The following is a 72,089-nucleotide window of genomic DNA, read 5'->3' on the forward strand; positions in this document are numbered from 1 at the left end:
AGATTGTTCCATGTACAATGACATGAAGGAATAAAAACTCTGTCTGAGCAAAACAGGTGGACTCAGTACATACCAAATACTTGGCTGCATAATCAGTTATCTTGGTAGTCTAGTGGCCAGAAGAAGTCAAATAGCTAAATGAAATATGAGTAGAACATTACCAACAGATCACTAATGTTCAAGCATCGAATAATGGAACCAAGAACTGTTTTGAAACTCAATGTGCCTGAAGACTGAAGAGCACAAATTCACTCAATAATCACGGAAAAATGGCAGGCTATATCTGCAGCTGTCCTGCAGATATCTACAGGTCTATCTCAGTGAAGAAAACTGTTCAAATATTTCAGTTACCTCAAGAACACTGGTATTTGTGCTGTATAGTATGATAAAGGCTTCATTTCTTACACAGGGAATAGACTATTTTTTTACAGATTTCAAATATACCAAGCAAATTTCTAGGAAAACCTTTCCCTGATAACAATTCATCTACCCATTCTGAACAGTGAGATTTTAATTCAAAAGTTTTTCTGCTCCGCGAAGCAATGAAATAAACAGACCTTTCTAACCTTTTCTTTAAAAAGAATAAGAACATCCTATACCCCAGCATCTAGAGCAGTCATGTGGCCTTTAGGGCACTCTCATTTAAGTTTGGTCATCGTTGTTGGTTTCAGCTGGGGTAGAGTTAATTTTTTGCAGAGTGGCTAGCTTGGGGCTAGCATAGATTTTTGTTGAACACAGGGTTGAAAACATAGAGATGTTTTTGTTACTGCTGAGCAGGGCTTACACAGAGCCAAGGCCTTTTCTGCTCCTCCTGTGGCCATGCTGGTGAGGAAGTTGGGGGTGCACGGGAGGCTGGAAGGAGACACAGCCAGGACAGGTGACCCAACTGACCAAAGGGATATTCCAGATCACAGGGCATCATGCTCAGGATTTAAAGAGGGAGAGAAGGGAAAGGGGAGGACATGTGGTGTGGTGGTATTTGTCGTCCCAAGTAACCATTACGTGTAATGAAGCCTTGCTCTCCTGGAGATGGCTGAACACCTCCCAGCCCGTGGGAAGCAGAGAATTCATTCCCTATTTTGCTGTGGTTGTATGCACAGCTTTTGCTCCCCCTATTTAAGTGTCCTTATCTCAGCCTGTGAGTTTTCTTCCCTTTACCCTTCTGATTCTCTCACCAACCTTGCTGATGGGGGAGTGAATAAATGGCAGCATGGAGCTGGGTTGCTGGCTGGGGTTAAGCCATGGCAACTTCAAACTCTTTCATGTACTCTCTCTCTTGGAGTGAGTTTCATTTAATATTTTCTTGTTAGAAGCACTTCACTTTCTACAGATAGTTATTTAATTGAGGTGAGACTTGAACTTGTGTGTTGTAGATGAAGTAAGTACTGTTGCCTCTTGTGTTGTAATTTTAATACAAGACTATATCCAGCAGATTTTCTTTCTGAAAGTTTAGTCACACCTGCTAAAGCCCTATGAAAATGCCTTTTGTCGAAAATACGCACAACCAACTCATGCTTTCATTAAGCTGTGCCTCACACAGGTGCCTAAGATACATGATGGGAGCAAGACGTTACATGGCAAGACAATAGCAGAGGAAAAAGAGACTCCAAGATATTCAGCAAGGTATCCTCCGGTCTTGTAAAGCAATTCCATCTTTCCTATTTTCCACTTAAAAGATGGGGTCAAAAATGTGGAGACTTTTCTCCCTTCAGTGCCTTGCAGACATACTTAGGTATTGGTGATTGCTTCTTCTTCAAGAGCTAAAGAAATATGGATGAGTCCTCTGGGAATGAGTCTCTCTATTCCCTTATGAAAGATAACTATATGAAGCTTTTCACTTAGAGAGAAACTTATATAAGGTATTTCATGGTGATTTAGAAAAGTCATACCAAGAAATAACAATCCATGTGGTATTAGAGACCCATAGCCCTAGAAAAAAAGCAAAATGGGATTCCTACGGTTCTTTTCCTGATTAAGGTCAAAACCTTAGAAACAAGTTAGTGATCTAAATCTCTTACACACACACCACTGAAGTGCAGATGATTTCCTTAGAAATAGTCCATGCTCATTCCCTCAAGTCTCCTTCAAGCTCTAAATTTAGAATCTTTTGCAACTATAACGCCACATTTAAATAAAACTGGAAAAATTCTAAAAAGAAAATTTGAAAGCCAGGAGAGGGAGCTTTAGCAGATGTCAAACAGCTCAGAACAGACATGAGGAACAAATGTGTGATTATGCTGTAATTTACACCAAAATAATCCCCAAATGAAAAAAAATGTTTTCAATGGACTATGAAAGGTGTCATAAAAGATCAGTAAAAGTTCTTCATTCATTCGAGATGCCTGTGATTTTGTATTTTCCAATAAAACTATGAAGTCCACAAAGTTGACCAATATTTTTGTCAGAAAACACACATAAAAAATTAGTTTGTAAAAATATTCTCCTATTTTCTCCTCCTCAGAATTCAAAATCCTGTGCTTAAATTTTATTTTTCCAGTTTCTTTTAAGGCTGTGTCAAGGCTGATCCTAGAAACCCTATTTTGGCTGAAAGACATCTGTTTCCATACCCTACAGATGATACTGACTGTAAAAAGAAAAGAGACTGAAGTAAGAATGACATTTCATTCTTGACTGCACAGGTAGGAAAGTGGGGCAAATGGGACAAGAGACCTGTGTGGATGAACAAGGAACTCCAATCACTACTCAAACACTAAGCAGGAAATGCACATGGGAAGGCAGCACTCTGGCCACTTGGAATTAATATAGATAATTTGTAAAATGGAAACGAGATGAGGAATGTGGAATTTAAGCTAGCCAAGAATGTCAGAGACAACAAGAAGGCTTCTTCAAACAAATCAAGAACAAAAGGGAGGGAGGGAGGCAGGCAGGCAGGCAGGCAGGCAGAAATGCAGGCAGGAATGCAGGCAGGCAGGCAGGAAGGAAGGAATGCAGGCAGGAATGCAGGCAGGCAGGCAAGCAGGCAGGCAGGCAGGAAGGAAGGAAGGAAGGAAGGAAGGGCGGAAGGGCGGAAGGGCGGAAGGAAGGAAGGGCGGAAGGAAGGGCGGAAGGAAGGGCGGGCGGGCGGGCGGGCGGAAGGACGGAAGGAAGGAAGGAAGGAAGGAAGGAAGGAAGGAAGGAAGGAAGGAAGGAAGGGCGGAAGGGCGGAAGGGCGGAAGGAAGGAAGGGCGGAAGGAAGGAAGGAAGGGCGGAAGGAAGGAAGGAAGGGCGGAAGGAAGGAAGGAAGGGCGGAAGGAAGGGCGGAAGGAAGGGCGGAAGGAAGGGCGGAAGGAAGGGCGGAAGGAAGGGCGGAAGGAAGGGCGGAAGGAAGGGCGGAAGGAAGGAAGGGCGGAAGGGCGGAAGGAAGGAAGGGCGGAAGGAAGGAAGGAAGGAAGGGCGGAAGGAAGGAAGGAAGGAAGGAAGGAAGGAAGGAAGGAAGGAAGGAAGGAAGGAAGGAAGGAAGGAAGGAAGGAAGGAAGGAAGGAAGGAAGGAAGGAAGGAAGGAAGGAAGGAAGGAAGGAAGGAAGGAAGGAAGGAAGGAAGGAAGGAAGGAAGGAAGGAAGGAAGGAAGGAAGGAAGGAAGGAAGGAAGGAAGGAAGGAAGGAAGGAAGGAAGGAAGGAAGGAAGGAAGGAAGGAAGGAAGGAAGGAAGGAAGGAAGGAAGGAAGGAAGGAAGGAAGGAAGGAAGGAAGGAAGGAAGGAAGGAAGGAAGGAAGGAAGGAAGGAAGGAAGGAAGGAAGGACCAGGAGGGGTGCCTGAGGACTGGGAGAAAGCAAATGACACCCCACTCTTCAAAAATGGCAAGAAGGAGGCACAGGAACTACCAGCCAGTTAGCCTCAATTCAGTCCCTGGAAAGGAGGCAGAGCACCTCATTCTGGAGGTCATCTCTATCCACATGGATGACAAGAAGGTGATCAGAAGCAATCAGCATGGATTCACCAAATGTAAATCATGCTTGACCAATCTGATTGCCTTCTAAATGAAACAGCTACCTGGGTAGGATGTGTGGATGGAGAGCAGTGGATATTGTCTACCTTGACTTTAGCAGTGCTTTCCACACTGTCTCCCACAACATCCTCAGAGGTACACTCAGGAAGTGTGAGCTGGATGAGTGCACAGTGAAGTGGCAGATCACAGAGGGTTGTAACTGGCGACACAAGATCTATCTAGAAGTCTGTCATTAGTGGTGTCCCCCAAGTTCCACAGTGGGTTTAGCATTGTTTACTTGTCCATCAGTGACTAGAATGAAGGGACAGAGTAACATCTCAGCAAGTTCCCTGACAGCACAAAGCTGAGAGCAGTGGCCGATAACCCAGAGAGCTGTGCAGCCCTTCAGAGGGACCTTGACAGAGTGGCAGATGGGCAGAGAATAATTATCTGAACTTCAGCAATGGTAAGTACAGGGTCCTGCACCTGGTGAGGAATAAACAGCACACGCTGGAGTTCAGTTGTACTCAAATTCTGGCCTCCTCAGTACAAGAGAGACGTGGAGCTTCTGGAGGGGGTCCAGTGCAGGGCTACAAGGATAAATTATTGGACTAGGGAGCATCTCTCTTATGAGGAAAGACTGAGAGAGCTGGGCCTGTTCAGCTTTGAGAAATGGCAACTGAGAGGGGACGTGATCAATGTCTGTGAGCATCTGAAGGAAGGATGTCCAGAGGATGGAGCTGGGCTCTGCTCAGTGATGCTGTGCAATAGGACAAGAGGCAGTGGGCACAAACTGGTGCACAGGAAGTTCCACCTGAAAACGAGGAAGAGTGTTACCATGCTTGTTACCAAGTACCAGAAAAGATTCCCCAGAGAGGGTGTAGAGTCCCCTTACTGAAGATATTCAAGAGTGGGTGCAGACAATTGGTCTGAATTTAGGCTTCAAGCTCTGCCAGTGTCTATGTGAAAGGCAAGCGAGCAACTTTCTCATTCTGGCCTGGGAAAATCTTAAGGAAGATTTCAAACAAACCTTAGGAAGTGAGAAACCATCTGCAGATGGTGTTTTTCCAACATGTTTACTGGCAAGGTTTTTGACAAGAGGTGTAGACTCTAAAGACCAATCATATGATTTTGTACCAAGGTACTCTATAAAAAGACAATGTAGAGGAATAAAGATTGCTCTCATTTTCACCATCATATCGAGAGTCATGTTGCTATTTCCTGCCGTCCAAATACCATAACATTCAATAACTATCCAGATGCAGCCCTGTGCCATGTACTCTAGGAGCTTGAGCATGGAGATTGGACCTGATGACCAATTGTGGTCCCTTTCAACTCATGCTGTGATTGCTGTAATCTCAACATAACCCTGTTCCAGGACATCATGTTGAAAGTCTTCCACAAAGGTGGTATGAGACAAAACCATGAGAACAAATGGTATTTCCAGATGAAGGGAAGTATTCAACAACAAGGAAAGTTAGCCTAAGGAAATTCACAATGGAAACAAAAATTTTAGATGTGTATTTCATAATGATTAAAGTTAAAACACTAATTAGAAATCACTCCAATTTTCTCACTAATAGGGGTATTAAGAATTAAGGTTGATCTCCTGGGTTTTTTTTTTCCTTCAGATAAACGCAGACTGTTTTTCTTAAGATCTTACTTAGCTGCCAGAACTGGAATTCATGGAAAATATTCATACACACATTATGGATAAGAAAGCAGGCTCTGCCAACAAAGCCAGCAGCTGCTTGGAGCAGGTCTCTCCAGAGTCCTAAATGACCATGATTGATCCCTCAGATATATCTGGCTGCCATTGTGGCAACGGTGGGATAGATGTTGCTGGGGAAGCTGGCCACTTACAATACAGTCAGTGAGGAAAACTCTTGATCTTGCAGATGCTGATTGCTCCAGAGGGAAAAGCTAGATCAAGTCCAAAATGCAAGATTTTTCTTAACCACTTGCCAAGCTCCAACTCCTTTCCAAACTCACGGACCTCCAGAAAGAGCACACTAATCAAAATTCACTTCGGGCTTGAATTATTAGAAAGGTAGGATTCTCATCTTCTGGGGAAAAGAAAAATAAAAAAAAGAAAGAAGAAAAATATCCCTCTAGATTTGTATGTGTTCTCAGAAAAATACCATTGAATTGACTCAAAGCCTAAAGGAAGACACTAGTTTTGTTGTTTCTCACAGCTACAGTAAAAGCTTATTCCTGTAGAAATCAGACACAAAATAATCAATACAAAAACCTGCTGCAGTCTGGAAAATACTGTAAGTTGATGGTTTGGTTGGGACATTTATTCACAGGTGTATTAATCTCTTGTTCAAGAGTAAGGCAGTAAAATGTAAGTTTGAAAAGCTTACAAATGACTATGTGCAATGCACTGGTCACTGTGGAGTGTGCTTGGACCTGGAAAAATCTCAAACATCCTAATGTCAGTCTTACTGTCAGTCAAATTATCACTCTCTATATGCAGACAGGAAGATTTATTTTTTCTGCTTTGTTTAATTGTGTAGTTAAGTTAATACCATACAAAGAGCCCTTTGTAAAAAAAATCTAACTTGGAAAACATGTGGGAAAATATTTTTATGCTTTGCAACAGTTTGTGTCAGTGGCTGACTGTTTCATGATTTTATGATAACATACTCCTCTAAAATAATAACTATGATAAATGTAGGTCTTGTTATTAGCACTATTAGCAGTGTGAGAAAATTTCCATTCATTTTATTATCTTTTCAGTTAACTTGTCTCACATTATTTTAAAGACCCCAGGCTGGGCAGAAAAGCACAAAGAATAATTAAGTCTCCTAATCTTTGATGATACTCAGGATGAAAAAAGCAGACCTTAATACAGACAAAAAGCTATTTTGCAGCTTCTGTCATGCTGAAGATTAACAAAAATATCTCAAATATCTTGAAAATACTACCAGAAAAACTACCCAGTATGTTATTGAACACAATTTCTAAATTCAACACAAAAGTTTTTCTTCACTAGAGAGAAGAAAGGGATATTTTTCCTTTCTAAGTGAGAAAAATGCAAGGGACAAAGGGACAAGTTATTCTCTATATTTTGTCTTAAAATTCACATCACTGTGATCAAATTAATTCCTGAAATCTCAGGAGGGATGAGTGCAGTGAATGTGATAGTTTTAAAAGCTATCTTCCAATAGAATTATGAAAAGAAATTAATCTTCCCTCTAACAAAAAAATAAACAACCAAAAAACCCCAAACACTTAAGACAAGATCACAAGCAAAACAATTACTACGTTTGCATTGCAAAATCAGAGAATTATTCATAGCTATAATAAAATCCAAAATGCATCAGTACTTACAAATCTGTGAAAAAATTTATTTCAAGATGAATTCCACATTGTTCTCCTTTTACTTCATGTTATGGATTAGAAGGAGCAATATACAACTTTCATCTGGAAAAAACAAAGATGTGCACTGGCAAGCAGGATTCCTAAAATATTCACACTTTCACTCAGGTTAATGATTCTGACAGTTTAAGAGTTCAATAAAATATTGCTTGCATGAAATTTATACTTAAGTAAATAATTAGGCAAGTAGATGTGACTTCTGATATTCGATTTCAAATGTGAATACATGCCTGAATTTTTCCACGCATGGTAAAGAGTCAGCCCTCAAAAACAAGCCATAAAGTGTACCAGGTATTTTGTAAGCACAAATTTCACATCTTCCAAGCTTTTAAAATTACAAACTTTGGATTTCATAATCGAGATTATGAAAAGTACAGAATAGCTCTTTAGTTACTCTAGGATAAATCAGTTCCATCAGCACCAGTGATTTCCACAAAACTAATATTAATTTAAAACAAGTAGTTCCGAAATTTGAATTTCCACAATAACATTTAACTAATTACAGGAAATCCTTGGCAGAGTAATAGTGCAAGAATGTTTTTTTTAATTGTAAAAAACACATATTTTCAGTCATAAATTAATTTACTTTCCATTATTTTAATACATTCAGCAAATAAATTTTAAGAAGTAATACAGGTGCAAACAGCTAATAAATATGAAATAAGCAAAGCCCTTCCAGGCCTTCAAAAAATTTTGCTGACAAAGTCAGCATTTCCAGAGGAAATAAAGGAGGGTTTCCATCCTCATCAATGTATAATTGTATCTTTACCCTACCTATGTGAAAAAATGTTGAGACCTCATCCCACCATTTGTGCTTTCAGAATTTTACCTCAGGACTGCCAGGAAGCCTGGTTCCTCAGATATGGCTAGTCAAAACGGAAAAGCTATGAATATATTAATGTTTTATTAACTTTGGGTTTGTGTTATACAAGGAAATCAGCCCCTAAAATAGGATGCCCTTGCCACAGGACCAACCCAGGAACCAGACTTCAATCAATGTAAAGAATCTTATGAATTCAGCGATTTTTCTACCCTTGAGGGATGCCACAGAAGAAAAACTCCTCCTTTTAGAAGCTGCTATGATCTCTCACATAGGACCCTTCAGCCAAGTCAAATTGTTACCTAAGAGAGAATATGTTGCCTGGTGAGTCCCCTGTTCATCACACATTCAGTGGACACAGCTTCAAGAGAAGCTGTTCCTGCACACTGCAGGCTTGTGCTCATTCCTTCATCATAACTCAGACGTGATGACAGCAAAGGTGCTGAAAACCCTGGCCCTTATATTTAATAATTAAATAGGTTTTCCTGGGCTCATGAAGTGTGCACTCCACACTCTCAATCTGCTGACACAGACTTTTTAATTAAGCTGTGCTGAAAAGATTGCACAGCTTAGTAAAATACATCCTGTCCACACACAGCCCAGATGATGGGCTCTCTTCTTTATCTTGCATGTTACACTATGTGGAAATGTATTTTTGGAAGTGCAATCAATACCAGTCATTTAAAATTTATCTCTACTAGGGAGTATTATAGCAAAAAAACCCAACAAACAAACAAACAAAAAACAAACAAACAAAAAAACCCAACAAAAAAAAATCAGACGATAATAGCATATTAAATCTTATCTCAGAAAGGTAGAGTAGTGGTTTTGTTCATGAGGAATTTTAAAGTAGAAGGGCAGAAGGAACTACGGAAAGTTACTGCTATGCTCCTATGTTCTATACCACAGCACAAGCCATGAACCTAAGGGCTTGTTTTAATTAAAGAACATCAAACCCCCCTAAATCTCAAACAAATTAAACAGAAAACACACTGTACCAGCTACTACGTTGTTCCACAACTTTACTGCCATCGGTGACAGTCTTCATTTTAAATCTTAATACATCTAATTTCAACTTCCAAAACTTGGGTCTTCTTTTATAACTTCAATCTCTTCTTCTCACATATTTCTTAGAAGACATCTGTCCCTTTTTGGATACTTGTAGATCACAATTTCTTCTCTTTCTCTTTTACTAGCCAAATATTTTCTGGAGTGTCTCAATTTACAGCAAACTTCTTCCTTTCTTGACCCTTCCCTGAATTTTCTCACACTTAGCAATTTCTATTTTGAATTTTGCACATTCAGAAATGATCCAACATTCTGAAAAAGTTGCTCTAGAGTTAAATACAAAAGCATCCTATCTTCTGGTTTTCTTTTTTATATATCTCTGATATACTCTGCAGTTTAGTTCAAGTAATTAGGGAAATCAAAGTTGTCAGTACTAAAAATATGCAGAATCAAGATAAAGTGCACTTCATGGGCAGTATTAAAATGATGATTTACACTCTAGTCAATAACTTGTTTAAATATCGCAGATAACAGTGAAAAGATAATAGGCTAAAAAAATTAAATAAGCCCAGTACTTCCACTCCTGTTGTTTGTGGGTTTGTTTGGTTGGTTGTTTGTTTTGGTTTTTGTTTTTTTATTGTTTTTTTCATTGGTGGTGGTTTGAATTGGGTTGGGTTTTTTTGGGGGGAGAGTTGAAGTTTTTTGGGATTTTGTGGAATTACTCATGCTGAGAAAAGGACAAATCAGCTGTTCTCGAAAGATCTCTATTATTAACATGACATTATTAACATTATCACTCACAATCTTTATAAGATAATCTGATGCACTGTAATAGTAATGAAGAACAGCCTGCTGCATTGCATGCATGCATGCTCAGCTGCAAGTGAGAAACAAAATAATCCTTAGAAATACAAAAGCACAGAGGAAGTACTAAGTAATCTTTCAATTTGTTGAACAAATTGAAAATAAATAAGATGGAAACTGATTAGTCATATGTGAAGACACGATTAAAAATTTCCAATAATTTATTAGCTGCTAAGTTTTTGGCCTCAAGCCAAGAAAATTACATTTCCTAATTCTCATAATTTCATGTTCAAAACAGAAAGAACAAGAAGAAAAATCTTATTTCTTTACCAGGTACAGCTAACAGTTTAACTGCAGAGGAGAGGCAAAGGAAACTTTTAAAACAAGATTTGATATTACTAAAACCTACTCAGAAACTTATTTGGTACAGCCAAGCAGAGTGTGGAAATGATAAGACTATTTGGACCAATTATATTTCACCAAAATGACAACCACGAGCATAATTTTGTACATTGGAACCAGTTTGCTTACATAACTCATGGCTACTGTTGAAGTCTGTATTTCAATAAAGCAAATGTGCAAATGGCATGACTCCTGTTAGAAAAGCGTCTTCCATCAAGTTAAATAGCTGCACAACACACTAAAACCCAGATAGCTATCATTCAATGTCATTTTTGCATCTATTTAAATTCTTGTTAGAATAAACAAGATAAAAAAGGTTAGAGGTTCAGAAATAAACAGCTTTTCTTGGTTTTATTCCATTTGCTGGCCTTTTCAAGACAATGTCTACAATAAACATCATCATTAATAATAATTAAATCCAGAAATATTATAGAAATAGAACTATACAATAATGTCGATTTCTCTGAGAACAGCATCTATAGAGGACATGCTCTCTGCAATTTTGGTATTTTTTTAATTAAAAGATCCCTTATTGCCATACTTCCATTCTGTTTTCTTAAGAAATGCAGACACACCCACAAAATAGTGGAGAACTACCATTGGTGTCAAAACAGTGACAGACATTTGTTATTAATACACACAACAGCATTCAACATTTAATCACCATAATTCCACCCATTTTGTTGTGCCTGTTGGACCAGCTCGTTGCCAAAATTGAGCATGTCATTTCTGCTCAGATACTTCTGGCAAACTCCTCATTCTTTCAGCAGCCTCTCAAAACAAAATCTTTTCATGACCTCCCTGATTAGCTCCCATGCCACTATTTCAGAGAAGACGCTGCCTTAGGGACCTGGCAGAGAAGAAAAAATAGAAATTCAGCATACTAATTTAGCATGAGTAATCTTTGTTGCAGCTGCAATGATCTGAAGAGAAGTTAGAAGGTATTTGGTATCAAAGGGTGACTGGATCTGCCATTTTCTGATAAAACTCCTTTAGCCTATAATAGCAATTTTTGGTCAGCATCCTACTTGAAAGTGAAATTTAGCAACATGTTGTTTAGACTTGATCTCTTTTGTGGTCTGTTCCACAAGATCAGACTGTTTTAACTTCAAAAACTGGAGTATGTGTCTCAGTTTTAAGTGCTGCTACAGTTTGAGATCATTAGCGTAGATTTTTTTGACATACTCAGAAAAAAATATATAAACAAATGCCAGCATCTAGAAATCAGGAGAAGATTTTTACCTCAGGTATCCTGGTGTCAGAAAAATCTTTGTAATGACTATAAATTAAGCCCATCTGTAATATTAGAAAATAGACTTATATTAAATTAATAAGAAAACTTTTCTATCACTGCACTATAAAACTTCCCTCCTTAATGAATGCTTATGCAGGAAGAAAAGCATACTTCTCACAATTTGAGCTCCAGCTTGCTCCCTTTGTTTCTCAGTGAGCACTAACTGAGAATTTATCCAGCACAGAAAGACAACTACTGACTTAACAGTTTCCCGAAGTAAACATTTCATTAACCTTTCTAAAGGGAACAGTTTCTCCTAAGAGAGAAGGCATGTTTCAGATAAAAGATAAAAGGACAGAAAGAGTCCATGATTGCAAGAATTTTCATATTAAAGATTAGTTGGCAGACATCAATAGCATGAAAACCCAAGAAATATAGAAGTAATTAAATACCAAAACTGCAGCCTTCTTGCGAGCATCCCAGTTGTAGCCAAACTCAACTAGGCAAATTGCTTGCTGGAAGTCTCTTTTTATTTTCAGATAGGGCTTGCTATGTCTAATGTACAGTTGTGCTTTTCACATATCTATTCCCTCTAAAAGTAGCAATTTTCTCAAAGTAGTGGAATATTCATGTGTAAAGGAGTTCTTTAGCAGCTGACTTCACTCACAGTGGCCCAGATTTCCCCCTGTATTTAGAGGATGCTGGGCCACCACTTTGGACCAGCAAAGAATTGCACTCCATGGAATGATTTGCTCTCTATGCTAAACTTACTCCCTGCTGAAGCTTCAAGACATCCTCCTCCTGCATCTCTGCCTTCTAAATGCCTCTGCTGAAATGATTCTTTCTTTTCCTCTTAACAGTTTTGTCTTCACTAGGGCTTTGCTTATTTCTGAAGTTACCAAATGGCAGCATTGACTGGAGTAAGAAAAGCGAGCACAAGGCCTGAATGTACACAAGACTATTTGCTAACTGAGAAAATGGCAACCAACCTGCTTTTACAGATATAAAAATCTCAAAACTCTTCATGCAATAAATGTACATGAAATAATTTCTGTCATGAGCGTGATTTGTCTTCCACAATCCTCTCAGAACTGAAAGCAGGGGTTTGTATCACCTTTCTGTTACCCAGTCTGGCCTTTTCCAGGATAAAATGTATCACTTTACAGTGCAAAATACTGACGGCATTTTGCTTTTTAAATTATTTTGTCTAAATGCTTCATTCACTTACATTTTCTTTCATATTAGGAAATAGATTCTGACCACTGAGTTTCATACATGTGTGAGACTCCACCTACTTGCAAGAACGAGATCTGGTAGCAATAAAGGACTACAGTGAATAATGGCAGTGTGTGTATCTGGTGCATGAGGATAGAAATGTAGTCAGCTTGTTCTGCCACTGGTAACCATCCTCAATACCCTGAATTTTTGACTAGTTTTAATTGCCTGTCTCCCATGGTTAATAGTTGGAGGAGACACGAAATTATGCCTTAGGAAGTAAAGTATAGTAGATAGACAGGAAATAATACAGTTCTAAGACATTTGAATGTGAGGGAAAGGCATTTGAAATAAGTGCAATGAAGGACACCTGCACTGGAGTTTCAAAGAGCTGACAGCACTGTCCAGGCTATTTGCAGATCATTATATAAGCTTCATTTTCAACACCCAGGATGGTCTGAGGTAAGTGAAAGACATTTAAAATCAAAATTAAAACTAAAACCCCTGAATTGGGAAACAAAAGAAATCATATAAGCAAAGGTTATTACTTAAGAAACTATTTCTGTCCACTGTCCTTCCTATTTTCTTGCTAATCTGCACTGGAGCCTGGGTGGTGAAATATTCAGAAGTGCCCAGCCCCACTGAAATCCAATTTCTTTTTCTATTTTTAAAATTAAAGGTCTTGAGTCAAACCATGATGTATTATGCAATGAATCTGTAACAGGAAGAGCTGTATAACATTGCCAGCTAGTGGTCACTTGACTTCAGAGCATAATAACTCAATTCTAGCACAGTTTAAATATTTTTGAAATGTAATAAAACCTTTTATAGTTGTAGCTTAAGAAGATGACAAATAAATTGCAAACATATTTCAGTACCTTGGCCATCAGAACATAAAATTCTGCATGAAGGTAACATTTAGTTCATGAATATGCTAGCCCTTCATTTATGCTTAGTTTTCCAGTTGAAAAAAACATGAAAATTTTAAGTTCATACTGGCACTGATTTCAATGGTGTAGGTAAATATATAATTTCTTCATTAATGTTGTTTAACTTTACCGTTAATCTCTGAACTGGATCTTCTAACACCTGAATAATAATACGTTTGGAGTTTTTTACAGTTGTTACTGCTAAAGACTGTTTATTCATTAGAAGTGAACTCTCACAAATGCACAGATATCACCAAAACAAACATGTAATGGATACAAAAGAGACTACGAAAATTCAGGAACCTGCATTTATAACAAAGTGTGCATTTATAATAATTACACTTACAATATTAATGATGCATCTTTCTGAATTCTCTCTGAAATCTAAGCTCTAGATCAAACAAGCTGTTTTATGGAGATATAAAGGGACATGAACACAGAGTAATGCATAATACACAGTAACAGAGAGAAGGAAAGAATGGATCCTAACATAAATGTCATGTCCTGCAAAAACATACGCCCTTAAATGTTTCTACAGATAGCTTCACTAGCTACACTACTTTTGCAAAAATTAAGTCAGGTGGCATTTCTGTGTCAGTATGTAAAGGTCATAGAGTAAAATATACATTCTGGAAGCTGACATTTCCTTCAGACTAACATAAGAAAAAATGGAAATTTTAGGGAATTAGAAAAGAAATTAAAAGCAAGCAAATGATGGTGTAAACATCAGTTATCATCAAAGAGTTCTTATTAAGTCATTTTTTGGTCTTAATGTTAAAGATTATATCTATGTCATCATTTGCAGCCAGTTTTAAAATTGCACTTTTCACACTTGGATCAGAATTGGAAGCAATCATCCCCTTGCAACAAATCTGTGTTAATTCATCCTTGCCTTGCAGACAGATCTATTGTGTGGAATTTACTTCTGAGCTGGCTGTGGTTATGGGGCCCACACAGCTCAGAATGAGAACACACCATGCTCATACTGGCAGTGTGTGCCAGCACTAGCAATCTGGTTTTGCCTGTAAAGGACTGGGCAAGCATATCCTAAAATCTATCTGGTTAAGGTCCTTCCAGCCTTAGGGCATCATTTGCAAAGATTCACATGCCCATTTAATTTTATTCTGACTTCAGCATGACTATTCACAGATAAGCACAAGCTTAGCAGGCAGCTTTGCAAATGACTCTGAGAGTCAGGATAATTCCGGGGTGTGATCTGAGATACTGAGTCCGAGGGCCAAGTCCACAGTTGTCTGGAAAATTGTGCAGCCATTAAAATTCATGTGAGGACTATCCCTAGAGGAACAGACCTGTCAGCTGAGGCAGAGAACTACCAAAGAGGCCTTGCTCAGAATCCTTTAAAATTATCCACTACTTACAACAGAAGACCTAATTTGGATGTCTTTAAAAAGGGGAGAGAAGGCAGGTTTTACCTTTTAATCTGAAAGAGAGGTTTAAAAAGGCAAAAGAAAAATTGCTCCCTTTCGTCTGAATCCACACCAGCTACTGCAGAGCAGTTTTGAAGCCCTTCCCTTGACTGACCCTACTGAAGAGTTTGTTTTCACAGGATGGTTTTCCTGTACACTGGACAAATGTCCTGGGCATTGCAATTAGTCTCTCTTTCACAACAAAGTCCAGTCAGTCATTAAACATTTCATCTTTAGATATCTCCAAACTACCTGTGTGGTTGAGACCTTTGGCATAGGGGATCAAGCTAGATGTAACTCAGAGTAAATCCCCTGAACCACAAGTGTAAACAAAAACAGAAGTCCAGAACCAGCTTCCTAATACCAACCCCTTTCTGGTGTACCATACGATCTCCTAGTGAAGATATAAAAATAGGTACTGGGTAAACAAAGTCAAGCTCTTGTTACATTGTTAGCCACAATTAACAGAACATAGGTCTTCAAACACACATGCATCATTTGTTAACAAATTATTTAATCAGCTTCAAGAGTGCCAGGTACTGTGCATTCCAAGTTTCTGATGGCACAAGGAGACTTCCTGACAAGCACTGAAGTTAATAACTCTAGATGGGCCGTAGTCTTTCCCATAAGTGTTCAGGGATTATTTAGATTTTCCTAGCCATCTCAGTGCACTGCAGAGCTCATCTGATTCAAGCTCTCAGATTGTCCTTCAACACTTGCAAAAGTACCCACCTGCTGGGAAATGCCTGTTTTCACATTACATTTTCAGGCTCTTGTATCAGTGACTGATACATATCCTCCTCCAGCCAAAGGATGCTCTGCAGCTCCAGCTTCCCCTGAGTCAGACTTGGCAGCCTTGGTCTTGCTATGATCTAGCTCTCAATGTCACATTTTCTTCCCCCATTTCCAGTGAGAGGAAGTTTATGTTTTTGTTTTCTTGCTAAAAATATATTGGTAACACTTTTCCAATTGACTTAATAGTTACTAACTTGTACGGCTACAAGCGGGTTGTGCAGGAGCCCTTTAAGGCTGACAGTCTTACAGTTTCAATGCTGTCCATGACTACAAAAGCACATTTGTCACCTCCTGGATCGTTCTACGCTGTGCCGCCACTAGCCAATTTTTACAATGTTTTATATAATCCCCTCCACAGCTTTCAACTCCCTACAGTACAAAAAATTTGACCAGCCAAAGGCTCATTGATCTCAACTTCCACTTTTCACTGTGTGTCCTACAGAAACCACTACCTGATCAGGTACTCATTCTTCTCCTTCCAGCAATTAGTACCATCAATGCACATACATTTGCCTTATATATATATATATATATATACACCTAGTACTTTTGTTGATGTATGCTTCACTTTTGTACAGAAAGCAGCATTCCTAAATTTTTTATAATGCAGTTGCACAGCTGGATCATCGGCCTGAGATAAAGGAAAGACACTAAAACCAAATAGTTTCAGAACTAGCATTGCCACCAGTGCAAGAAATGGTCCTCTGACAAAATTCCTTCTTGGAAGTACCACTTGCCTTTGTCAACACAACACAAAGAGCTCTCCAGTCAACACCCAATCTATTAAAATGCCATCAGTCATGGCAAGACTTGTAATTCACTCCTGTATTTGTGGGAAGTCAGTGTAGCAAAATTCAATGCAAGATGTTACAGAAGAGGGAGGTGATTTCATTAAACAGAAATTATCTCAAATACACTGTGCATGCAGTTGCATTCTGCAAAGTACCAAGGTATGGTTTCTCTTTTTCTTTTTTCCTTTTACAGCCTGGGTGATGAACAGATGGAGAACAGCCCTGGGGAGAAGGACTTGGGGGTGCTGCTGGGTGAGAGGCTGGACATGACCCAGCCATGGGCACTCCCAGCCCAGAAAGCCAAACGTGTCCTGGCTGCATCCAGAGCAGCGTGGGCAGCAGGGGAGGGAGGGGATTCTGCCCCTCTGCTCTGCTCTGGCGAGACCCCACCTGGAACCCTGCATCCAGCTCTGTCCCACAGGACAGGACAGGTCTAATAGGAAGGACATGGACCTGTTGGAATAAGTCCAGAGAAGGCGATCAAGTTGATCAGAGGGATGGAACACCTCTCCTGTGAGGAAAGGCTGAGAGAATTGGGATTGTTCAGCCTGGAGAAGAGAAGGCTTCAGGGTTACCCAGCTGCAGCCTTACAGTACCTGAAGGGAGCCTTACAAGGAAGAGGGAAAGGGACTATTTGCAAGGGCATGCAGTGACAGGACAAGGGGGGATGGCTTCAAACTGAAAGACTGCAGGTTTAGATTAGGAAGAAATTCTAGGGGAGTGGTGAGCACTGGAACAGGTTTTCCACAGAAGGTGTGGATGCCCTGTCCTTGGAAGTGTTCCAAGACCAGGTTGGATGAAGCCCTGAGCAACCTGGCCCAGTGAAAGTGTCCCTGCTCATGATAGGCAGGTTGAAACCAGATGATCCTTAATGTCCCACTCAAGCCATTCCATGATTCTACAGTTCTATGACACCTAAGCAGTCTGGCCAGAATCCCTTGGGCTCACCATGGAGGGCAAACACTCCTGTCTATGCAACTCTCATACAGCTTGTTTCTTTTGGATTGACTAGTGCACACTGACTGGGGCATGTGCTGAACATAATTCTTTAATATGGACAGTGCTGGAGCAAAATTCTGAAGACTTGAGGTTCTCTTCATTTCCTCTGTGAACATTTCTTGGTTCCAGTTTGACAGCATTAATATTGCAAGTTTTTCCATCTTGCTATCTGTTTTGGGTTTGCATGGCCGTGTTTTTGGTAGCAGGGGGACCATAGAGGTGGCTTCTTTGAGAAGCTGCTGGAATGTCCAACAGAGCCAGCCCCTGGTGGCTCCAAAGATGGGCATGCCATTGGCCAAGGCTGGGCCAATTCTAACTGGTGGTAAAGCCTCTGTGACAACATATTTAAGAAGAAATCAAAACAAAACTGGTGGCACAGTTTTAACTCCACACAAAGAAGAGCAGAGTGAGAACATGTGAGGAACAGCCCTGCAGACACCAAGGTCAGTGCAGAGGGATGGCAGGAGGTGCTCCAGGCACCGGAGCTGAGATTGCCCTGCAGACCCCCTGGTGCAGCCCATGGTGAAGCAGCTGTGCCCCTGCAGCCCATGGAGGTCCATGGGGATGCAGAGATCCACCCACATCCTGTGGAGGAGCCCCATGCCACAGCAGCTGGACGCTGCAGGAAGCTGAGAAAACTGTGGAGAGAGGGGCTCTGCTCCCAGGCTGCAGCAGCCTCCCCTTGCAGGAATGCACCCTGTGGAAGAGTGACCCAGGCTGCAGCGTCTTTGGGAGGACTGCTGCCCATGGGATGGACTCACACTGCATCAGATCTCTGAGAGCTGCTGCTCATGAGAGGGACTCACACTGGAGAAGTTCATGGAGAACTGTCTCCCATGGGAGGGACCCCACGGTGCAGCTGGGGAATGACTCCTCTCCCTGGGCAGTGGGATAAACCATGGCTGATGAATTGACCATAATCCCTATTCCCTGTCCACTTTCACCACTGGGGTAAGAGGTACAGCTTGGGAAGGAGGGAGGAGTGGAAGTTGTTTTCAAGGGCTCTTTTTACCTCTCATTACCCTGCTCTGATTGTGTTAGTAATAAATTCACTTTATAGCTCTAAGTTGAGCCTATTTTGCCCTGATGATACTTGATGAGTCCCAGTCCTTATCTCAATCCATGAACTCTTTGTTACATTTCTCTCCTCTGTCCAGCTGCAGAGGGAACTGAGGAGATTTTGTGGTGCCTGGCATCTAACCAGTGTCAACCCATGACATTGTCAAGGAATATGAATGAAAAACTATATACAGAATTCTGTAGCAATTAACACAAACCATACCCTTGCTTGGCTGTTTCTAAGGCTTTAACACATTCTTCCTGTTAACACTTCAGTCACAGTCACATCAGTCAAAATATTCTTCAAAGTTAATTATAATAGTATTCAAAGTTAATTATCTTTGTTTCCATTTGTTTTTCAATAATTTAGCCATCTAACCTCACAGAGGAGTGACTCCTCCTTTTCTACTTTCAGTTGCAAGTTCATTTAACACAAAAGCTGACTTGCCAAAGGTATTTGCCACATTTAACTATAAAACAAGAGTGTGTTCTTCTTCCCATCACCTGCTTCAGCAAACACATTTCTACTGCACAGAGGGTGAATATTTTTGGAAATGATTTAACTGATTTTTTTCCAGTTAATGAATCCCACATTAATCTGTACACAAACAGGAGACAACTGTTCAAGCTTACTAAAATTTTTGCAAGATTTGAATGACAGAGACTATACAAGATTGTGCATGAATAGGAGAGGATTTTTAGTCTATTCACAGGATGCACTAATGAAACTGATCTCAGATTTCAAAACTGGCACTCTTAAAGAGACAACAAGGACTTTTCACTTCCTCAGTATGTCTGTCCCTATGTCTGAGGGTTGTCTTATTTAGCAGTAGAGCCACAATTTGCTTCCACTTGGTAAAGCTTTTTGTGGTCCTTCGAGTTTAAGGGTGATGCCAGATATAATTTTATCAGATAGTTCAGTATCTTTTTGACATAACATAGGCGTTGTGTTGTCTAAAGGAGCTGACAAGATCTCAGACTAACATCCAAGAAGTGTGTATGATGTTTTACCCAAGCATTTGAAGCTCAGTGCCTTAAGGCACTTTCTAACTCAAACACCACTCTGGAGTTTGTGGATGGATGTACTACTTCCTCAGCTAAGATTTTCTTCTATGACTAATTTCTCTTAGGAGTAACGTGGTACTATCTTTTTACAAAGACACCTGCACCTTACAGTACTCTTGAGACAATAATGTGAAAGCTAATGCTATGAAAACAAAAGTCAAGATTTTCTGGTATATTTTAGTGTTAACAGTAGGCTTTCTAGACATTTGCAACTAGAAGTGACAGACACTTTCAGTTTCTCCTGCCAGTGGGATTATCACCACCTTAGGCAGTAAAGAAACAATGCAGTCAAGTCTTAAGTGATCAGCACATTCAATGCTGTAAATAGGATCTCCATGGCAGTCTTTCCTTGGACTTTTAGGTCTTTTTTTGTGGACAACAAAAGCCACACAAGAAAGAATCAAACTAACCTTCCTTTGATAACAAGCACCTGAACATTCCAATTAAAGCATGGGTATTTGCTGCTAAATGCTGTCATGTCCCCACTGCTACAAACCTCCTCAAAAGTTGTGTGGGCAGAAAAGAATTGACATCGAAGGGTGAAAATAATATTGCAGCATGAAAAAATAAAGACATTTTTGCAGCACTGTAGTTAAGAAAGTGTATCCTACTGGAATCAGTTGCAAAATGGACACCTGAGACTTGTAGCAGTTGAAGGGTTCCATCTTTAAAGAACAAGTTGCCTGAAGGGGTAGGTTTTCCTCTTTTCCTGCAAGTTTGTGGAACATAGGGCATCAGAGGAAAATGGGTATAGGAGATGAGGTTGAATTCTCTTCTTTGAAGGCTATTTCTCAGTTTTCAGAGATCAAATTTGCTGTGCAGATTTTCTTATTACCTTTTGATTCATAGGTTTAAATTCAAAAATCTAGGTGTATTTCAGATATAACCTTCACCAAAATCGTGATCAATGTCATGTCAGAAATATTTCATTTCAAAGCTAGGTCTTCAAAGAAAACACTTTTTATCAAAAGGATGTTAACAAAACTTTCTGCAACGTGCTAATCTTTCATGTAGCTTTATCCAGATAAACCTTGCTCACCTCATGAGTTTTATCAGGTTTGAAAATTCAGTTAGTTAGAAAGTCTTGTTGTCTTCTTTCATTCTCTTTCTTCAATACTACCATATGCACCTTTAATACACTTAATTACCCTATTTGCACTCTGCTTTAGGCAGGTTGGCATTTCTGCTAATCATGTTAGAAATATATTAACATAAGCTGAAACTCTTAGGTTGAGTCTGGAGTCTTTGCAATTAGGGAAAAATAAACATCCTAGTGGAATCTTTACTGTCTAATTTTTATTGCTCTTTCTCCAAATATGACAACATTTAACACTGAACAAAAACAAGTAAATTCAAATATATTTATCAGGGGCTTCCACAAACTTAGAGGTAAGCTTTTACTTTTGTGTATTTCATAATAAAGTAAAACATCTCAACCAACAGCTTGAGGCAACTGTGCAGAACTTTTTAATATGATTGCTACATGGTAGCTTGATGTATTTTTTTCCCCCCTAGAGATGGAAGAAATAGGGCAAATGAGTTGTTTTTACTACCTTCAGTTATTACCTGGAGTCATGAGTTGTTTTTCCTTTTGACAGACGCTGTAATGTCAAGGTGGCACCAGCCCACTCTCGGCGAGGCTCTATCCTAGGAAAGTGTTTTGCTCATAATAGGCTGCCTGACAGTCTGACCTTTATCACATTTTTCTTTCCTGTCACCTTCAGGAAGAGCAGCTGTGGTGCTGTTGATGTATTTCATACACAGACAAATAATTTCAGAATTATTCTGAAACACTAAAAATTACCTTCTTCTCTTTAACTTGCAACAATCTTCTGGGTTTTGTGATTGTACTAAAAAATCTGAATTTATTTTTGATTACTTGGTTCCAGGATCATTAAGTTTCTAGTATTCTGTATTTCCCAAGGTGCTTTCCCAAACACGCCTTCATGTCTGAAAAATGAAAGCTAACTCATTGGTAGGGAAAGCTTACTTCCTCAGGAAAAATGGAAATCTATTGTCCAAGAATATTAAATCCTTAAGCACTCAAAGTCACAAATTATCAGCTCTGCAAACTTTTTCCTCTAAGGACTGCACAGAGGCCTGCAACATCTCTCTGAGGTTAAAATGTGTGTGTGACAAGGATATGCAGAATGCAATTAGGTGGCATAATGTAGTGAATATTTATATTTCTCAATCTTCCTTTTCAGTTTTATTTTTCTTTCAGTGTTAAAAAATATATAATGTACACCTTTTGAATCTATCTTTAAATATTGTACTTAAAATATGCTAATATTCTACTTAAATACATGTTTCAAACTTTCTGGAACCACTAGCTGCACTGAAATAACACTCCCAAAGCATTTAAACATGAGCACAAATGAGCACAAAGCATACTAGGACTAGGTAGCTGAGCAAGTTTGATGTTTCATCTATTTATAAGCCAGTAACAGGTGATGCCAATGATGAAAAAATACATTTTGTTTATTATGCAGGCATAAAGAAGTAAGACAGCAAGAAAAATCTACTTTTGGACTGTAAGAAACATGGAAGGGTGCTTAGACGTGCATGTTTTTTTCTTCAGTGCTTAACACTTCAGTCTGTTACTAGAACAATTTTGTCATGTTTTGTTGGGGTTTTTTTTCCCTTCACTGCTTTTCAGAGGATGTTTGAGTCACAGCACTGAGAAATGCCATCAAGTTATCAAAAAATGGTATCTGCATATGATAAAATAGACACCCCCACATATGATTAAGTTTCTCTTACAAAACAGAACTCATCAGGACTTTCAGAAAAGGGTGCAGTATTTTGCTGCGAAGTGTATAATATGCTTAAAAATAGTCTTCATCAAAACTGGAAGAAGGAGAAGGGAAAAAATAATTGTCTATAAAAGAAAAACTTCCCATTAAAAAAAAATCTGGACAAAACAATGCAGCCAATGCAAACATTTTTTACATGTTTTGAAAGTAATTTGTCATGAATGATGATGCCAGCCTGTTATTCACCACTAGTTTTTCTTGCATCATCATTAAATAAGGTCCTGCTGAGCAGATTTTTGCCTACATACAGATGAGCACAGCTAGCAGCAGTTTTCTTTACAGCCTGTTTCTTACACAATTATATTGACACATAAACATTAAGGTATACATCAACCATCAGTTAAGGGACACTTCAGATACAAGCAATTTTCTGAAATCCATAAGCCTAAGTCCTCACTGGGGCATGCAATCAGAAGTGGCCATTTTTTCATGTCAACAGGAAAAGGACTATAAAAAATATTGACTTCCAAACTGCTAGCATGTAATGCAGTTGATTGCACTTAAATCATGCAGCTCTGTACTTCTCAGAGACTCAGCTGGTGATGCAGAATTTACTTCCAAATTAAGCAAGGATTTTAACACATTTGCTTTAAGGTGCTAGTGCTGAACATGCAATACATATAGGCACTTTTATAGCAAAAGAATACAGATTGCAAGGACAGCACAGTAGCAATGCTAGGCCTGAGACTGTACCCTGAACCATGCCCAAGATCTTCCATTCTCTTCCTGCAGTTTTCTTTTAGAAAACAGAGCAAGACTATTCTTTTGAGACAATGGGAGAAGACAAACAGCACCTTCTTTTTTGTAAGACTTGTTCAAGAGAAATTGTCTAGGAAAAAAAAAAAACACCACCACAACTGATTCAATTTAGTTCTTTACACATGATGGATTCAAGACTTTACTCTTAGATCAATCTCACCACCAAGCTCCTGGAATGGAATCCATGGGACAGCATGCCACTAAACCAAGGACTAGAAGTCATGCTCAATTTCCTCAATCACATAAAAAAATAGGAGATCCACTCATCCTGGTTGACTAGCTTTTTCAGGGCGACCACAAAGTGGTCTCAGCTTAGCCAACTGAGCTTGGAAGATCCTATAAGTGATAATTTTCGGACCATAACAGAAAAGTATGACCAAAATCTTTAAGCAACTTTTGAAAATCAAACTCTCTTCTTGTTAGGAGACATCTTGATGCTAGTATATATAGATTGCTTAACATGCTTGTTAAAACAATCCAAGTCATAGGTTTAGCACAGGTTTTATGATGATCTTTTAGTATATTATAATCAAAATAGAGTAGCATCATATTTTCACAATGAATGCATGTACACAGAAGAGCAAAATATCTGAGGACAGACGAAAAAGAAAGAAGTTTCCCAAGTATAGTTCTCCAGATCCTTGTATTGTTATTCATGACGTTTTTCCCTGCCTTTTTTTTTTTTTTTTTGGGGGGGGGAAGCCTGTGTTCGATTTCTTCTGAAACAAAAATTATAAAAAGAACTGCATCAGAATAACTAACAGAATAACTTTGCTTCTCTGGATCAGAAGAACAGCTCAACACAAACAGAGACCAGCAGCTGCCCCACAGAAGCATGCCTATTACCACCCTGAGGAAGTGAGGCACTGTCTCACATCATGTTCTTACACTGCAATAAAATAGGCTCTGGAGCAATGGTCTCCTACCTGGAGGTTAAGCACGCCAGGGGTAACAAGGAGGAAAATATTAGTTATTGTGGTTTGGTTTTTTTTTTTACTTAAAATAAAAGCAGAAACCTAAAAGTAGTTGCCACCTGAAAGTATTAAGAAAGAATTAGAACTTTACTAATACATAACATCTCTTGACACTGCACTCTCATCTGGTGTGTATGCCAGATGGTCACACGTAAGGCAGACAGTACACAAGGTATCCTTGAGGAAGACTGGGTGTTTCACAGTGCAGAAGGGAGTTAATAGTGACACCCTTGCTCATTCTTTCACTTTCAGTGTATTGACACATTGACATTTACATGTGCCCTGCTAAGTGGATCTGTAGACTGTATTACCTATGTGCAAATAAATTAACCCTCACAAAATGACCCAGTTTCTAAAAAAGGTTCTGGAAAAAAACCCCTGCAGATTGAAGGTAACACAAATGATACAAGCACAAACAGACAAGTTGCAGAGGTGATACTTCTGCTCCTAGTGCGAGTCCTTCATCAACTACTTTGCATGGTAATATCACTGATAATGGAGTTGGATTTGAGAAAAAGTTGGCAAAAAAAAATCAAGACTATCAAGATAAGTATTTGAAATACAAATTTACAAGTGTTATTGCTAACATTAACCCTTTTTTGAGTGTACATTGTACTTTTAGGCATTAGCTAACAATAGGATGTAGCCACGATTATCAGAGCATTTACAAATTAGTCATCCAGGACATGAAGAACAACCTTTTAAAGTTTTTTCAGCAATGTTTAGAGTCCTGTGATATCCAATCCAATAGTTCTCAAATTTCACAGAAAATATTGCTGAAGGTTTGAAGAAAAAAATATTAGAACAAGCTATGGGTTGTGGGCAATTTGAAACTACAACTGTTCCTAACCTGTCTCAGTTCATGGTACTTACTAGATTTTTTTACATGATAAAGTATATAAAGAGGAAGTTTTTTGAAAATCCCTAATAAAGAGATGTAATGGAAAAAGTAGCTGCTCAACAGTGAACCATTCCTTTATGAAAAATTCTGTTTTGTGAAAAAACTGGACAAGTGTAACCACTGATGAAGTGGCTGCTCTGAATAGAATAAAAAGGGGATTTAAGGATAAGGTTGCAGTAAGATTGAAATTCATTCACGGGATCACTCATGGGCAAGCTAGTGCAGCAAATAAACTGGAGATAAAACCACACAAAGTCCTACATTGTCATCAATGTGGTTAATTTTCTAAAAACAAGACTTTTCAATATTAGAAGCTTTACAATACTTTGGAAACAGCTGGGGAGTAATCATTAAAGTCATTTATACTATACGGTCACTGGTCAAACTTACATTTTTCTTTCACAGAAAGAAAAGCAATTGTTCCACATCTCCTTACCTTTTCTGTGATAAAAAAGGCCTGCCAGAACTATGCTAATAATTTTGAGAAATAAAAATATTTAATGTGTCTCTTCAAGATAAAGGTGTTATTCTAACAATGAGGAAGAAAATTTTTCTTTTAAAAATAAAGTTATTGTATGGAGAGAGCATTTTGAAAACAGAAGTTTGAAAACGTTTCCATCATCATGCAATTTTGTTGCAAAAAGTGAAGAAGTGTCTCCCTTAAAAACCTCTACTGTCCATACACTTTTACAGGGAAGTAACTTTCTAACCCATTTAGAAAAATCTTCCAGAGGAAAGTTTTTGAAACCATTTCTTAACAACACAAAAATTCAAACCCTTTCAATTCGTTTGCAAATCCAACTGACTGACATCAGGGAAAATGCAAACTTAATAGTTGATTATTAAGCTGAATATTAAAACACCTTTGCATAAGTAGTGGGCAGGACTGAAAAATGAGATCATGATTTAGTAAGCACAACCTTCAATACCCTTTATGTTTGGATCAATATCAGTATCTCTTTCAGTAATGTCAAATATTAAAAAGAGATATTAAATACATATTAAAGTTTAAAATCAAGATAAATTGAACTTAGAAACAAATCTCTGAATCTCTGTGCCTGTGTTGAAACAAAAATTTCTAAAAACAATGAGGCATCAGGTATTTCTGAGCATCACTTAAAAATTTTTTACTGGGAACAGAAAAATGCTTTACACTACTCATAAAAATATCTGAAAAATGTTTATCTAATCTATAGCTTACCTTCTTACATTTTTATTGTGTACTTAATTAGCAAAGCAGTACATATAATAATTTATATAGAGTAAGGATGCATGCTTAAAATATTCTTTTTGCATCCAGCTCTGGATTCCCCAGCACAGGAAATCGTAGACCTGTTGGAGCGAGGAGGTCACAAAGATGACTGGAGGACTGTAGCACTTCTCCTGAGAAGACATGCTGAGAGAGCTGGGGTTGTTCAGCCAGCAGAAAAGAAGACTCTGTCACGAGCCCTTCAACATATAAAAAAGGCTTGTAGGAAAGGAGGCAGCATTCCACCGGGGCACATAGCGACAGGACAAAGGTTAAGAGTATTAAAATGAGAAGGTTTAAGCTTAGATTAAACATAGGGAAGAAAATGTCTACAATAAGTGTGGTGAGGCACTGTCACAAGCTGCCCAGAGAAGCTCTGGGTGCCTCATTCCTGGAAGTCCTGGAAATGTTCCAGGTCAGGTTGGACAGGGTGACTTGGAGCAACCTGCTCTAGCAAAAGGTGTCCCTGTCCCGTAATCGTTAAAGGTTGCTTCCAACCATTCTGTGATTCTGAGATTGTACTTCAAGAGTCTGATCCATTGCTGGGATACTATAAGCAGTAATAAATTCAACAACTGCTACTTTTAACACTAATATACTGTATTTTATTCCATATATCAAGTTTAAGACATTCTAAGCTGGAATCCCACAAAACCTACCCAAATGCAGTCTGGCCTGCAGCAAAAAAAGACTATTCAGCATTAAAGCCCAGGCTTGAATTACAAGAAATTCCAAGAAAAACAGCCACCTAAGCCTCCTCAGAAAACGCATATTAATTCTGCAGTACTGTTCATATCAGAAATCATTCTTGGGTTTTTTTTCATACTTTCATTCTCCAGTTCTCTATCCCAGTGTATACCATGTCAGATACCAAAGGAATTTCTAAGCAAAGCATTTTCACCACTCTTGATGACACAGACAAAGCACCAGAACAAGAATTCAGGTACTGTCATCTAACACAAGGATAAATCCACTTCTGTTCTGAAGCAGCAAAGGCACAAGAGTGAACTTGGAAGAACACGCACTTACTCACGAAACCTAGAAAGCTTAATATTTATATTTATTATGCATTAGGAAGCTTGTTAACTTAAAAACCAACCTGCACAGTACAAAAGGTTTCTTATCTGTGCTCAACATGGAACAAGTTTCAAAATATATATTTTTAAAATTTGTTCAGTCAATACACAATCCTTTTAAAAAACTGTATAATTGTCTGCATCTCATTACATTTATAAATACATGATTTACACATTTCCCCATCTGGAAAAACAAAAACTCTTTACAAATATCTACATATATTGCATACATATAAAACAATCATAGGAGTACTTCATCAAAGTTGGTTTTAATAGTCTGTTTACACTGCAGCAAAATACATATAAATCTCCGTCTTCTTCATAAAACATCTCTAAAAATCAGCACATTTGTTAATTCATTTTTTAAAAAAAAAGATATTAATATATCCATGATATTCAGCAGGTAAGACAGTGATATGAAGGCTGAATATGATTAATAACTGAACACTAAGAAGCAGTTAAGGCAGTGGTGAAAGGAATTAATGGGAAAAAATTAGTTTATATGGCAGATAAAGTGGCAAAATGCCATACATACATATATATCTTGATGTAAAGTACTCTGGCACCCACTCAGAAGTGTCTGTATTTCTGATACTGCTCACTTTAAAATTAAAATTTTATTTTTTTATAAGTAAAGCATTAACAGGACCCGGGTCTTGGGTGCCATCTGGATTTGGTTTAACTGGACAAAATTGATTACTCCAGAATGTGGATTTAGGGTTTCCATATGACCTTCATTTATGGGTAACTACTGTCATGTGTGATTACACAAATTCAGAATTCTGCCATCTCAGTTTCATCATTGCTTTCTAGTAACTACTGGACTTCTTATTAGTAAATAGTATTTGAGAATTTCATTGATAACCACTTTTTCCCATGCCATGAGAACTACATGTGGCATAGATGCAGACAAAAAGGCATAAGAAATGGAAAACAACCTATTACAGAGTGATGGCAGAAATTGTTCTGGCTCGAACCTATTTATTTTGCATTATCTTGCAATTTTGGGAACTAAAAATTCAAACTTTAAAAAAAATTCTGTCTCTATTCAGGTTTCTACCCAATATCAGAATTTGACACAGCATTGGCAGTTCAGTATTGGCTAGAATCCCACCAACTTGTGACCTGCTGTTCTAAATAATCACTCCTGCGAGCATGACATCAGCCTTAAGTATCAAACAGCAAGTGACCTCCTGTCATAGCTCCCTTCTTCTCAAAGGCACAATACTCTGTACCTCCCATCAAGCTTCCAGAAACATAATTCACTGCATGAATTTGTTCCATAGGCCCCTCAGAATTTAGCCTTCATACACTGCTATCCTGCAGCAATGGTGCAATGTCCTCTTCATTACTTTGGTCTAGGTTGTTACTCAGACTACTGCTGATGCTGTGGCTGTGTTTTTTGGTACTCCTGGCTCTGCTGTTCTCAGGAATAAATAAGGCGACTAGAAATGCCAGAAGAACAATGCACGCTCCGATGAGGAAGGGGGGACCAGGAATGATCGGTCTCTACAGGAAAACAAGCATAATAAAGAATTCATGTTTCAGACACTGACCTCTGCATTACAAACTACAGGAAATCATGTGAGACATATTTATGAGAACTATGTAGTTTCTGCAAACAGGTTCATATGTGTACTGTAAAGTGAATTTTGTGCTTCTAAAATCCCCACAAATTCCTCACCTGATCTCCACACTGATCTAAAAACCAAAACCACAGAATTGTCAACTGCCAGTATGATTGCCTAGCAAATGAAACAGATGTTGAGTTGATGCTTTTATTGTAATTTTGTTTTGCTTTAGGCAACATGCTTGTTAAATCAAAAAGACTCCTCTGAACATTAATAGAATAAGGTTTCAACATCCAGAAGAACAAATACTCAATAAATCTTAGCTTCACTTTTGCATGGCTGATATACTCTAGAATCAAGTTAGCCAAATAAACAAGCATCCCAAAAAACAAATATACAAGTTAGCAAAATAACACTGATATGATTTTCATTGCAGATACATGTTATTCATGTATGGTAACTTAGTATTTTGAGTATATTAGTATTATGTCTTGTTTCAAAACAGTTTATTTTAAAATTCAAAAAGAAAACTTAACCACATTTCATAGCTCAAACAAACACCAGAAAGGTTTTAAGATAAACTTTAAATCAGCCAAGTTTGATGACAAACTTCTACAAAAGGAAAGTGTCAAAAATCCAGCTTTTTTTTTTTATCTTTAACAACTTTTCTGTATCTGTGTAAACTAAAACTAGGTAATAATCAGAAGATGAGACTTGTCAATCCAGTGTACTTTTATTCTACCAAATGAAACGTAGGAAGCTATTCTCAAATGAAGTAGGAAAGTAGTGGAACATAAGTATACAGTAACAAGTTATTTCTCTTGCCTCAATCCCTGTTACAGAGGCCTAAATTTTCACCTGATGGTCTGATCTTGATGATATTAAATCATCAAGAGGTGCTACATACACAAATACTTAAAGAGGAAATGAACTTCCACAAATTAATACACCCTCGTTTGTGGTATAACAGCTAATTCATGTGAGCAGCTTTTGAGTATTACAAGATTTTGGTTTCACTGAAAGGAGTAAAAATCTTTCAAACGCTGCCCTTTGTCATTGCACTGCCAAGTGTTATTATTACTCTCCAATCCAGCCTACAACTCCACTGTTTGCTGTAAGGGCTTCCTGTGGACAAGCATAATGATGCAACCTCACTCAAACTTTAATTTCAGTAAATTTATATCAAAAGAAGTTACCTGGTACTGTTACAACACTGAAACCAATGCTGCTACTACTGTGAATCTAAATATTTACTATCACATTTAAATTATAAGCTATCTTAATTATTTATTAAAACTGAAATGTGAGAATTAAGGAGTTTAAGAACCAGATATAAAGATTTTAAAACAACCAAAAAGAAGAGAGATTTCTGGCCCTATGAGTTCTATGCAGCAAACTGCACACCCAGTTTTGAACTAACCTTATCATTTGGGTTCTGTTTTATTTTTTTTTCGGAAGTGTTATCAGGTAGCAATCCGTTGAGCTCTACGTGGAAGAGAAAGAAAATAAAGCCATACAGTGCTGGTCCCAGGCCATTGCACAGTCCTCTTACTCCAGTTATTATGCCTTGGACAACACCTAATGAGGAAAATGAAAACAGTAGGATTTTTTTTTAAGCAAGGAAGAAATGCTCAGAGCCAAGAGCCCTGAGTGTATTCTACTAATTGTTCCAAAAGAGAGTACAGAATAATTATTTCTACATTCTACATTCTAAGACATAAGAAACACAGTGAAGACAAATCTGTCAGATTAAAATAATCCTCTGCATCATCATAGTTCTGTCACTATACTTGCAGATTACTGGAAGAATTACAATGTTTTATTATTGTATAGTAGTCCATTATTACGATAATTAAATGTATGTGCAGGTTTTTATATTATAGTTCTTCCACTCTCACCCAAAGCCTACAATGAACATAGCAGAGCTTAAATGTAGTTCATGTTCAATTTACTTTCAAGTGAAATTTAGAGTAATGTACCTAAATGTGAAGAACTGTGATTGGGAAAAGCTACACAAATTGTGAACAGTATTTATTTAAATACCAAATAACTTACTCGGGGCAGTAAATTAGGTGTACAGCAGTAAATTCCCACGACTGGCTACAGTTTTACACTGGATTGTTTTAAAGCTTGATTGATCAAAGTGCTATAGGTAAGTTTCTGTTTCGCCTTCATTAAGTGATTTTGACAACAGTGCAAAAAGTGTTTTGACAGTATTAAGTTCATATATTAAGAGCCTAAAAATGCTATTTTACGATATAAATAATCTGCTTCGTTCTTAAGGCAGTAACCTGTAAAATGGGAAAAAAAGAAAACATGCAAAAAAGATAGCTGTCCAAGTTTTTACTTCATAGGTTGATGATAAAGTTTAAAATCTTCATGCCACTAGGTGGCAAAATCTCAGTCTTGAAAGCCTTAGCTATTAACATTAGTTTCCTCTGTGTAAAATAAAAGTTCAATGGCTTCTGTCATCTTAACTAAACTAGTCATTTCCTGATGTAAACAGAAAACAAGTCTTTAAAATATCTTGAAAAAAATGCAAGTGAGGAGAATGTAAAATATAAAATACTATTTTTTGCATCTTTCAACAGAAATCCACCTCCTGGGACAGCATCTCCTTTGTATTTCTCAGATTAATTGCATTTACCTAACTTCACGTTATACAATGCTAAAATATAATTGATACTTAAAATTTATATATACAGTATTTTTTTAAAACAGAATACTAAATTCAGTTCTTTTGACCAGTGTTTTAAATGATGACATCTCATTTTGCTTTAAAGGAGGAGTAATTTCTGACTGTACATTGCTTTTCACATCAAAACTAGTAAATTTTGTTTTCTCAGATTACCTGGTTACTTTGGTGTCTTTTTCCATTCCTTGAAAATCTGAAGTACTGTATCAAATGGGTCAACTTTTCTATAAAAAATAAAGCTTCTTTCCTACAGTTATTTCAATCTGGTAAAATGTGCAATTAAAAAGGTAGTATTGTTACAGTAATACCCACTTTCTACTTAGAGAATACCACGTATAATAAAAAGAAGAGCAAAAAAGAGACAGTTTTTATTGCCTTCATAGTACATTTACAGGAAGAAAAGTAGCTCATCAGAAATTATGTCTTTTACAATGTAAATATGATAAATTTGTGCACTTCCTTCCTCTCTACATAGACTGGCAGACTTCCACAGGTATTAGCAAGTGAAAACTCACAAGGATAACTTGTAAAGTACATGTAGATAATTCTTCTGCTTTCTAGACAAAAAAAAGCAGTTTGATGCATAAACAGTAATTGATTCAATATTCACCTTGTTGATCTGCCTCTGCATTTCGTGAAACCAGAGCACTAATTGCTGGGAATGTAATGCTTGACATCGCTGCCACAGCTCCTGCTGCCCACATCATCCTGTGTTAAATACATAATTCAAATTAAAAATCATACTGCCTTTATGGTTACTCCCCACATTCCCAGGAGGGCCACAAAGGCATTTAACTTATTTAACACTTAATTCCTTTTCAAAATATTCTTATTAAAATACCTAAAGGCTGGTAATTATCTGGTTATCTTCCTGCTCCCCTCCCGTATATTATTCTGAACTTGTTGGAATAGAGGCATATTTGATTTTATTCTATCCTAGCAGAGAAAAAGAGGGAAATGGGAGTGAAGTGGGCTTTCCTCTCCAAACACCGTACCAAGGAACAATTTCCCAGGGTGTCCCAGTGATGCAATTCTCTAGCTTCTACAATTGACAAGGAAGTACTCTGATAAACAACAAGCACTCATCCCTTTCTGTAGGACATACTTCATAAAGAAGTTGTTCTAGCTTATGGTTCCAATTATCTCTACTTAAAGACAGTTTTTCCAACAGAATAAACTCTAGATAGTTTCTAAGACTAATTATAGTTGAAGTAAGAGAATATGTTAGAAAAACAAAAACAAGTATAAGTCCAGTACCTCATGGATAAAATAGATCTAGCAGAATTACTAGAGAGAACATGCTACTTATTAGCTTGTGAGTTTAAGAAAAAGTTTTCACCACATTCGTAGACTCAATACTCAGTGGAACAAAATGTTGCAAAGACTCCTTTTTCAAGGACTGTATGTACAGGAAATTCTATCATTCCTACATATAAAAAATACAGACCAAATTTTGGTAGTGTAAAAAAAATAAGAATGCTTAATTCACAGAACAGTTCAATACCTATGACAACAGAATTAAATAGTAGAATTTCTTGGAAATAAACAAACCATTCCATTCCTAAACAAGTGTGTACATATCAAAATGTATGCTTACCAAGACTGAGATCCAAAACCATACCAAGCCAGCTGAAAGATCTGAAAGCCAAGGCCAAGGAGAACTGTGTTTTTGTTCCCTATAGATCTCATCAAGATACTGAGAAACACAGTCTGCAAGAGAAATTGGTTCAACCAGAAAGTGTTTTAAAACAAGTCAGACTTGCTAAAGTAATTTCTCCCATGCAAAGTAATTCAGAAGAACTTTCGAATGATGAGGAAATTCATACCATTTGTCCTCTTACTTCTCCTGTATTTAGCCCAAAATACAAATAAGTTGTTTCAACATTTAATGTACGGATATTCTTAACTCTTAAAGGGTTACTACTTCAGGACATCAAGAAGTATATGTATTGCCTTCTCTATGTACATTAGATGACAGTGTCTATTTCCAACGCAAAGAGGCTTTCATTTTCACCTCTACAAACCTATTTTATTACAGAATAGAGCACTCCACAAAATAAAAGCTGTTACCAAGCAAAGATAGTGCAGGCTGGACATGACTTGAATTTACCAGTTTCTACAAATACTAGAGAAAAAAGACTGTTCTGTTAGCTCAGAAGAAAGTAAACTCCTTGGGTCAGCTGAATTATTTTGCAAATTTACATGTAAATTTATATGTAAATCCTGTTGCTTTGTCACCTTCATCACATACACTGGAATTTCGCCAATTCCTAGGCACCATTAATTACATTTTCTACTGACTCTTTACACCACTGATACGACCTTTTCATTTGCACATGGAAGCTAATCCTTACCAAAGATCAGTATTTCTATTTGTTAGAAGTGCTGAACAGGAAGGAGATCTCAATTCAGATAACACAATAAGACACTCAAGGCAAGATGCAGACACTTCCTAGTAAAGCAAAGTCCACATGGACAACTTGACTCAGTTAATGGACTACATGTTTTTCTTTAACAGGAGAAACCTAGCAATGCTACAGTAAAAATACAGAGAAAAGGAACCAGGACTGCAGAGCAGAATACACTTCTTCTCCTGTCTCATCTCTCTTCCTGATCATATTGAGTCTGGCTGAGATGGAATTAATTTACCCACAGCAGCTCTCACAGGTCTGTGGGTAGCTGGAAAGATGTTATTAACACACCAGGGCTTTGGCTACTCTGACCAGCACTGGCAGAGCATCAGCACTGTCTCTCAACATTCCACCCCCACATCAGTATACTGGGAACGGCTAAGATCCTGGGAGGGGTGCAGCTGACCCAAACTGACCAAAGGGACAACTCATCCCATATGCTATAGGCTCAGATATAAAAGCTTAGGAAAGGAAGAGGAATGGGGCATTTGTTATTTATGGCCTTTGCCTTCCAGAGCAACTCCTGCCTGTGCAGAAGCCCTGCATCCTGGGAAGTGGCTCAACACTGCTAGTTGATGGGAAGCAGAAAATAAATCTTTTTTCCCCATTTGTGCATGCCTAAACTTTTGCTCTAATAAACTGCCGTATCTCCACCTACGAGTTGTTTTTTACCTTAATTTTTCTTCCCTGTCTGGCTAAAGCAGCTTGGTGTGCACGTGGAATCTAGCTAAGGACAACTGCTCACCCTAGCTTTCTTGTTTCTCATTTTTAGTTTGAATATTCCATGGAAAAAAATACAGTAATTCTATCTTAATATGTTCAGTTCATTCTGGAGATATCCAACATGCCAACACAAACCAATGTTTATGAAGCAAAGATTATGACAATGAGCAAAGATTATTTTAGTAAGATGTACACTTCAAAGAGCTAAAAAAAACAGTAGATTTTCCTCATCCTAACACTGAAAATTATAAACCAGAAGGGAAACAGTTTTAGAGATTTTTAGCAAAAACACTGGTCTGCATAAAGTATGACTGGCAAATGTGAGTGGCACACAATAGCCTCAGAACAAACCACAGCACAAAGATTATAAAATAATGACTTGAATTGCTAATGAAGGCTACAACTGACACCAATAAAACTGGTAAACATTGATGAACTTGTTGTTTACATCAAAACATTCTGCTAAGAATGGCAGCAAGGTTGCAACATACTCTATTGCCATTCCTCCTCTTGTTATCAGAACAGGAAAACAAACTGTATCTATAAAGATACCAAAGATCACTTCATAAAAACTCTTTGACTTACATAATACATAAAGGATTTGTTGAAAAATCAGCTTACTGTTGCCAATTAAGAAATATGACAAGAAGATACCAAGGCTTCACAGCTCCTCAGCTTCCAAGCTGAGCCTAAGTAACCCTGGAAAGACTGCTTGTATGCAAGTTTGATAGCACAAGCCAATTGAACAGGTGCAAGTAGTATGACTTTTATTTAAAATAAGGCATTTCCCTTTCAGAATGCTTTGCATTTAGTAATGAATTTCCTGCATCATTTTAATGATTTTAAGTCAGAGTTCCACTGAATTCACTGATCCAAGTTTAGCAAATGTTATTTTTCCGATGTCCAGATTCAGTATTTCTAAGGAAAGCTGATACAAAGCAAGAAATTTACATAGACTGTATCATGAATACAGTACTTAGTGAAAGCAAGATACACTGGCATATTAGAGCATGTATAAAGTTTTTAGATAAGCTTAAATGAAAGCTTACCTGAGCTATTATGGACAGAATGCCTACCACAGCTATAAATGCTGCAATGCTGGCAGATCCAAAGCCTATAATCTGTAGAGAAGCAGAAACTGCATAAAACAAATGCCAAACACAATCCAGGATAATTACTAGCAGTGAGTATCTTCTCAATGAAATTATTCATCCCTGCGTATACTCTAGATTTATACAGGATCCATACAGGAAGTGTCCACTTTCAAGAATAATCCTTAACTTGACTCTTTGCCAAGAAAAGTATGAAGGGAAATAAAAAGCCTTAAAAAAAGGAGATAGATGAAGATACAGATCTGGAAACTGAAGTTCTCTATCCCTCCCACAAATACAATAGGTCTTAGACAGGCAAGATCCCACCTCAAGACAGACTCAGAAACTGCTGCACTGAATGAGAACAAAGGCCTACTTAAGGTAAACACGTGCTTAAGATATTGCAGGGATACTGCATGCATCAGGAGTCAAGTGTTACTCAGTTCTTGACTTAGCAAAGCACCCTGCCTTTAATTTTAAAGCTTTACTTTGCCAGAAAGCAAGTGTCTGAGCAAAGTCTATAACAAGAAAGAGGTCACAGGGAATACTTATTTAAACATCCTTAGTAAGAAGTGAAGACACCAACATTTACCTGTCGCAAGTACAGAAAGAAACTAGAATACTGGCCAGCCTCAGGCAGATAGGAGAGCAACACCGTAACGCAGATCGGGAGAACTGTAGGATCTTTTCTAACCTTCTTCAGAGACTGTAAAACAAAAGAACAAAGCACGCATTGAAACATTTGTACAAACTCTAATGAAAGCATAAAGAAGGAAGAAGGTAGATTCCTTTTTTTTTGTGCACGCCTACACATCAAAATAATTACACATGAATACTGTTAAGCTGAACCTTAAGTCACAAAAAAATCTCATTATATACAGTTTGGGGAACCCAATTCTTCAGTAAAGTTTCCGTTATGATTTTTGAAGCTACTGTTCAGTGCAAAGTCAAAACTATTCCCCAAAACCAGCCCTATGTAATTTTAAGGGAAGTACCTAATGTCTTCTAATGGATCTCCATAATGGTAATTTGTTTTGAAAGATACTAGAAAATACACATTTCTTACATTTGTCCACCAATTATATTAATTACTTTACGGAATAAATAAATAAATCGTGGAAAACAAATTCTATAACTGCAGTCTTTCAAGCATGCCATTTATCTCTCAATATTCACAACCAGTTCCCAGCAGGACAGATCTCATGAAGAAAAAAACACTCCTTCCTTTCTTAAGGCACCAAGGTGCAACAAAAACATAAATTAACCGACTAAGTGTGAGCAATTGAACAAGTTACTACAAAGACTGCACAGTATGTTTAAGCCCTTCCTATATATGTCTATGAAAAAAATCAGTCTTTATAGATGCATTCTCTATTAGAAAGAAATCATATATAACCAAAAGTGGAAATCAAGAACGGGGAGAGATACTGCCAAAAGTAAAATTATAATGTGAACATGTAAAACCTTAAAATATTGGCTTTTGAGGTGTAAGAATTCAGCATTTCTCTTTGCAATAAAATAGAGCACCTAAGTTAGAAAATTAAAGTATTGTCCCTTTGGATTTCACACTAAATATTATTTTCAAATCTAGCATTATTTAATCCACAAAGTTTTGTTTGATTTTGTTTTTAAAATGTAGTTAGATCTTTATGGGCAAGAGCAGTGAACAGAGACTATGTTTACTGAACAGTCAAGCTACCAGTAAAATTAAAGACTTCTCAAGCTCACAAATTGCAACTAACAATGATTACCTATTAATCACCAAATATTTAATAATTACTTATTGAAGGTAATCTTACTGCAAAAGGATCTGCCTGTTCCCACGATATAGAAGATCCCCACGAAGCAGGTCTTATTTTTTCCGGCAGAGATTCTGGTACAGCTAGCAGGATGAAGCAGATGTCCACAACAGCCACCAGCGTGGCCACCAGCACAACCAGACTATCCCCGTAGCTGGCAGACAGGTATGCTCCAATGGCAGGACTGGTTACCAAACTTGCTGCAAAGGTGGCAGATACCTATGCATAACAACAGTTTACAAACTCAAAGTGGTTATTCTCCCATTACAGAAAAATGAAGTAACTTACTCACCACAACCACCTCTCCCTAGAAGTGTGACTTAAGAAACACACCAGTAAAAATTCAAGTTAAAAAATCCAAACCAAACAAAAAAGTAAATAAACCAGCCACCATTTACAACAGTAATTATGCGTTTCAAGTACAGTTTCCACAGCCTCCTCAACAGTACACCATACTAGACAGGATTTGTACACCAAGATCAGGTTTGGCTCAAAGGAAAATGGCTCTTACTTTCAAACAGACTAAAATCTTTATTTTGTTTTCTAGTTATGAATTTGAAGTTATTTGACTGAAGAAGTTGTCAGTACATTTAAATGCCTGCCTAAAAGAAGTTCAAAAGCTAAGGACTTCTATCAATAGACCCAAAACCCAAAGTGATATAGGTATTAGGAAAGCAAAATAAGCAGGAATTATATTACCACTGACAGCACTAGTTTGGACTAACTAAGTCATTTTTCTCATCTTTTGATCATTAAGAAAGGTCATGTCTAAGTTATTGAAAATATTGTTTTATGCATTTTTATCCTTACTCACCATTCTAACTTTAGAAAAGGCCATTCTATACCAAAAAGAAGTCACATGAACTAGAAGTGCAACTTACAGGTGATGGAAAACTATCACTAGATTACATCACTTGCATTATCTTTAATATGTAATGGGTTAATGGGTTATTATTTTTGCAAAATTTAAAGACATTCTTTCTTAAACATGCCGTCTATGCAAGTTGTCAAATATTAATTCTATGCCCATGAGCACACAGGACTCAGTTCACTGCCTGAACTCTAACACAGTGTTTTGAGCCATGATTCATTTCTTTATCAACCTCTTTATATTAATCAGGCAACAATCTGTACTTCAGAACACAAGTTCAATATGAAGGTCATAATCTGACCTTTTTCCCCAAGGTGAGCATATCTTACCAGTCCATAGGCTGTAGTTCTTTCATGTTCTTGTGTAACATCAGCTACATAGGCGAATATTACAGAAAATGTAACAGAAAAGATTCCAGATACTGAAATCATAGCGAAGTACCACCTAATAATATAGAAGCAACAATTAGAAAAGTTTGAGCTAAGATCTCTTGCTTTTTGTCTTACTAAAAAGAGAACTAACACAGAACTTTACTGGAGGTGAATGAATTACTGTGCAGTCTCACTTAAGTAATGGAAAACAGCATTTTAATTTTTTTTAATTCTTCTGTTTACCTTACATCAGCCTAAAAGAAGAAGTGGTCCCTTAAGGACATGGCACCTACAGATTTTTACAAGTTCAAGTTATGAAAAATGAACTATTTTAGAAATCATTTCATCAGCCAATTAAGGAATAAACTATCATATATATAATGCTGTGGATGCTGAATTCTGAATGCATTCAGAGTGTACACAAAGTTCTTTTGCAATTTTTACAAGTTTCACAATTAATGTAAATTGCAACTGAAGATTTAACTGAGCAGTACTGACTTGTTTTCAAAGTCTAAATCAAAGAGGTAAAAGATCTCACTTGCAACAACTATACTTTTCTGTAGCAAATTTCATTTAGCTTTAAAAACATGTTTATTAATGCCAGTCATCAAGGGAAAAAATTAACAGCTGATCTCAAAACAGAGTTAGACAGGATTATCAAATCCTTGCAAGAACTGCTTTACATGTACGAATATTGTTCACATTCCATCATTTCCTGCTTTTAGGATACACAGTTTGATACATCTTGAACAGAAAAGCTCAAGAATAATGCAATCATGTCTTGAAAGGAAAGCTGCTTTCTTCTTGTCTTAGTGTCCCTCTCCCAGTTTCCCAAACATCTCCTCTGAATATCTGCTCTCCTGACAAGCTTGCTGCTGCAGTTTGTACCACTTACCATGGGCTTATTCGCATTAATGGAATTGGGACACAGGTGAAGAAAACTGTAAGAAGAAGAAAAGATTTTCTTCCCCAAGCATCTGAGAGAGCACCTATTAGTGGAGCACTGAGAAATGACAAAAAACCCTGTGACAGAAGCAAAACAATTAATATGTCTGTATCTACATTTCCAAGGCTCACTTTAACTACAACATAAGAAAGGAATAAAATTGAAAATCGATTTGAAGCTAAACACAGAAGTTGTAGATAACTGAAAATTTACACTATTTGTTCTACAGTCTAGTTTTCTGTGATCTGGATGTTTTATGTTCCAAATCTATTAAATCTGAATGAGTTAAAAAAAAAAAAAAGAAGAGAGAGACAGCATACGTTTTTTCAAGGTCCATTTGATTCAATACAGAAGTAACACAGACTGCAAAATCTCCTTTAAAATCTCCAAAATACAGTCTAGTTTCACAAAGGACATTATCTGAGCCTCTACCAAGAGACTCGGTGCTAGATTTCAAACCCAAGTTGCACTCTAATTTGGACTGTCCTAGGAGAGAGCTCTGGCTTACATAACTGCTCTCTGAAACAAATATAACAGTTTAAATTAAACACTTACTGGTGTATACTACATATTCATCCTGTACAGTACATCTGTACAGTGCAAGAACTATGAAGATCATTTAAGCAAGGCTGGTAAGCTAACCCAGGTCATGGGACACCATAATGAGATTCCCAGGGCGAAGGTTAGACTTACATGTACAGTAAAAACAGAAAAAATTGACTAAAGATCAAATAACAGATTTTCCAGAATTTCATGAAGTCCTGGAATCTAGGTCTCAAATCTGTTTTATTACACGGAAGAATTAAAATGACTGAAGGATTTCATAGATTTGTTAACTGGGGAACCATTCCTCCTGATTAGTACATTTTTCATTTATCAGTGAAACTGTGCCATAAGTCCAAACATTAGTGAATGCATGGTTCTGCAAGCACGTAAATACCCTGGAAGTCTACTCCAGCTAACTTTACCACTCTTATTCAAATATAGCCACAAGTTTAACATATGCGTACAGACTGCTGTACTAAGTAACTGTTCTGCCAAATCTTTACAAACAAACCTGATCTTCAATGTTTTCAGGAATTAAATTGAGAGCAAAGCTGTAAAGCCAGACGACCAGATTCTCAGAAAGTTACATGTCTTGCGCAGTTGGAATTAGTGTTTCTGCTCCTTAGAATAAGATTTCAGTGCCACGCGAACTAACATATTTTGGTGTCAAAAACACTTGCAATGTTTCACAAACAAGATTTTAAAGAAAAAAGACATGGAATTACAAGCTCTCTCTAGTCTTTAACCCCCCTTATATTAGACCTATTAGAGCAATCCAAACATTCATTACATTACTGCACTTTTCTACAGATATGCTCTGTACAAAATCTATGGGGAACTCTCTATTTAGTACTTTTAATAAACAGATACATTGCACTGTGAGTGAAAAACTTAAAACAGGAAGAGGAACATGAACTTTGTTTTCCTGTGAGAACAATGAGAAGATAACTTCCTCTTTCAGTCTCAGACAAACCAACATCCCAAGTGCACTGTGTTCTGTGAAAGACAGCAAGAAGGCAAGTTGATCCTAAAGAGGTTACGTTCTTGCAACTAAAAGCAATGCTTTAGATTTGTTACAGGACATAAAAATAATTTCTGAGTGCTATAAATTATCTCAGTCGTAAGTTACAGCAACAGCTTTACAGCCTCTCAGTACAACAGTTACCAAAGTAAAGTCCTTACATTAGTTATGCTGGAAAACTCTTGCAAGCTTTTTTGTGGCCACAGCCCAGCATAACCACTGCATGAATGCAGCGGTCTAAGCAAGCTATAAACTGCCCTAAACATCACAGAATGTTCAAGAGTTGATTAAAAAAAAGGACCAGGAAATAAAACAAACCTGATGAAAATTAGCTCTTATGCCACATTGTAAGACAAAATCACAGTGATTAATTGCTTCATTTTCTATCCCAATGGCATCATCATGATTGCATTAATTTGCCTCTGATATAAATCATTTAACATTAGGAAGCAGACCATGAAAATCCAGCTTTATTCTCAGACAGATCCTTATCAAAATTACAATAGCTTCAAGTGGTACCTATTCAAATGAGAAGAATTTAAATTTCTGAGAAACATTCCACTTGTCTCGGGATGCTGCCACTTTGCAGTGAAACTTAAATTCAGCCCAAGAAAAAAACACTACAGTGAAAAAATGGTTAAAAATTAACTACATTCTCAGTGGTTTTAAGTTCTTATGGAAAACATAGGTGAGACAAGTCAAAATATGAGAACATACAGAATTCTTAGGTCAGAGGTTTAAAAAAACATCTTACCTTAACACCTTGAATAAGACCATTCATTAAAAATGTATGATGGGGAAATGTTTCATGTAAGACCTGATAGGGGGGGAAAATGCACTGTTTTAATAAGGAGACATGAGAGAGCTGATTCCAAAAAGTATCTTATCCCAAAACAAAATTGAAAGAAAAAGAAAAAAAGAAAAAAAAGAAAAAAAAGAAAAAAAAGAAAAAAAAAAAAAAACAAAAAAACAAACAAAAAAAAAACTTCTACCTATTTTTTGACTTCACAAGAAAATGTAAACCAGATTAAATATCAATTAATTGGCACAAATTCCTATGCTAGCAAAGACTGTAATGCAGAGATAGTGGGTTTCAGACACTTCGCTCAAAAAGAGGATCAATATAAGCAAAAATCATCTCTGTGCAGTACAAATTACATAATTTTTGTGTAGCTAATTCCTTAAAAAAGTTGACTCAAACGCTGTCAATATTTAAGAATTAAAATGAGATTCAGCTAACTTACATTGACAAGGGAAAAACAGTGCTGTATTCACAACGGAACACATAGCAGCTATTAAATAGTCATACAGTTAGAAACACTTCCAATTAATAAGTAGATGCTTATAAATACCAGCAAGAGTTCTGAGTGTTTACATACAGCTATGAATTCATGTAAGGTGCTTTACCAGCAGTCTTAATTCAAGGGCAAGAATGTTAATCTATGCTAAACAGATTTACCATAAATATGCAAGTGAGTTAAGGGGCCTCACAGGTGTTATCATGTTGAATAAAAAAAGTTACTGTGATGTTCAAAGCATATATGCACAAAAATTCACATTCATTTGCTCCTGATATTTATAGATAAGTGCCACCAATTACAAAAAGTAATTCTACATATACTGAGAAAGTGTCACTGAAAAGCATCAGCATTATTTTTGTAGGAAGACTGAGATTCTCAAATCATAGGTTTAATCAAAGTAGTGGTTCTCTTACTAATTACTAGGCAGATAATTCTCCTCATTTACATCACTTTTGCCTTCTGGTATCATCTTTTGTTAGGTATTTAAAACAATTTTTCATAAGTTAGAATACTGATCTTATGTTATGAATTGAGAGAAAAGAAGGTCAGGATTCAAATTACAGATCTAAAAGTAGAGGTCTTCTAAGTTAAAGAGGGAAAAAAACCCACAAAAACAACCAAACCAAAACAAACAAAAATAGGAAACTCTGAGACTTAATCTAATTACCTGTGAACTGTTTTTTCTAGTATTTTTTCCTGAGAGGCCACCACTGCTGATATTAAGTTACAGTTTTTTGATATTAATTTGTTACTTTACAGACAAGAAATGCAAGTTGACAAACTGGGAGAGGGAACTGCTTTACTCAAGTTCTACCAATAGACACGTATTCAAAAAATATATATATTGAAGAGAGAACATGTCATTATTTCTGCCCTTCCTACCTGACAAACCTGCTTGAGCAGAAGTGGGCAACTGGCAATTCAAAGGCTGAACCTTGCTCATAAGGTATCTCTTCATGATTTCTAGTACTGCTGCCTCATAAGCAGGTCAATGTAAGCTACCACAGGCACATCACAAGACAGGTGCAAAGTATCAAATTAGAAATTATATAAGCCCAACAGCAGCCATTCGTTTGCAAAGCTGATTACAAATAAAGAAGATCACTCTCAAGTATGGATCTATTCCAACTGGAGTATACTACTGAGCAACTACTGATAAATCCACCTAATACACAGCTTTATTAAAAGTGGTGGGGGTTTGCAGATCTGTAAGAATTATGATTTGCACATTTATCCTTCTAAACGAGAAGTGTCAAACTTGGGCAAGTTGAAAATTGAGCACTTTGGTTAAGGAAAAAAAAAACCAAAGGAAAATAAAAGGTAAGAAAGAAAACCCAATAAGCTTCCCCATATTTTGACACTGGCAAGACAGAATGACAGGACAGTCATTTTGTGACACAATTGCTTTATGGAAATGTGTTAACTGTTTATGTGAACCTTTTTATTACTAAGTTATGTTAAGAAGTTCAGTGACTGTCTTTAGAAAAGTTAGGCAAACACATTCCAAGAGTTATATACATTATCTTATTTGGAGTCTGGAGAAGGAAAAAAATTAACTCTTTCAATCACACAAAATTTTGCTTGCTATGTATTCAAAGTAGTCTCAAGTATTAGGCAATGAAAACCTGGACTCGCAGACCTCCTGCAATTGCTCATAGGCAGGCCTTACTAAAACAAACGAGATCCAGACCTTCAAATGAAATGCTTCATATCCTATTACCAAACACTCAAATTATCCTTCATCTGGAAAATAGCCAGAACAGATTAAATAATTATGACAGCCATTTCTTACATGAATGCCTTTGCATCTTACTCTTAAGTTACATGCTGACAAAATAGTCAACCCACAGGAGCATACATAGTTAATGAGGGGTTGCATAGTTTATTCAATTGTTACAATTGGAAGATTAATTGAACTATGAAGCCTTGAAAAAGCCAGAATTTCCAGAGATACTTTAATGAATAGACTAAACTGGTGTTACTCTAAAATGCAAATAAGAGTTAAAGAACTGTACATTAAAATTAAATTTTTTTTTTCCTCATCTTCTAGTCTTTCAGCAGTCCATATCTCAGCTGCTGAGACTTCTGGAATTCGGGTAATGAGATACGCGTTAACGTAAAGTGAATGAAACCCCAAAATCCCAAGAAATTAGCAAGTTAACATTTGTCAATGCCAAGGTAACAGCTGATGAATGATACTTACCGTTAGCATCGGAGTTGTCAAGAGCCCCCAGGCAAAGAATTCTAGAAATATGACCACCACCGCATGGTAAACACTCGGCCGACCAATACCTTGTTGCTAAAAAAAACCAAATGCAGTGGTTGCACACATCCAGTTCATTACACGTGCAAATATCTCTTGCAAACATGTTTTGAGCATAATCACTTTTCAGCATGACCTATTAACCAAGCCCTTGGGAACAACAATGAGCCAAGCAAGGGAGGAGAAATTGTTTTGTATTACAAAACAATTAAAGATCTCTAGGGAACTTGAAAAAGTTTGTTCCCTTGACCACCTGCTGACTGAAAAGAATTATTGGCCCTATTCCTGACATTGCTGTGTACTGCTTTCACCTCCAACATGCCTTTAGGCTTTCTCCTCCTCAAGCATTATCCACAACCCCTTTCACAACAGGGTGACAAATGGTATGCCTGTCCCTGCTTCCTCCACAAGTGACAACAAGACACATGCACTTCATTAAGATCACAGCACAGTTTGAACAAAACTATGACAACATACACAATCAGAACAGTAGCACAATTTGTATTTGAAAATGCCGAAGTATGAGAAAATAAGGAGCTGGTTATGTCATCTGTACAATTATTTTTTGTTGAATGCTGACCAACTTGATTCTATGCTTGTGTCTGCAAATACAGACTGCAGACTGAGGAACTATTCTACTGGTCAACAAGTAATTCCAGAAAGAATTAGCAAACTATCAAAGTACTCATGATTCTGTGAAACTGCTGCCATTCAAGACGAAAGGATTTGATCCCAGATGAGATTAATGAAATTTTTTTATTTAGATGAAATGGGCAGAACCCTTGGAAAAGGCATATTTAACCAGAAGTGCTGCTTGCCTGCTTGCTTTCTTCCCAAAACAGATTTAAGCAGAGGTGCTGAACAATCTAGCGGCCTTCACTGTCGTGACAACAATGGCTGGCAAGGGGAGACTGACAGATGTCATTTCGCTAGGCTTTTGTAAAGCCTGCAACAGAGCTCCATATGACACCCTTATCTCCAAAGAGGAGACACATGGACTTGACATGTGAACTGTTTGGTGGATAAGGAACTGTCTGGATGGATGCAGTCATAGAGTTGCGGTCAATAGCTCTGTGTCCAGATGGGGGCTGATGGTGAGAGGTGTCCCTCAGGCTTCTAATATGGGACCAGTGATCTTCAGTAACTTCATGATGAACAGACAGTGGTATTGAGTGCAGCTTCAGCAAGACTGCAGATTACACAGCTGACACTACAGAAGGACAGGCTGCCATCCACAGAGAGTAGGATGAACTTGAGAACTGGGCCGACAATAACTTGATGAAGTTTAACAGGTCAGGGTGCAAGGTGCTGCACCTGAGTCAGGGCAATTCCCAACAAGAAAACAGACTGGGAGAAGAATTTGAGAGCAGCCCTGAGGAGGACTTGGGGGTTCTTGTGGATGAAAAGTTGGACATAAGCCAGCAATGAAGCCTAAAAGGTCACAGCCTAGAAAGTCACCCACATCCTGGGCCGAATTAAAAGAGGAGTAGCCAGCAGGTGAAGGGAGGGGATTTTCAACCTTCTACTCTACCCTCATGAGACCCCACCTGTAACAATGTGTCCAGTTCTAGAGCCATCAGCACCAGAAGGACATCGACCTGTGGGTCCAGAGGAGGCCACAAAGTTATCAGAAGGCTGGAGCAACTCTCCTGTGAAAACAGGCTGGGAGTACTGGAGCTGTTCAGCCTGCAAGGAGAGAAGAGAAGGCTCTAGGGACACCTCTGTGGCCTCTCACTGCTTGAAGAGGTCTTTTGAAAAAGAGTGACTTTTTAAAAAGGAAGCATGACCTTTTACATGGGCCGAATGTAATAGAAGGGGAATGGTTTTAAACAAAAAAGAGAGATTTAGATTAGATATTCAGAAGAAATTCTTTACTCAACAAATACTGAGGCGCTGCATCAACTAGCCTGGAGAAGTTGTGGACTTCTCATTCTTGGAGGTGTTAAAGGCCAGCTGGATTGGGGCCCTGAGCGACTTATCTAGTGGGTGGGAATCTTCTCCACCAGTGGACAGGTGGAAATTAGAGGATTCTAAGGAACTTCAAGGTTCCTTTCAATCAAAACCATCCTGTGGCGTTTTCATTTCTGACTACTCCTTGGCATAGTTACTGTTTTACATAGTTTTTGTGTTCTAAAATTACTCTTTGCCTTTCTTCTGAGAACTGTTCTGCAGACAACTTTTTTTCAGTGTTTCCAGCCAATCCTAGGCCATTACACTCCAACAGAAGAGTGCAATTTAATGACAGAATTCAGTTCAAGGGACACTATCCCATGATAAATAACCTGACTCATTTCAGCAAGTGGAAAGCAGAGTGAGCATGAAACTCAGGATCTACCACTGAACACAAAAACAGTCAAGATAACCTAGGATGAAGAGTACAGACACCTTTGGTGTTTCTCCCCTGCTCAAAAACTTTCACCTGAATTGGTAGAAATCACATGTTTTGAAAATGCTTGAATTATAGGATTCACTTAAGCTGTGTAGCTAAGTAAAAACTGTGAAGAAATTCCTATTGTTTAAACAGTAATGCATAGATCCGTAAGAATTTTTAGATCTGTCAGTTTATCAAAACCTGTAGCAACAGTGTATTCTAGCTAATAAGATTCAATTTATTTTCTACATTGCAGCTTGCTTCAGAGCATGAAGATTCAAAGAAAACAGTTCTCTTTCTCCTGGGAAACAATACAATATCAAAGGTTATATCTGGAAAGTTAGTAACTTTCAAGCATTATTAACATTTCTCCATAGGTTACCATGCAATTTTTGATTTCTAAATAGCAAAGATTCCAAAGGCTATGGGGGTAAAAAAATCCTTCTCACGTAAGAAGTCTGTAAGAACTTTTATACAAGGTAATACGATAACAATTTTATGAGTATTTTTTTGGAAAGATATCTGACAGTCAGACTAGCACTTAACACAAATTACACTGAAGACCCCTTCCATAGCAGTTTCCTCTGAAAAAGCAAATTTTCCAGTGGAGTAGGTAAGAGACTCCCCAGACCTTCCCCTGCCTCTACTTTACTTCTCTCACAACTTTGTATCACTAAGCATGTTGCTGCATCATAAATATCTGGTCTGAATTTAACAAACATTTCAAATGCCATGAAAAATGAAGTTTTGGAGTGTTTGGAAGCTTTTAATAATGCTTTTATTACATGCAAATGTGATCGAAATTTATATGGTTTAGCAGAAAGATGATGTACATACGTACTCAAAGACATGGAGATTAAAATAGTCTGCAAATCATTTCTGGCAGTACCATGCAGCTTACAGTCAGCTGCACTGACCTACTGAAAAACCAGAAAACAACACAGCCTTTTGGATTCAAGCCATGACCTGGAAAACTAAAATTCAGCTCTTGAAAGGAACATGTACCTGTTAAAACTAAGGCAAGCATTCTGTGTCAAATATACTAGCATTACCAATCTATGGTCCACACTGACTGTAGTTGATGATTTGCAGTTTTCTTTACAGTGTCCTAAATCCCTAGATTAATTAAAAATGTCGTGCTGAAGGCTGCATTGGAAAATTAAAATCATGAAACCAGGAAAGTTCACTGACATTATCAAATGGACTGAAGAAGACGGTTACTTCTGTCTGTTCTGAATGTTCATCTTTACTGTAGTTCCCAAAAACAATATCACAGAAGCTTTCAATTTTTAATCAAGCATCAACTTATTTTTTAAGAAAACAAAACAGTTTATGATTGATCATGTAAACAGCCTGTTCCACAGATTAAAAAAAGCAACAAAAACTCTTTACTCAGTTCAAAATCAAAGAGTTTTCTAAAACACTTTACACTTGCCTCTATCATAAAGAACTACTGGGCAAGATTCATTTCTGCATTGAGAAACACCCTGCAACAAAACTCCATGCAATTTACACAAAGAACTTTGAGTATGCAAAAAAAATGGTTATAAACTTTGAAACACAAGGAGCTTTAGGCTTCTTGAATAAACAATATGAGAACAACGTACTGAATTCCTTAAAATTAAAAATATTTTAAAAGGATTTCAGAAACACTGCAGATATGGTTAACATACAAGTTGCTTGCCTCATTTACTGCCCTCAAAATTGGAAGTGTTACAAGTAAATGACATCAGGAAAGCCTTAAAATTGTTATGGGCTTATTTTCTACTCACATGGATCATCTTCATGTGACAGACCTGTGTGTGGGCTGAGAAACTACGTATGAACCTTGTAACTGCCTTCCAATGCAGCTGTTTGTCAAGGTTTTATACTTGCACAATCATTAGTGAGCAAAACATTACTTAATCTCAAATGCTTAACAATACAAGTTTGAGGCCATCATTGTAAAATCGGAAACCCTATAAGTTCTAGCAGAACATGTCTTACTTCTCCGGTTTGACACTTTTGCTCCTTTTCACTGCCCCATTCTAAAAAAACATTTTTCCTTTTGCTTTTCTTGGAGCCAGAATAAATCTGAAAGTTAATTTGAAGGAAACTGGGATAACTACTGGAAGACAGAACATTTTTTTTCAAAGCGAAACAGCTGCTGAACATTAATAAATCCATGAAAGAATATCAAAATTATAAAACCAGCTGGTAATAATTGCTCATAGAAAAGGAGGAGGGAAATGCATTCTAGTATTAGTAAGAATACCTTATCTAAGACACTCTGAAGAACAGCTAGTACAATTCACCCTAAAATGCTCACCAGCGAAGTGCAATCTTATAGCCGGTCCCAGATCTGCAGAGCAAACCAAGAACAGGCAGTATTTACTATTCATACAGTTTATAGGTAACTGTTTATCTGTTAATTCAAATCGATAATGTAATAATTAAAATTGTTTGAATCCTTGCAAAAGCACCTTAACATCAATTTCAAGCATGCCTAACTGTTTACTTCTCTGAAGAAATATGCTTTTTTGAGAACAAAACCACTTCTCACTGTTCAAATCCTGAAGTCCTCCAGAGCACCTTTTCAAATTTTTCCTATTTTGATGAGGGCCACACAGTCCTGCCAGGAAACTTTATCACATGATTCAATTGGATAACTAAAGCTGTCTTTTTTTCCTTCCATATGGGTGAAGCAGCAGAGCTGGACATGAAGGGTTTGTTTCAATACCCAACTGGAAAAGCCCTAGGCAACATGCTCAGGCCTCACAGCTGATCCTGTCCTGAAGAGGAAGGCATCTCCCTAAAGCACCTTTCCAGTCACATAATCCTATTATCTTTCAGGCAACTGAACTCAAACTGAACTTCTGAATTGACAAATCACAGGAACTTGCCTTTGTCCCCCTACACCATCCTCTCAGAAATTCCTTCCCACCAGGCACTAGGGTCTCTCAGGAGAGCTTACCAGTTACTTGTTCTACTTGCGGTACAGACATACCTTTGCAAAGAGCACTCATTGTCCTACAATACGTAAAACAACATTCAAAGGAATTAGTATGAGTTTTATTACTATTTTTTTTTACTATTTTATTATTTTATTATTTTATTACTATTTTATTATGTGCCTACAGAAACATTTTTCCCTACATAAATTAACTGAGTCAAATAGTCATTTTTTATACTACCACCTGCACTACAGTCCACTATGTCAACTCTGATATTTTCAAGGAAAAAAAGAACTGAACTAACAGAATCAGTAAAACACTCCAAATAACATGTTTTCCTGTATCAGTCATTCAGATCTTGAAGTTCATGACCAATTATAAAATGCATTCCCTTTACACATTTATCTTCACTACTACTGTATTAATTTCTTCCAAAATACAACCATTTCAATTACAAACTTTTCCTGGTATGTGTCACGACAAGACTATTTAACCATTTTAGCTTATTCTTGCACAAGTATTATGCCACCAATCCATCTCACTTCATGATGGATTCTTTCTTCCACAGATACTATCCAGGTAGTTCTCTGAGGATACTGCATGGATTTTGGATCCACCTTAATTCCAACTGTTCACCACAAATACTCTATTTGTTGAGACTGGCAATAATTCAGTGCAAAAATACATAGAACACAAGTGAAAGTGCTTTCCAATCCAGTACAGCATTTTAGATATGCCTTGTGAGCTGCAATATAAATCATAACTAATTCAGATTATACATTGTCCAACTTGTATTTCAGTTGCAAAACAAACACCTTAAGCAGATCCGTATCTGGACTGGAAGATCATTACACATTTTTTCAACCGAAAGCTAGGCTAAATCATATTGCACAGGTCTAGAGTATCAGAACAACAACTCATTCAAAATGGAAAAGCCTGTGAAGATTCTGCAAAGAGAAATTGTGCCTTTAGAAGTTCCTGGAGTTCTCAAAAGAAAATGTACAGATAAGGCAGATCACATCAATAAGCCTTTGAAAATTCAGTAAACACACTCAAAGATGCTCACTAAAGACTCTTAAAACAAGCAAACTCTTCACAGGAATTGAAAAGAAAAAGAAAGTAAAGAAGTAAACAAACTGACCAACCAAATCCCCCCTTCCACCCCAACACACACACAAAAATAATAAAATTTTTAAAAACAACAAGCAAACAAACAAAAAAACCTCCAGGACAATTTGAAAAAATAAACCCCCTGCAACCTATTCATACAGTACAGCAACATTACCAGTTGACTCCTAATGCTCTGTCCTAGCACCTATGTTGTTCAACACAGTCAGAAGTGAGCTGTAGAAAGGGAATAAAGTGAACTGACGAAGTTCATTGATGACAAAATGCAATCCACTTTGGAAGAGTTATAGGACAATGGTAAAGAACAACAAAAATTCATGGAGTTGGCAGAACAAATTAGGTGGCAGATTAAAATTAATGTATATTAATTTAAGCAATGCAAACAAGTAGAAACTATTTTAATTCCACATATAGAGTGATCCTGGAAGAAGAGTTCAATGAATGAAATTGAGTCTAACATTCAGCAGTGGCTTACTAAGGCATGTTCAAAAGAACTCTCCCTGTTAGGAAAAAGTTTATTACTATATTACTGCATTAGCATGTGATGTGTCTGCCTTGCTAATCTTCCTCTTCTGATGTTCTGACCATTTTTATTAGCTCTACATAAAGATCCTCCTCATATCCCATGACTGTTTCATTCAGAAGCTTTAAGCATTGTTGAATAGCCTATTTTACAGAAACACAAGAGGCCCACAGAAAGAAAAAGAACACTACCAAACGTATGGAGGAATGCTGAAGCGTCTTCCTCCAAACCACAATAAAAATATCTGCAGAAAGATACAAATGGGATTAAGTGAACTGGGAGTGACATGAAAGGTGTTAAGAAAAATTTGCCACTACCTCCTTTTACTAAAATACAAGAAAATATGCAGCACTTCACACACTCTATTCTTGAGTTCTAAAATGTCTTGCCATATTGTATTTCCTTCTGGGAATACATTCCTGTTTAAGTTTAGACTGGACAAGTTTAGAAGCAGGAATCTTCTAAGGCACGTAAAGCATGAAGACCATTTCTGGTTCAGTCTTCATGGCTGAAGCCACTGAAGTAGGAAGAGCCAAGAAAACAATTACCATACATCCTGCCATATTCTGAGAGCTCCACTCTGGACAGTACCTCATTGCCTAATTAAACTATTTCATAAAGAAATATAACCAGCATATTACACTACAGCAAATTGGAAGCAAATTTATCTGTTTAAGTTTTCTTCATAAAACTTAGAAATATGTACAACACTGAGAAATTCCTCTAAAAAGCCCTGGCTGTTTAGTTAATACATGTTTCTCCATGGGGCAGATAGTTACTCAAACTCCTTGTCCAGTAGGTTAGGTTTGGATCTTCATAACTAATTATATAGCTATGACTTGATAATTTTTACTGCTCTAGCCTACAGTACTTCTCTTGGAACACAACGTCATCCACACGGATAGAACCCAGAGTATCAATAACAGTGGATTTGTAACAGCAAAAATGCCTTCTCAGCAAAAATATAAACCAGAGTGATTTGGTTTTAAACAGTTAAGCTAAACATTCCTAGTAACAGTTTAGGCTTAATGTCAGTTTAACAGGATGAGAAGAATCAAAATGATATGGGCAGTCTTCAGAAGGCAATGTTATTCATCTCTAATTATTCAGATTTAACAGTAAAAATGTGTAGGAGAAAACAGTGCTCCACTGAGGACTAAACACCCAAACTGACAAATGAGCAACGTTTTTACCACCAGCAATACAATTTAAATTCTACAAGCAAGAAACTTAAGAAACCAGCTTACTGAATTCAGATCTGTTTCAGTAAAGTCTCATAACATTAAATCACACTGTCTTAGTTTTACTGTTCTGTATTCTTTATGGAGTATAAAAAAGAAAAATGCTTAACACTAAGGCAAGAACATGTAACTCTTTGGTTACATACAGCTGTGCTTCACTGACTAAAACAGTTTAAATAAAAAAGGCTGGCAAACTTCCGAGATGTACAGTTCAGAATGTTTATATCATCTTTCCAAAATACATAAAGGTCTTTGGCTTCATAATAGCTGAGGCATTTTACAGAGCCCAAAAACATGAAATTAACAACTGATTAATTCCATACCCTATCTAGGACTTCTTCCACAAAAGCACTTTATTTAGACAGCATGACACTGTATTTTGCTGAAAAGGTTCCTTAGTGTGACATTTTACCGACAATATGTTGCACAGAAATGAAGTGCATAGCGCAAATATTCTGAATGCCATGCCAAGTTTTGTACTACCAGCGTTCATAATTCAGATGTAACAAGATTGCACAATAGTCAACAAAATGTCCCATGGCATCATTTGCTTAAATTTCTGAGGCTCACTGAAGCTACAGTATTACAGCCAAGAAAAACTATTTAATTCCATTGGAATTTAGCTAAACATACTATTGTTCTTATTAATTTTGAGGCAGTAACTCAATTCATAAGTAGTCATTTGTGCAGCATTTGTATTTCAACTCTTCAATTCAGTGAAGCCAATGCATTCAACAAGGTGAAGTTAGTTACAGCTACATCAAAAAACAGAAGCTTCTTACCCCCAAGCTGGAGGGGTAAAAGGAGAAAGCCTTGCACAACCTGACAGATTTGGTCACATTCTTTCACTCTGGCTTACTGATCTGATGTGAAGAAAGAGTAAAAATAAAAATGAAAAATTAAGACATCCTTCACAGATCAAAGAAGCAGCTCACAAAAATTTCAGTTCTGCATTTATTTCTTCAGCAGCAATCCAAGCAACAACCTTCCTCTTCCAAAAGCCAGGGATGCACTCCCACTGATATCAAACAGATCTCTGCAACTACATCTAAAGCAATGATCCAGCCCCTCCTGTTTCATTATGAATAAGCTCTTTCAATAATGTCTAGGCAGAGACAGTTGTAGCAATATGACAACCACGTGAGAATCACAGGGAGGTGCAGGAACTGCAACTACAAAACAGACTGTTCAGTCAGAACAGATGCAGACCCTAACATGATATAACTGCACTACTGAGATAAGGCTAGAGCACCATGCCTTTCTGCCTTGTAAGGGATGCTTTAGAGGAACACAAAGTCCTCCAAAGGCACAACTAAGATGGAAGTGACAAAAAAACACTCAGAAAATCAAACCTCAGATCATTTTACAAAATTGAGAATTTATGTCATTTTGAAGCTAAATTTTCAAATTTATAGAAGAGCATATATTAAGTACTCCAAAGCATTTTTTAACACTTAATCCAACTTTACCAAACATTCTATCCATTAATTAAAAAAAAAAAAAAAACAGGTTAGAGCCTTTGTCAGTTATGGATTTAACTTGCATTTGAGTTTTACTTTTCAAAATTAGAGAAAGAAATCAGGTCTTTGATTTCTTTTTAAATTTCCCTACCCATACCCTCCATTTTCTAGCCTCTATTCATACATCAAAAATTCAACTGTCTTCTATATAGTGAGATCAATCCTCTGTTTCTTACAACACACCTTCTGAGCTGATAAAAACGAAACCTTCTGTTTCTTAACTAAAACATTAACTTTTCAAAACTCTTTCAGAGATATTTTTGTAGTCTGACTTCAGATTGGGTTACTGCATCCTGTATACACTAGACTCTTTAATGGGAGCTGCTGTACACAAACCCAAAACAGCAATTCTACCATACAGCAGACATCAGATGCACTTTTCCTAGAAGAGTCCAACCTGCTTTTTGAAGGGCATAACCATTTCTGAAAGACAAGTGAAAGACTCACACACAAAAGTGATACACTGTAAGAATTGTGAAGCAGTCATTTTGGAATTACCTTACACAGAAGAAATTACTTAACTAGAGAATTCTGTAGAGCAACATTTTTCTACATCTTCTCTGCATTAATCATCTACTGAAAGTACCTTAAAATCTTCATCAAATACAAGTAAAGTAGAAAGAATGTATGTACATTAAGCAGATTGTTTCAAGATTTTTTTTAATATGCTTCACCTCTAGCCATGATATCACATTAACACTACCCTGTTAATTTTCAGCTAAAATACTTCTTCATCTTCACATAAAACAGCACACCATGTCTGATAGCAGAGATGCTTATCTGTGGGAGGACAAGTAACACACAAAGGAGATGCTGGCTCCCTGACACAAACCTAGCACTGTTTTATAACTTTTGACACATGCAATGCTTTCAGCATACACAACTTTGTGAGTAAACTAATACCAAATTATTCAGGTACACATGAACATAAATACACCCCAAGAAAAGTTATTAATAGCTTGCAATTCAGACACAAAAAAAACCACCAAAACCACAACCCTTATGCCTTATGTGATTTCAACTTGCTGAAAAAGATTCGGCATAGTAAGGCATTGCCTTGTTTTGCACCTGCACCCGTTCAAAAACCGTCAGTGCCGGGGTCATCTGTTTTATTACTTTGTGTCTTCCCCTGGATTCTTCTACTTCATCTTGACCTCTGGACTAACTCCAACAAACAGGATGGGTTGTATCGCCTCAGCAAGAACCATCCTGCCTGAAACAAGTCACCTGTCTTCTACTGCAGAAAGCTCAAGGGGTGTGATCTCTGATCTGGTTTTAAGGCACCTTGTGAACACACTGAGGTACCGACGGAAAGGCTTTTAAGCCTTTTCCTTCAAAAAGCAATTACACACCGCTACCACATTTACCAGGGCAACTTTGCAGCGAGACCACGGATCACTCACTCCCTTCCAGCTCCTTCTTCTGCACGACAGTATCTCAGTGCTTAGTGCGAAGAGACGAAACAGAAAGCACAGTAACTTATAAAAACTGCATACGGCAACCCCGTGGGACAGGTTCAACACGGAGAACCTTCAAGAGCTCCTAAACTTTTTGCCTTCCTGCACTTCGGGTTTATATAATCTAAAAGAAAATTATTTACGGCCACCTGGTCACAGGTGCGGTTAGTCAGGTTACTCCGCCCGGGACAAACTCGTAACAAATGTACCGGGACTGTCAGGGACGGGCAGGGCAAGGAGGGCAGGGCCGGTCCGCTGAACCCGCCGTACTCCAATTTCCATAAAGCATCCAGGGGCAGGACGCTCCAGGAAACGCCTCAGCGGGCAGCTGAGGGGGAGCTACCCCTCACAGGCGGGCCGGGCGCTGATACCCACGGCCCTCCCGGCCCGACCCGCAGCGCACGGACGCCCTCAGGGCCGGCAGGACCCGCACGCAGCCGCCGCCGCCGCCGCGGAGCCCCCGCTCCCAGCCCGCACTCACCGCGCCACAGCCGCCCGCCGTCAGGCCGACCCTCTTTACCAGCATGATGCAGCCGCCCCACCTGGCGCCGCCGCCGCCCTCCCACGACGGCTGCGACGGCGGCAGCGGCGGCGGCTCCTCCTCCTCCCCTTCGTCCTCCTCTGCCGGCCGCTTCCGGGCTGGCGGCGGCTCGGGCTCGGGCTCGGGCTCGGGGCTCATGTCTGTCCCACCATGGCCCCTCCCGGAGCGGCCGGGCCGGGCCCGCGGCGGCTGCAGCGGCCGCCTCCGCCGGGCTCACGTGACCGCGCGGCCCCGCCCCCCTCGCGCCGGGCCGCCCCCGCCCCTGAGGCGGATTCGAAGGGAGGCGCGCGCCGCTGCCAGCTTCCCTCCGGGAATCAGGGGAAGGATGCATGGAGGGTGCAAGGGCCTCCTGAGGTCATCGAGTCCAACCTACGACCGAACGCCACCTTGTCACCCAGACCATGGCACTGAGTACCACATCCGGCCTTTCCTTAAACACCGCCATGGTCAGGGACTCCACCACTTCCCTGGGCAGCCCATTCCAAAGTCTGGTCACCCTTTCTGTGCAGAATTCTTCCTAACGTCCAACCTAAACCTCTCCTGGTGCAGCTTAAGCCTGTGTCCCCTTGTCCTGTCACTGCTCGCCTGGGAAAGAGGCCGTCCCCCACCTGGCGGCACCCTCCTCTCAGGTGGTTGTGGAGAGTGACAAGATCACTCCTGAGCCGCCTTTGCTCCAGGCTAAACACTCCCAGCTCCCTCAGCCATTACTCATAGAACTCTTCTCCAGCTCTGTTGCCCTTCCCTGGATGCTCCATCACCTCAATGCCCTTGAATTGATGGGCCCAGAACTGGACGCAGGATTCGAGGTGTGGCCTTACCAGTGCTGAGTACAGGAGACTGCCCTGGTCCTGCTGGACATACTCCTGCTGATCCACAAGGTAAATGTCTTCCAAACTAGTATCCTGTGTGCCTCAGTTAAACCTATCTGAAGGCCTTGGTCCTTTGTCACCAGGCAGATGTGATGGCAAGCTCAGTTTTCTCTCACTGGAGTACTGCAAGGCCAACTGGTTGTTGTTAGCAGTGCCCCAGGTTCATCACTAGAAGCAGGACTGGTTAATTCCCGGTGCACCAGGTGCACACAAACAGGGTGCTTTGAGGCAGCATAGCTCTGACAGTAAAGCTGGTAGCTACTGACAGAGCCTGGAAAATCAATACAGCCAACCAGTTGCCCATCTGGGATAAGCTCTTCACCAAAGAGCTCAAAACGTCCCCACATAGCCAGCACCATGAGGCTTCCATATCCTGCAGAAGGATATGCTGTAACATCTCTCCCTCTGGATTTGCTACTGCAGTCAAGCTGCTGCTTTTCCTCAGCTGGTTCCTCAACTGCTCTCTGCTAAGTACCAAGCTGACTTATGGGATTAAAATTTCCAGTTTGCTAGAACAGCAGATAAATTCAAAATGCTTTTCGCTGTCGGTCTGTTTTGTCAGTGTATAACAAACCACATACCTCCTAAATATAGTGCAATGTGAAATTTGTCTTCTATGATTCATTATCCAGTAATTTAGCAAACATTCTTTTCTATCAAAGTAGTGTGCATTGACTTAAAAGCTTTTCTTTATATAAACTTCTTATAAAGGACTATTTTGTTTAAAGGCATCACCATTTTAGAAGGAAAACTGGATACTGAGAACTAAATGGATACACCAAATTATTTTTCTTATAAGGATTAATAAATCAATATATATTCTTTACATTTCCTTTCCTGCCCACGCCAATTGTGTGTAGAATTTCATGCTTGCTTTCCACTTTTTTTTTTGTTCTAGTAGCCTAGAAGCTCTTACAAAACATTTCATTTCTTCAAAAATAATTACCATGAAATATAGTAATATTTTTGCTCTTTTCAAGGCTTAACCATTTTTCTACTGACTTGAAAGGCAAGGGACTTTATCCTGTACAGTTTTCAGTGTTGGGTTTTGTTGTTGGTTTGTCTTGGGTTTTTTATTTACAGGCTTCCAAAGGATGAGAATTCTTTTAATTCAAACATATTCATCAATCAAAAAAGTGTGAATTTAGAAGCTTGATGTATCAGCCACAAACCTGTCTACCACATGTAAAACATATCACTTTAATTCATCATTGTATTTTGAAACTTTCACCATTAAAATATTTACATATATCACTGAAGTATTTAATCCACTTCATATACAAACCAGTATCAAATGATCAGCTGTAATGGCTATAGATTAGGGCTCAACAGACCACTACTTTATGTCCTTGTTGCATACAGAATTTAAAGTTACAACAGGTTTGGTCACATGCTGAGCTACATATATAATCCTTATTAGGAGCTCATTATCTAAATAAGTGGAAACAAAGCAAGGAATAAAAACTCAGTTTACGAAGAGACTTTACTAGTACAGTTCCCTCAGTTCTGTGCTCTATGCTTTTTGGAGTAGTCTTAGCAATATTTTTAACCTATTTAGAGAGGTCATTAATAATATAGATATAGAGTTTATTAGAGAACGCTATTCAGCTTAGTCAAAACTATGAAGAGTTGTAAAAATACAATGAGCTTGAGTGACTGTTGAAATGTTAGCTGAAAGTGTTGGTAAATGAAGATAGGTCATCTTGGTGAAAAGAGTTCTAATTAGTCATTGAGTTTGTGGATTTCTAAGTTAGCTATTTCTACTTTAAAAATATACTAGAAATTGTATAGATAGTTTTCTGATATAATTCTTACATTTAGCAATAGCTAGTCACCTGCTTAGAGAAAATAAAAGTATTTTCTGAAATTTAAAACTGTACCTTATCTCAGCTTAGGTACCTGCAAGTCTTTTGTATTTTAATCCATTTTTGTAGGTAATGGACTTAAATTGCCTGTTTTATTGAAGAACGAGTATAAATTATTGACAAAATATTCACAGTAAAAATATAAACCTGATCTAATTTTTTTTCACATAGTTAAGTGAAGTTTTGTGAAGCATGAAACACCTACAACACCGTTTGAACAAAATATTTCTAAGCAGAAGAACAAACTAACAAAATTGTCTGAAGGTGAATCATAAGCTGATCTCAATAAATGAAGGGTATCCCAAGGATGATTCTCTTGGGATGGATGGATGCCTGAGGTATTGTTCCTACATCCATCCATGCCATGCCGCCCTGTGCTGCTCTCTCAGACAGACACTGCTGTGGCTCAGAGCAGTGGTGTCCAGGTTCTGGCACAGCATTGGCAGCCAGGCACTGCTGCTTTCACGGGCCACAGGTGCCAACAAATACCCTGCACGCAGTCCCGAGTGCCCTCCTGAACAGGGAGCATTGCTGCTGTCATGGCAGGGCGTTAATGCCGAGGGGCTGGATGGCCCTGATGGCTCTCCCCATGGAGTGGTAGATATGATGTGTGGTCAGCATTGGTGTGTAGTGCTGCAGGCCTGAGCTCTGTGGGACAGCTGGTGCAGGCCCTCTCTTGCTGGGGCGATTCTCAACTCTTGGATGTGTCTGGGTCATCCTCTGTGTCCACGTGACCACCCACCGCAGGGATTTGCTCTGAGGGTTGCTATTGACTTTCTGTGCGAACTGAACTGAGGCCCCTGGATAAAGGCTTGAAACACTGCCCATTTGCAGAGACAAGGGAGATTTGTCGGAGCCCTGCTTGAAATAGAGAAGAGTTGACTTTTTGACTGTGTAGTGGCTAACCCCTGATGTGATAAGACAGAGAGTGACTGATAGGCTATGAGTGAGATAAAAAATAATTCTGTGGAGACAAGATGGTGCCTCTTATCATGCTAAGTTGTTCTCCCTTGCACAAACGACAGCCCCTTCCATGCCCCCTGCCCCTCCCCATATTCACCCCTCCCCTCCTCCCTCTCCCACGACCCCCACCCACACCTCTCCAAGTACCAGGGACGTTCATACATGACCTGAGGGTAATCGGGCTGATGGGCCGTACGGGCCATAATTGACTCAGCTGCCCTGGTTGTGGGCAACTGTGTTGCTGTGGACACACGTGTTGTCTTGGATACCTGTGTTATCTTGGGCAGCTGTGTTTTCTCGGAAGGTGTCAAGGGCATCCAAAGTGTCCAGTGATCCACAAAATGACTTCATCCTGTGAGAAGCTCCCTGCCCTGAGGGAGGTACCTGGGCACCTGGGTGTTCCCAGCTGAACCTGACTGTAAACCAAATAGACAGTGTTCTGCAGATGTTCCTGGGGATTTTTCCCCACCAGTTCTTTGGTACTTCTCCCACCACACAACAGATCAGTTCTGCAACCACCACTTTGACTGAGATTGCTCAGCAGCCAAGTGTTGGTGAAGGGCCTATGGGGTGGTAAGAGCTTTACACTCTCAAGCTCTCTCTCTTTTTTTTTCTTTTTTTTTGTTCTTCACACTCTTGTGCTTTCTCTTTCTTTTTCTTTGTGCATGTCCTTGGGTGATGTTGTTGCATTTTCATATTGCAATGCTTCCTTGTTTTTATATTACTAGAGATAATACTAACCAAAACTGCTACATACCTGTTTTGCTTTGCAACTCAGTTGTTCTATAATAAACCCTATGTGTATATTTACAGACACCGATTACTTAGTAGTGTTTCACCACAAAGGATCTTTTAACAAGAACTTGGGTTACCCTTTCCTTCTGCAGCACTGGAACTCTCTCTTAGTGCTACTGTGCCCTCATCATCTTCATGTTGAAACATTCTTGGCCACTCTGATCTTCTGACACATCTCAGGACACCTGGTTTTTACTGTAGTCTTCTTGCCTCTTCAAGGGCACTGGACATTTTCGGTTCTTTTCAGACATCTCATAGGACATTGGATTCTTCATCATCACCTTCAGACATCTCATATTGTTTTTCATCAATATTGTGTTGCCAGTCCTCCTCCTCAGCTAAGGTCGCTGGCTCACTAGAGACATGGGCTTCAACATGCTCCAGCATCTTCTGCATGCTCTGGATGGCCTCTGTCCCCTCCAGCAGCCTAAGGTCAAGAAATTTATTCACCTGGTAGATGAGAAAGGAGACAGGGAGGAATTCTTGAATGGTTCTTCCTCATGTTCTTGACATTGAGGCTGGAAGAACACTTGGAACAGGCTGCCCAGAGAGGTTATAGAGTCTCTCTCTCGGGAGACATTCCAAATCCACTTGTACACATTCCTCTGTAACCTTTTCTAGGTGACCCTGCCTGTGCAGGGCAGTTGGACTAGATGACCTGCAGAGGTCATTTCCAACTATTCTGTGATTCTGATTTGTACAATTGGCCTACCTCCCACCAGCAAATGTCTGCTGAGGACCTGGCAGTGGTGGCTGCTGGGACAGGAGATGATGAGACTGCAGCCATGTGGCACTGCACCTGGCCCCAGGAAGTGAAAGGCTCATTCCCCTTTTCCACACCATCCCACCTTGTCTTGGCACTCAGCTGCCTAGGTCTGTCATTGAGCTGCCAAGGCTCATCAGGGAGGCAAGCTGGTCCTCACCCTTCTGCTGCAGGATCTCCTTCTCCAGACTGTCCTGCTTCCACTACCCACTGAGCCCTCTGCCTGGGCCAGGCCCAGCTGCTCCTCTGCAGAGCCTTCATCTGCAGGCTCAGTAGTCTTCTGGAAGGCTGGAAACTGGTGTTCTCTTCTCCAGAAAGATCTCCATTGCTGTCTTTGGTATCCCCTGCCACAGACCTGTCAAGGCATCCAGGGAAATATGTTGACTCCTGAAGGAACTGCTGTCCCAAAAGTGTGCATCCCGGGGCTCTGCATTGCTTCAATGCCTCGCAAGCCAGGTCAAGGCCCTAGAGCATCACAGTGGTCTCTGGGCAATACAGAGCCCTGGCAGCTGACCCAAGCAGCCACACCCAGTGCCGCTGTTCTGTGGCACTAAACCCCAGACACGGTGTCTGATAAGAGTTACCACAACACCAAAGTTCCGTATTTGTCATTTTCACAGTATGGGAGATAATGCCATCTTGAATGGGAAATCATGATGCCAGCTGTCGCAGTGCCTCTATGGATGTAGTCCAAAGTCTGCCCGGGCTAGCTCAGGCACCACAGCAAGCAGTGGGTACAGCTGGCGAGAGACGCAGGCCAAGCCGATCCTGTGGGTCCTTGTTTCCAAAGAGCTGTTGTTGGAGACAGTGATGGAGTGGAGCAGACAGCAGCGGAGGAAAGAAGGGAGCAGCCAGCAGAGTAGATCCAAGAGGAGGATCTACTTATTGGAGGACCAAGAGGAACCTCCTCACCATGGACTGCTCAGGCTGAACCGATTGTGGCTCTGCAACAGCCCCGTTTATTAGGGGGTGGTACAGTGGGTGGTGAGAAAGGAACAACCAATTGGGTTCAGCCTGGAAGTGGATAAGGAGGTAAATGACATACATTGGGACCCATCATAGGAAGAAGGGAAGAACTTCCTCTGGACCCAGCTTATCACTCAACGCCCCTCACAGAACTTTCTAGTCCTGAGGCAGGGCCTCAGGATGATAGGCAGGCTCCGGGGAAGGAGGGGAAAGGGATTGACAGCTAACAGTTACATAGAGGATTTCCAGGGACAAACCATCGGGGAGGGAAAACAAGGATACATAGAACAAACCATTGAACAAAACTCTGAACAAAGATATAAAACCTAGACAAACAAATCATGCACCACTACAGCCAGCTACTTTTAGAAGTACAGAGGATCAAGATGAACATGACCTTTTGCAGTGGAGTACAGCAGCTGTGCACCTTCCCTTGCTGGGAAGCTTGACTGCTGCTATCTTTATTAAGGGGTTTTACCAAGTTTATTTGGAGCACCTTTTAAAAAGATTGGAGATTTTGCATTGAAAACCTGCATTCTTACATGTATTAATCATGAAGAACGTTAGTTTTGGGCACTGAATGGTTTTAGTTTCAGAAAATTTCAACATATATGTTGCCACACAAGTGAGCAGACAAGAAATAAAAAGCTACAGACCTTGTACTTTTTGAAGAACAGGAAAGCTGATTTACTTGTGATTAATGAAAATTAGAGCCCATGCAAAAGAGGCCTTGCTCTCTAAAAGATTTTCATGCTTGTTTGAGTACAACTGTGGTCATAGCCAAATTGAGGAAGCTGAGTATGGCATGTCTCTGAGCATATCCAATTCCTATGGCATTCAGTGGCAGTTATGTGCCTGGGCAGGCAGATGTACAGTTACACTTTGGTTGGATTCACTGCAATTGTTTTAGTGAGGTTAAAAGGAGATTCAACTCAAATATTCTCCACTTGAAAGTAATATTTTTTGGAGGTAGAAATTGGTAACTCTCATGTAGAGCACAATATTCTATATGTATATGTAAACAGAAATATGTAAAAAGAAATATGATTTCTTATTATTTCAATGACCTGTTTCTAAAATTTTGGTTGTGTTATGTCATGTAGAATATTCACAGAAGAGTTTACAGAAATTTAGTACCTGTACTTGGACACTTGCTTGTTGTCACACATCTTCCCTCTTATTTTAATACAGAAAAGAGACAGAAATTTCCCTTCCAGTTCAATTTTTACATTTATACAGGAAACTGCTTCAATGTCTTAGTCTTCTGTTTTCAAAGATCTTATGGTGTTACACACGGCTCAAAATAAAGTTGCTGCCTTCAACCTGTGAAATATCCTAGCAGGGACAGAGAGAATAAAGCAAGGACAGCACAAACACCAGGTCAGACTGACCTCTCTCCTCCTGATAAGGATAGTAGAGCAGCATTTTACTCACTCAATAAGAATAGTAGAACAGAACAACCTTTACAGTTATCAAGGACCCCAGAACACAACTGCTCAGCTTTGGAGAAATAAAAAAAAGGATATAACTTAGGGAAACAGAAGTCATGCAAAATGCCAGCAGGATGTCAGCTCAGCTCTGTAAGTCTGACAAAGTAAAAGTTATGCAAAACAAAGATATTGTGCTTAGAAGCAGAGGGTAGAGGAACAACCACCTAAAATGGGCACTGGATGTTGAAGACAGATCCCAGAGAACCACATAAGAACATCCAACAACAGGTGTGACTATGTCACATAAAGTCAAGGAGGTGGGGATAGTTAATGAATATGTAATCAGTGTGTACGATAAAATCTCTGCTCATCCAATATTTGAATGGAGAAAGGATCCCCCAGGAGCACAACATGCTGATATAAAGAATTCTTGCTTTCTAGTACTCAAAACTGTTTTAGAAAGTTTCTATCTGGCTGATTTCGTATCACTCAGAAACTCCTTGTGGTGAGTGAGGTGATGATGCTATGGCAGCAGGGTGAGCTGTGCTTTTTCAGAGCTGATGATTCATCCCACCCCACCCCATCCCACCCCATCCCACCCCATCCAACCCAGGAGGCTGTGCATGGCTCTTACTGCCATTTGGGGTGTTCTGTGTAAGATAAGCTTACAGTCAGCAAAGGCACAGCCAGTGAACTCTTGCAGGCTGGAAGCTGACATGTCTCTGTGTGTGGTTTGCTTTCAGGTTAGATTTTTCAGCTACTTTTTTTTTTTTTTTTTTTTTTTTTTTTTTTTATTGCAGAATAATCATAAATATACCAATTCACAGTTGTGTTATTAGTAACCTAAGAACTGCATGGATTCAGCAAGGAGAAATTATGTTCGACCAAATCTGATAGCCTTCTATGATGACATGGCAGATAGTGAGGGGAAAGCAGTGGATATAGTCTGCCTTGATTTCAGCAAAGCTTTTAACAGTGTATCCCATAACATCCTCATAGGTAAGATCACAAAATGTGGGCTAGATGAATGGACAGTGAGGTGGATCAAGAACTGGCTAAATGGCTCAGAAGATTGTGGTCAGTGGAGTACAGTCCAGCTGGAGGCCTGCAGTAAGTGGTTTTCCTCTGGGATCAGTACTGAGTCCAGTCTTATTCAACTTGTTTATCAACAACCTGAAAAAGGGGATAGAGTGTATGCTCAGCAAGCTTGATGATGATACAAAACTGGGGTAGTGGCACAACTCAAGGTTATACTGCCATTCAGCAGGATCTTCAGACTGGAGAGCTGGGTGGAGACACATCTGATGTGGTTCAACAAGGGCAAGCGTAGGGTCCTGTACCTGGGGAGGAATGACCCCATGTGCCAGCAGCTCTGCAGAAGAGAACTGCTCTGCTGAAAAGACTATCTACAAGAAATGGGATTGAGAGCAGCTCTGCAGAAAACTGGGAGTTTTGGGGGATCATAAGTTGACTATGACCTGGCAGTGCCCTTATGGCCAGGAGGGCCAAGGGTATCCTGGGGTGTATCAGGAAGAGTGTGGCCAACAGGTGTTATGATTCGATGGATGTTAAAGTCCTCTGCCCAAAATAAGGTGCAAAGGAGACCAAATGTGCAACATCATCAGTTGAACAGTACAGGCTTTATTTTGCAAAATTGCTTGCATAAAAAAAAGAGAGAGAGGGAGAAGGAAAGAGATAGTGCCAGGTAGAATATAGTTACCACCATGGATGCAGGATCATCCCATTAGTCATTCAGTGCCCTGAGCTTCTTCTGGTGCTGGGTGCCCACCCCTGGCTCACTGCATGAGTAACTTTTACATAGTATCTTATTTGCACAAGAAGTGAAGGTTGTGGCTTTCAGTTCTTCTTTAGTAGGAGAAATTGTCAGTTCCTCCTTAGCATGAAAGGGAGAGGAGGAATGGCTTTGGCTATCACTCATGCTCAAGTGATTAATTTGTTAATTCAGTGGTCATTGAGGTCTACTCTGGGTTGACCTCAGCATTCCACAGCATACAGCAGTGGAATGTTGCAGAGAGAAGAATCAGTTTCTGTCCTGCCTAGGCAAAGACAGAACTGAAACCATTTCTTTTGCTCTTTATGCTTAGGGATTGCTAATGTTTTCTGCAAACAACTTTTACAACCAAGTGCTTCTTTAAGGCATATACTACAAATGTCATTAACTCTTTCCTTACTACAGGCCAAGGGAGGTGATGCTGCCCCTCTACTCGACCCTGGTGAGGCCACAGCTGGAGTGCCATATCTGGTTCTGGGCTCCTCAGTACAAGAGAGACATGGAGCTACTGGAGAGGGTCCAGTGGAGTCTACAAAGATGATTTAGGGTCTAGAGCATCTCTGTTATGAGAAGAGACTGCAGGAGCTGGGCTTGTTTTGTCTACAGAAGGCTGAGAAGACATCTCATGAATGCATATAAATATCTCAAAGGCAGGTGTCAGGAGGATGGTGCCAGACTTTTAGCAGTGTCCAGTGACAGGACATGGAGTAATGGCCTTAGACAAAAACACAGGAAATTTTACTTCAACATGAGGAATAAATTCTTTACATTGAAGCTGGCAGAGCACTTGGAACAAGCTGCCCAAAAGGTTGTAGTCTCCTCCTCTGGAGACATTCCAAATCCAAGGAGTACTTGGATGTATTCCTCTGTAGCCTTCTCTAGGTGTTCCTGCCTTCGCAGGGCAGTTGGGCTAGATGACCTCATAAGGTCACTTCCAACCTTAAAAATTCTGTGATTCTGTGATTCTGAATGCTCAAAAGTGTTTAAAAATTAAAATATACATTTTAAAGTATTAGGAACCAGCTAGATGAGAAAGAAGGTGAAAATATTACAGTATGTCATGAATCCGTGAAGTCTTCATGCTGTTGTATCCCCATCTCAAAAAGGAAGTAATTAATAAAAGAGTTAGGGAATGGCTTTCATATATGAGAGATAACAGAGGAAAGGGAAGGATACAATAGCAGCTATAAAGTCCTGACTGGCATGGAGAAAGTGCTGTTGTTGCTTCATATTCTGTTAGGCAGGAAAAGGAGGCATTAAATGTGATTATCAAGAAACACATTTAGAACCAACAGAAACAAGTGTTTTTCCAGTCAAATTCTAACTAAATCATTAAACTTATTTCTACAGGATATTTTGGTTAAAAAACTACAAGTGGTTTAAAAGATAATTACATAAGTTTATGGAATAAAACTCTATTAAGAGCTATTAACCAGTACAAAGTCTTCCAAGCTGTTGGCTGCACAAGGGTGGGTGATTTTGTCAGGAGTCCCTCTGTTGTGATTGTGATTTTTGCTATTTGCATAAGTATTCACTGTTTCTGAATGAGAATAGGTGGAAGTTTGGTGTAGCTCTACATGTCTGCTCTTCGGTTTTAAGTCTCAAGTCTTAACAGTCTTACGGACTCAGAGCCTTTGAAACAGAAACCACAATTGCACAGTCTCGCCAACTTTCCAAGTATGCAGTGGCTGGTCTGAAAAAAGTAAAACTGCCCCATTTGTTTCACTGGATGCGCTTTTTTGAAAATTGGTGATAAATTGTACATCAGTGCTGATCAAGTAAGTACGAAAGATTACAGAATCATTTGAATGCAGAAGATTATGTTGTTTGGGTCAACAGAGTTTGTGAAAGTGATCCCTGCAGCTTGTGAGAGTGCTCTGACTTGGCAGGGTGCTGAGGAAGATAGCTTTGCTAGTGAGCTGTCAATAAAACAATAGGAAGGCCTCTATCAATGGCATGATAGTGTGTGCAAGAGGTGGGCCAGCTCCTTCTGCAGTGCAGGCATTTGCTATGGTTTCTGCCTTGAGCCTGAGCTATATGTTACAGTAATGTGATGAGCTATAAGTGCTAGGGGCCAGAAACACCCTCCATTCTCTCCCTTCTCTATATGTCATAGTTCCCAGTGAGAACGGTTTAGAACCAATGAGCCAGTTTTACTCTTCAATTTCTTTGTGTCATAAAAGACAAGGAACAAAACCAGTGGAATATGTTCATACTGCAATTTGTGAAATTTGTGAAACTTGTGAAAGCTACAAGTTCATTACTATTTTGCTCAAATTCATCATAACCTAGACCTCAACATTCACTACAATTCACAGTACAATTACGTTCTTTTTGGGTCACCTTGTGGTTTTTTAATTTCAATGAGGGAAGACAACCTTGAAGGAAATTCATGCAGGCGAGCTACTCTGAGGACCATTGACCAGCACTGTTTCTGTGTTGTACTTTTCTACTTATAATCAAATATCTCATGTTTTTTTCCATGTTTTTTTCCAGTGTTGCACTAGGGTTCTTTTAGAGCTCATCCAAGTAATACAGTAGATAGTTTCCTTCCTGTGCCAACCTTTTGTAACTGATGAGGTAATCATAAAAGCAGCAAAGACAGAATCCTTTAAGGAGTAATCTAGAGTAGACAAAACCTGGGAATCTCTCTTCATTTGATAATCTTTACTAACACAAAATACTCAGAGAAATAAAAAGATCAAATCCTATCAGCTATTAAAAAGAAGTCCCACTAGATGGGGTTATAGTTCAAATATTCTTCAAAGGAAGAATATTTTCTCATCTGGTTTGAGGAGGAACATATTTTTTTTGCTTCTTATTTGCTCAAATTGGCAACGTAATCCTGTGAAGTTAGAATAGATTGTCTTTTTGTTTTCAGTTTGCCAGTAGATTTTTTGACCATTTCTACATTCAGCACAAACTACTGTAGTTTTATCTGAGTAAATTATTGATGTGTTTGGGGAAGTCTTGCCACTGTTCATAGATTTCAGTGGCTGAAATTTGGGGTTTTCTTTGCTGTCCCTAGTACTGCTTCATTACCATTTTATTATGCTGCCATACAGCAGTTACAAAAGAAAAAAGCTAGCACAAATCATGTTAATTTGGCATTAGTAATGTCATTGGTGCCATAATCTATGAACTGTTTGGAAGAGAGATTTTGTTTATTCATTAATTTTTGTGAAAGGAAACTGGTTAACTGGGTATAACTGGGTTTGAATTCTCCTGAAGTCAACACTAAATAATTACATTGAATTATTCTAATAATTGTTCTTAGATCCTGGTTATTATTCCATTTTAAAAGAAGTTTCTCAAATGAGAATTCATTCAATATAGTAATAAGCAAAACAAAAAATACATGTGCAAAAATCCAGTGAAAACAAATTGAGAGTAAAAGACATTATCATTTGACATTATCTGGTTTGTGATTATTTAAAAACTTACATTAATATTCTTGTACCATATATTTGTTTTTGTTATGCTTAAAACACTTTAATTTCTACATTAGTTTAATTAATATTTATAAGAATGCCTTGCATTTTACACTTTAAGAATGATGATAGGAATCTCAAGGGTCAATCTTGTTCTAATTAATTTAATTGAATTAGATTACTACTAAATCATTTCTAGATATGATTTTAGATATGAAAAATGGCAAATTAAATTTATCTTTTAAAACCACTGGAAGGGAAAAAAAACAAATGGGGGAACTGGACAAGGACAGGAATGCAGGGAAATTAAAAGTAACCCAGTGTTAGTATCAAATGTTGAGAATTCCAGTAAGGGATATTGGAAAATCAGGCATCTTTAAAAATTATCTAAAACTTATCAAAACTATTTTTGGAAGTGATTTAGCATCTCCCTTCCCTAGCCATATTATGAGTTTCATTTTAATTCAAATTCTGAGAATGGAATTTCTGACTTTATCTTGAACCTATAGTTAGTCAGTCATTACAGGACTGTAAACAACAGGTGAGAATTTAGAAGACTACGGGATGAAAGAAAAGAAAAAATAGCAAAATAGGGGGTTTTTTACTTCACTTTTGGCTCACTGACCCTCAATATTTGAACTTTATCTTTTTTTCCAGCAAAAGAGATTTCTAGCTCGGGAGTTGTCAGGAGTACTGTCATTTACTGTATGAAACCAAAAAAAGCATAATGAATATACAGTGACAATTTGTTTTCTTCCAAGTTCTTTAGGCAAAATAATTGAGTTCATTAATATAATTCTGAACATTCTTGCTGAACTTAAAAATACTTTTTTTCCCCAGATTATTCAAAGATGGCATTAGTAAATGGAAAAACTGGATTATGGGCTATTAAAGATTATTGAATATTGAGATACATGATGTTAATTTATATGGTGCTTGCCAGATATCTTCCAATCTCATGTATGCATTACACTATAATTCAGCTCTGATGAAACTTTTGTGTTACTAGTTTACTTAAATCGTGAATAAGAAATTCAGCTTCTGCATAAAAGTAACATTTTTTCTTCTCTGTGCTTTAATCTTAGAATCAGCTAGAAGTTCCTTTTGCATATTTTTTTAGATCATACATTTAGTGCAGTTATAGCACAATTAAGGAGTTTAGCATTGTGGTTTGCTAAAAATCTAGTTTTGTATCCAAAAATTTACCTTTTTTTTTTTACTATTAATGGTAACTATCTCTTTTCATTACTCAATTTCACTTGTATCCTGAAATGTGTATATACACACATCCAGAATAAATGTATAAGGTGTTTGTATGGTCTTTTCTGTCTTTTTTGAATGAGGGATCCCACAGCCACACACTATTTTATTTTATTGTTTGCAGCAGAATAGATTTACTAGCCTTCAGGAAACTAGGTTCAGGAAAAACAGCTTACTGAGTCAGAAAATTTGTGTTTAAAATTTTTTTCACTGTGTGAAAGAAAAAAGAATGTGGATGCTGGAGATTTGCTTCTGTCCACAGCTCAGGGGACCTTCCAGTTGCCTGTAGGATCATGGTGCTATCTATGACAACATACTAAATAAGATGTAAGAGGCACAGGAGAGGATATTTCATTATAGTTGGGTAAACATCTCTGCAGAAAATGGCAACAATCCTTGGCTGAGTGGCGAAGGAAGAAGAGGGCAGACGATCTGCTCCTGTTCCTGTCTAGGGCTTCAGCTGCCAAAGACAGGAGAGCCACTAAATGAAGCAACCACCCTCTGATGCTGCCAGGCACTGTGCCCATGGCTCTCCCTGCCTCATGCCAAAGCTGTCCATTACATGCCTCCATGATGACCAAGAGACAGCAATCCTGTGGGAACTGCGCTGGCTGCCGCCAGCATTCCACCCAGTCTGACACAGCCACCACCTCACTAGAGGTCGTGGTAGCAGCTCAGTCCCAGGGCACCCAGTGAAAGAAAAGTACAGAGGTCTCTTTACCTGAGGATGTAGAGAGCTTCAGCTCCCTGTGAGAGCAGTACAGGTAGGGGTTGGTGCCTTCTTATCTGTTCTTATCTGTAGATTATTGGCACCTGTACCACTCAGTGGCAGAGGAATGAGAAGACAGAAATTTGCTGTGGTCTGGTGGCTTCCCTAACTGCAGTCCAAAGCAGCTGCCCTCCATTTCCATCGGCAGTCCCTGACCCCTTATGCTTCCTTTCCTTATTTCACCTGGCAGCTCGCCTGCCAGACTGGGCTGGGACAGCCCTTTTCAATCCAA

General features: G+C 38.7%; 1 protein-coding gene across 1 annotated transcript; it reads right to left on the reverse strand.

The window, feature by feature from the left end:
- Nucleotides 1-27,594: 27,594 nt before the first annotated feature.
- On the reverse strand, nucleotides 27,595-57,179 carry LOC134563937 (hippocampus abundant transcript-like protein 1). The gene is made up of 12 exons (XM_063422372.1): nucleotides 56,895-57,179; nucleotides 45,181-45,276; nucleotides 42,431-42,493; nucleotides 40,059-40,186; nucleotides 39,122-39,236; nucleotides 37,922-38,140; nucleotides 36,715-36,828; nucleotides 36,081-36,152; nucleotides 33,495-33,607; nucleotides 32,508-32,605; nucleotides 30,623-30,780; nucleotides 27,595-29,140 (listed from the first exon to the last, which is right to left on the reverse strand). Exons 1-12 carry the CDS (start codon nucleotides 57,090-57,092, stop codon nucleotides 28,937-28,939), a joined length of 1,578 nt encoding a protein of 525 aa, XP_063278442.1. The 5' UTR covers nucleotides 57,093-57,179; the 3' UTR covers nucleotides 27,595-28,936.
- Between the last annotated feature and the right edge of the window lie 14,910 nt (nucleotides 57,180-72,089).

The sequence above is a fragment of the Prinia subflava genome, chromosome Z, assembly GCF_021018805.1.
Source record: "Prinia subflava isolate CZ2003 ecotype Zambia chromosome Z, Cam_Psub_1.2, whole genome shotgun sequence".
Lineage (NCBI taxonomy): Eukaryota > Metazoa > Chordata > Aves > Passeriformes > Cisticolidae > Prinia > Prinia subflava.

Excerpts from the sequence above, each read along its gene's own strand:
- LOC134563937 (XM_063422372.1), bottom strand. The coding sequence starts at position 57,092 with ATGAGCCCCGAGCCCGAGCCCGAGCCCGAGCCGCCGCCAGCCCGGAAG. Across the intron at positions 45,277-56,894 it reads CGGCGGGCGGCTGTGGCGCG|CAACAAGGTATTGGTCGGCC; the intron begins GTGAGTGCGGGC and ends GGTTTTTTTTAG. Across the intron at positions 36,829-37,921 it reads AACAGGCAGATCCTTTTGCA|TCTCTGAAGAAGGTTAGAAA; the intron begins GTAAGATTACCT and ends TTTGTTTTACAG.